This window comes from Patagioenas fasciata, chromosome 29 (genome assembly GCF_037038585.1).
Source record: "Patagioenas fasciata isolate bPatFas1 chromosome 29, bPatFas1.hap1, whole genome shotgun sequence".
NCBI classification, from domain to species: Eukaryota; Metazoa; Chordata; class Aves; order Columbiformes; family Columbidae; genus Patagioenas; species Patagioenas fasciata.
In genome coordinates this window covers 3,295,316-3,367,404 of record NC_092548.1, presented here as the reverse complement: position 1 = coordinate 3,367,404, position 72,089 = coordinate 3,295,316, and positions in this window count along the sequence as shown.

Below are 72,089 nucleotides of genomic sequence, written 5' to 3'. Positions count from 1 at the left end.
TGGGGACAAGTGGAGTCCCCTGAAAGTCACAATGGGCCCTTGGGACAATGTGGGGTCCTGGGATCTCACAATGGGCCCCAATGACAAACGGGGGCCCCTGAATGTCACAATGGGCCCTGGGGACAATGGGGGGTCCTGGGACGTCACAATGGGCCCTGGGGACAAAGGGCGGTCCTCAGGATATCACAATGGGCCCTGGGGACAAAAGGTGGTCGCCAGGATATCACAATGGGCTTTGGTGACAATGGGGTCCCCAGGATGTCACAATGGGCCCTGGGGACAAAGAGTGTCCCCAGGATATCACAATGGGCCCTGAGGACAAGTTGGGGTCCCCTGAATTTCACAATGGGCCCTGGGGACAAAGAGGGCTCCCCAACATATCACAATGGGCCCTGGGGACAATGGGGGGTCCTGGGACGTCACAATGGGCCCTGGGGACAAGGAGGGATCCACAGGATGTCACAATGGGCCCTGGGGACAATGGGGGGTCCTGGGACGTCACAATGGGCCCTGGGGACAAGGGAGGGTCCCCAGGATGTCACAATGGGCCCTGGGGACAAAGAGGGGTCCCCTGAATGTCACAATGGGCCCTGGGGACAAGGGGGTGCAGAGGATGTCACAATGGGCCCTGGGGACAATGTGGGGTCCCCTGAATGTCACAATGGGCCCTGGGGACAAGGGGGTGCCGAGGATGTCACAATGGGCCCTGGGGACAATGGGGGGTCCTGGGACGTCACAATGGGCCCTGGGGACAAGGAGGGATCCACAGGATGTCACAATGGGCCCTGGGGACAATGGGGGGTCCTGGGACGTCACAATGGGCCCTGGGGACAAGGGGGGGTCCCCAGGATGTCACAATGGGCCCTGGGGACAAAGAGGGGTCCCCTGAATGTCACAATGGGCCCTGGGGACAAGGGGGTGCAGTGGATGTCACAATGGGCCGTGGGGACAATGGGGGGCGTCCAGGATGTGAGAATGAGTCCTGAGGACAAGGCGGGGTCCCCATGGTGTCACAATGGGTCCCCAGTGACAAGGAGGGGTCCCCATGGTGTCACAATAGGCCCTGGGGACAAAGTGGGGTCCAAGAATGTCACAATGGGCCCTGGGGACAAAAGCGGTTGCCATGGTGCCACAATGGGCCCTGGGGTCAAAGGGGGTCCCCATGGTGCTACAATGGGCCCTGGGGACAAAGGGGGGTCCTGGGATGTCACAATAGGCCCCAGTGACAAAGAGGGTCCCCAGGATGTCACAATGGAGCCTGGGGACAAAGAGGGGTCCCCTGAATGTCACAATGGGCCCTGGGGAGAAGGGGGTGCAGAGGATGTCACAATGGGCCCTGGGGACAAGGGTGGTACCCACGGGGTCACAATGGGCCCTGGGCAAAAGGGGGGGTCCCCATAGTGTCACAATGGGTCCTGGGGACAATGGGGGGTCCTGGGACGTCACAATGGGCTCTGGGGACAAGGGGGGGTCCCCAGGATGTCACAATGGGCCCTGGGGACAAAGAGGGGTCCCCTGAATGTCACAATGGGCCCTGGGGACAAGGGGTTGCAGTGGATGTCACAATGGGCCCTGGGGACAAAGAGGGGTCCCCTGAATGTCACAATGGGCCCTGGGGACAAGGGGTTGCAGTGGATGTCACAATGGGCCCTGGGGACAATGCGGGGTGTCCAGGATGTGAGAATGAGTCCTGAGGACAAGGGGGGTCCCCATGGTGTCATAATGGGTCCCCAGTGACAAGGAGGGGTCCCCATGGTGTCACAATGGGCCCCAGTGACAAAGGGGGTCCCCTGAATGTCACAATAGGTCCTGGGGACAATGGGGGGTCCTGGGACGTCACAATGGGCCCTGGCGACAAGGAGGGATCCCCAGGATGTCACAATGGGCCCTGGGGACAAAGAAGGGTCCCCTGAATGTCACAATGGGCCCTGGGGACAAGGGGGTGCAGAGGATGTCACAATGGGCCCTGGGGACAATGGGGGGTCCTCGGACATCACAATGGGCCCTGAAGACAAGGAGGGATCCCCAGGATGTCACAATGGGCCCTGGGGACAATGGGGGGTCCTGGGACGTCACAATGGGCCCTGGGGACAAGGGGGGGTCCCCAGGATGTCACAATGGGCCCTGGGGACAAAGCGGAGTCCCCTGAATGTCACAATGGGCCCTGGGGACAGGGGGGTGCAGTGGATGTCACAATGGGCCCTGGGGACAATGGGGGGTGTCCAGGATGTCAGAATGACTCCTGAGGACAAGGGGGGGTCCCCATGGTGTCACAATGGGTCCCCAGTGGCAAGGAGGGGTCCCCATGGTGTCACAATGGGCCCTGGGGTCAAAGGGGGTCCCCAAGGTGCTACAAAGGGCCCTGGGGACAAAGGGGGGTCCTGGGATGTCACAATGGGCCCTGGGGACAAAGGGGGTGTCCCCATGGTGCCACAACGGGCCCTGGAAGCAAGGGGGTGGCCAGGATGTCACAATGGGTCCTGGGGAAAATGGGGGGTGCCCTGGATGTCACAATGCAGCCTGAGGACAAGCGGGGGTCTCCATGGTGTCACAATGGGCCCCAGTGACAAAGGGGGTCCCCTGAATTTCACAATAGGTCCTGGGGACAATGGGGGGTCCTGGGATGTCACAATGGGCCCTGGGGACAAGGAGGGATCCCCAGGATGTCACAATGGGCCCTGGGGACAATGGGGGGACCTGGGACGTCACAATGGGCCCTGGGGACAAGGGGGGGTCCCCAGGATGTCACAATGGGCCCTGGGGACAAGGGGGGGTCCCCAGGATGTCACAATGGGCCTTGGGAACAAGGGGTTCCCCCAGATAACACAATGGGCCCTGGGGACAATGTAAGGTCCTGGGCTGTCACAATTGACCCTGAGGACAAGGGGGTGCAGAGGATGTCACAATGGGCCCTGGAGACAATGGGGGGTCCTGGGACATCACAATGGGCCCTGGGGACAAGGAGGGATCCCCACGATGTCACAATGGGCCCTGGGGACAAAGGGGGGTCCCCTGAATGTCACAATGGGCCCTGGGGACAATGGGGGGTCCTGGGATGTCACAATGGACCCTGGGGACAAGGGGGTGCCGAGGATGTCACAATGGGCCCTGGGGACAATGGGGGGTCCTGGGACCTCACAATGGGCCCTGAGGACAATGGTGGGTCCCCTGAATGTCAAAATGGGCCCTGGGGACAAAGGGGGGTCCGCAGGATGTCACAATGGGCACTGGGGATAAAGGGGGGGTCCCCATGGTGTCACAATGGGCCCAAGTGACAAGGAGGCTCCCCACGGTGCCACGATGGGTCCTGGGGACAAGGGCGTCCCCCAGATGTCACAATGGGCCCTGGGGACAATGGGGTTGCCCAGGATGTCACAATGGGCCCTGGGGACAATGGGAGGCCCCAAGGTGTTCAGAACGAGCCCTGGGGACAAAGTGGAATCCTGGAATGTCACAATGGCCCCCAGTGACAAAGGGGTTCCCCATGGTGCCACAATGGGCCCTGGGGACAAAGGGGGTCCCCAGGATTTCACAATAGCACTGGGGACAAAGCGGGGTCATGGGATGTCACAATGGGCTCCAGTGACAAAGAGGGTCCTCATGGTGCCACAATGGGCCCTGGCGACAAAGGGGGTCCCCAGGATGTCACAATGGGCCCTGGGGACTAAGTGGGGTCCCCTGAATGTCACAATGGGCCGTGGGGACAATGGGGGGTCCTGGGACGTCACAATGGGCCCTGGGGACAAGGGGGTGCAGAGGATGTCACAATGGGCCCTGGGGACAATGTCGGGTCCTGGGACGTCACAATGGGCCCTGGGGACAAGGGGGGGACCCCAGGATGTCACAATGGGCCCTGGGGACAAAGAGGGGTCCCCTGAATGTCACAATGGGCCCTGGGGTCAAAGGGGGTCCCCATGGTGCTACAATGGGCCCTGGGGACAAAGGGGGGTCCTGGGATGTCAAAATGGGCCCTGGGGACAAAGGGGGTGTCCCCATGGTGCCACAACGGGCCCTGTGAGCAAAGGGATGGCCAGGATGTCACAATGGGTCCTGGGGAAAATGGGGGGTGCCCAGGATGTCACAATGGAGCCTGAGGACAAGCGGGGGTCTCCATGGTGTCACAATGGGCCCCAGTGACAAAGGGGGTCCCCTGAATGTCACAATAGGTCCTGGGGACAATGGGGGGTCCTGGGACGTCACAATGGGCCCTGGGGACAAGGAGGGATCCCCAGGATGTCACAATAGGTCCTGGGGACAATGGGGGGACCTGGGACGTCACAATGGGCCCTGGGGACAAGGGGGGGTCCCCAGGATGTCACAATGGGCCCTGGTACCAAGGGGGTGCCGAGGATGTCACAATGGGCCCTGGGGACAATGGGGGGTCCTGGTATGTCACAATGGGCCCTGGGGACAAGGGGGGGTCCCCAGGATGTCACAATGGGCCTTGGGAACAAGGGGGTCCCCCAGATATCACAATGGGCCCTGGGGACAATGGGGGGTCCTTGGATGTCACAATGGGCCCCAGTGACAAAGGGGGTCCCTATGGTGCCACAATGGGCCCTGGGGACAAAGGGGGTCCCCTGGATGTCACAATGTGCTCTGGGGACAAGGAGGGTCCCCAGGATGTCACAATGGGCCCTGGGGACAAAGGGGGTCCCCTGGATGTCACAATGGGCTCTGGGGACAAGGAGGGTCCCCAGGATGTCACAATGGGCCCTGGGGACAAAGACCGTCCCCAGCATGTCACAATGGGCCCTGGGGACAAAGCGGGTCCCCACGGTATCAGAATGGGCCCTGGGGACAAAGGGGGGTCCCCTGAATGTCACAATGGGCCCTGGGGACAATGGGGGGTCCTGGGATGTCACAATGAGCCCTGCAGACAAGGGTGGTACCCACGGTTTCACAATGGGCCCTGGGCACAAGGGGGGGTCCCCATAGTGTCACAATGGGTCCTGGGGACAAGTGGGGTCCCCAGGGTGTCACAATGGGCCCTGGGGACAATGGGGGGTCCTGGGATGTCACAATGGGCCCTGGGGACAAGGGGGTGCCTAGGATGTCACAATGGGCCCTGGGGACAATGGGGTTCCTGGGACCTCACAATGGGCCCTGAGGACAATGGTGGGTCCCCTGAATGTCAAAATGGGCCCTGGGGACAAAGGGGGGTCCGCAGGATGTCACAATGGGCACTGGGGACAAAGGGGGGGTCCCCAGGATGTCACAATGGGCCCTGGGGACAATGTGGGGTCCTGGGATTTCACAATGGGCCCCAGTGACAAAGGGGGTCCCCTGAATGTCACAATGGGTCCTGGGGACAATGGGGGGTCCTGGGACGTCACAATGGGCCCTGGGGACAAGGAGGGATCCCCAGGATGTCACAATGGGCCCTGGGGACAAGGGGGTGTCCCCAGGATGTCACAATGGGCCCTGCGGACAAGGGTGGTACCCACGGTGTCACAATGGGCACTGGGCACAAGGGGGGGTCCCTATAGTGTCACAATGGGTCCTGGGGACAAGTGGGGTCCCCTGAAAGTCACAATGGGCCCTGGGGACAATGTGGGGTCCTGGGATGTCACAATGGGCCCCAGTGACAAACGGGGGCCCCTGAATGTCACAATGGGCCCTGGGGACAATGCGGGGTCCTGGGATGTCACAATGGGCCCTGGGGACAAGGAGGGATCCCCAGGATGTCACAATGGGCCCTGGGGACAAGGGGGTGTCCCCAGGATGTCACAATGGGCCCTGCGGACAAGGGTGGTACCCACGGTGTCACAATGGGCACTGGGCACAAGGGGGGGTCCCTATAGTGTCACAATGGGTCCTGGGGACAAGTGGGGTCCCCTGAAAGTCACAATGGGCCCTGGGGACAATGTAGGGTCCTGGGATGTCACAATGGGCCCCAGTGACAAACGGGGGCCCCTGAATGTCACAATGGGCCCTGGGGACAAGGGAGATCCCCATGGTGTCACAATAAGCCCTGGGGACAAAGTGGGGTCCTGGGATGTCACAATGGGCCCTGGGGACAATGGGGGTCCCCACGGTGCCACGATGGGTCCTGGGGACAAGGGCGTCCCCCTAGATGTCACAATGGGCCCTGGGGACAATGGGGTTGCCCAGGATGTCACAATGGACCCTGGGGACAAAGGAGGGTGCGCAGGATGTCACAATGGGCACTGGGGACAAAGGGGGGGTCCCCATGGTGTCACAATGGGTTCCCAGTGACAAGGAGGGTTCCCCATGGTGTCACAATAGGCCCTGGGGACAAAGTGGGGTCCTAGAATGTCACAATGAGCCCTGGGGACAAAGGGGGGTCCTGGGATATCACAATGAGCCCTGCGGACAAGGGTGGTACCCACAGTGTCACAATGGGCTCTGGGCACAAGGCGGGGGTTCCCATAGCGTCACAATGGGTCCTGGGGACAAGTGGGGTCCCCAGGATGTCACAATGGGCCCTGGGGACAATGTGGGGTCCTGGGATGTCACAATGGGCCCCAGTGACAAAGGGGGTCCCCTGAATGTCACAATGGGTCCTGGGGACAATGGGGGGTCCTGGGACGTCACAATGGGCCCTGGGGACAAGGAGGGATCCCCAGGATGTCACAATGGGTACTGGAGACAAACGGGGGGTCCCCATGGTGTCACAATGGGCCCAAGTGACAAGGAGGGTCCCCACGGTGCCACGATGGCTCCTGGGGACAAGGGCGTTCCCCAGATGTCACAATGGGCCCTGGGGACAATGGGGTTGCCCAGGATGTCACAATGGGCCCTGGGGACAATGGGAGTCCCCAAGGTGTCAGAACGAGCCCTGGGGACAAAGTGGAATCCTGGAATGTCACAATGGCCCCCACTGACAAAGGGGTTCCCCATGGTGCCACAATGGGCCCTGGGGACAAAAGGGGTCCCCAGGATTTCACAATAGCACTGGGGATAAAGGGGGGTCATGGGATGTCACAATGGGCCCTGGGGACAAGGGAGATCCCCATGGTGTCACAATAAGCCCTGGGGACAAAGTGGGGTCCTGGGATGTCACAATGGGCCCCAGTGACAAAGGGGTTCCCCATGGTGCCACAATGGGCCGTGGGGACAAATGGGGTCCCCAGGATGTCACAATGAACCCTGGGGACAAACGGTGATCCTGGGACATTTCAATGGGCCCTGGGGACAAAGGGGGGACCCCAGGATGTCACAATGGGCCCTGGGGACAAAGGGGGTCTCCAGGAACTCACAATGGGCTCTGGGGACAATGGAGGTTCCCCAGGATGTTCACAATAGGCCCTGAGGACAAGGGGTGGTCCCCATGCTGTCACAATGGGTCTCCAGTGACAAGGGGGTCCCCAAGGTGTCACAATGGGCCCTGGGGACAATGGGGGGTCCTGGGACGTAACAATAGGTCCTGGGGACAAGGGGGTTCCCCACAGTGTCACAATGGGCCCTGGGGACAAAGGGGGTCCGCACGGTGTTACAATGGTCCCGGGGGACAGGGGGGATGCCCAGGAGGTCACAACGGGCCCTGAGGACAAGGGGGGGTCCCCATGGTGTCACAATGGGTCCCCAGTGACAAGGAGGGTCCCCATGGTGTCATGATGGGTCCCAGTGACAAGGGGGTCCCCAGGATGTAACAATGGAAACTGGGGACAATGGGGGGTCCTGGGACGTCACAATGGGCCCCAGTGACATGGGGATCCCCAGGATGTCACAATGGGCCCTGGGGCAAAGGGGGGTCCTGGGATGTCACAATGGGCCCCAGTGACAAAGGGGGTCCCCTGAATGTCACAATGGGCCCTGGGGACAATGGGGGGTCCTGGGACGTCACAATGGGCCCTGGGGACAAGGAGGGATCCCCAGTATATCACAATGGGCCCCGGGGACAAAGGGGGGACCCCAGGATGTCACAATGGGCCCTGGGGACAAAGGGGGTCCCCTGGATGTCACAATGGCCTCTGGGGACAAGGAGGGTCCCCAGGATGTCACAATGGGCCCTGGGGACAAAGGGGGGTGTCGACGGTGTCAAAATGGGCCCTGGGGACAATGGGGGGTCCTGGGACGTCACAATGGGCCCTGGGGACAAGAGGGGATCCCTAGGATGTCACTATGGGCCCTGGGGACTAATGTGGTCCCCACGGTGTCACAATATGTCCTGGAGACAAAGGGGGGTCCCCAGGATGTCACAATGGGCCCTTGGGACAATGGGGTTCCTGGGATGCCACAATGGGTCTCCAGTGACAAAGGGGGTCCCCAGGATGTCTCAATGGGCCCTGAGGACAATGGGAGGTCCCCATGGTGTCACAATGGGTCCCCAGTGACAAGGGAGGTCTCCACGGTGCCAGGATGGGTCCTGGGGACAAGGAGGTCCCCAGGATGTCACAATGGGCCGTGGGGACAAAGAGGCTCCCCAGGATGTCACAATGGGACCTGGGGACAAGGGGGTCTCCAGGAACTCACAGTGGGCTCTGGGGACAATGGAGGTTCCCCAGGATGTTCACAATAGGCCCTGAGGACAAGGGGTGGTCCCCATGCTGTCACAATGGGTCTCCAGTGACAAGGGGGTCCCCAAGGTGTCACAATGGGTCCTGGGGACAATGGGGGTTCCTGGGACGTAACAATAGGACCTGGGGACAAGGGGGTTCCCCACAGTGTCACAATGGGCCCTGGGGACAAAGGGGGTCCGCACGGTGTTACAATGGTCCCGGGGGGCAGGGGGGATGCCCAGGATGTCACAACGGGCCCTGAGGACAAGGGGGGGTCCCCATGGTGTCACAATGGGTCCCCAGTGACAAGGAGGGTCCCCATGGTGTCATGATGGGTCCCAGTGACAAGGGGGTCTCCAGGATGTCACAATGGGCTCTGGGGACAATGCGGGGTCCTGGGACGTCACAATGGGCCCCAGTGACATGGGGATCCCCAGGATGTCACAATGGGCCCTGGGGACAAAGGGGGGTCCTGGGATGTCTCAATGGGCCCCAGTGACAAAGGGGGTCCCCTGAATGTCACAATGGGCCCTGGGGACAATGGGGGGTCCTGGGACGTCACAATGGGCCCTGGGGACAAGGAGGGATCCCCAGGATGTCACAATGGGCCCTGGGGACAATGGGGGGTCCTGGGACGTCACAATGGGCCCTGGGGACAAGAGGGGGTCCCCAGGATGTCACAATGGGCCCTGGGGACAAAGAGGGGTCCCCTGAATGTCACAATGGGCCCTGGGGACAAGGGGGTGCCGAGGATGTCACAATGGGCCCTGGGGACAATGGGGGTCCTGGGACGTCACAATGGGCCCTGGGGACACAGAGGGCCCCTAGGACGTCACAATCAGTCCTGGGGACAAGGTGGGGTCCCCTGAGAGTCACAATGAGCCCTGGGAAGAGAGGGGGCTCCCAAGGACATCACAATGGGCCCTGGGAACAATGGGGGGTCCTGGGACGTCACAATGGGCCCTGGGGACAAGGGGGGGTACCCATAGTGTCACAATGGGTCCTGGGGAAAATGGGGTCCCCAGGATGTCACAATGGGCCCTGGGGACAATGTGGGGTCCTGGGATGTCACAATGGGCCCCAGTGACAAAGGGGGTCCCCTGAATGTTACAATAGGTCCTGAGGACAGTGGGGGGTCCTGGGACGTCACAATGGGCCCTGGGGACAAGGAGGGATCCCCAGGATGTCACAATGGGCCCTGGGGACAATGGGGGGTCCTAAGACGTCACAATGGGCCCTGGGGCCAAGCAGGGATCCCCAGGATGTCACAATGGGCCCTGGACACAATGGGGGGTCCTGGGACGTCACAATGGGCCCCGTTGACAAGGGGGCATCCCCAGGATGTCAAAATGCGCCATGGGGCCCAGGGGGGTCCTGCGATGTCACAATGGGCCCTGGGGACAAAGGGAGTCCCCTGGATGTCACAATGGACTCTGGGGACAAAGGGGATCCCCACGGTATCAGAATGGGGCCTGGGGACAAAGGGGGGTCCTGGGATGTCACAATGAGCCCTGCGGACAAGGGTGGTACCCACGGTGTCACAATGGGCCCTGGGAACAAGGGGGGGTCCCCATAGTGTCACAATGGGTCCTGGGGACAAGTGGGGTCCCCAGGATGTGACAATGTGTCCTGGGGACAATGTGGGGTCCTGGGATGTCACAATGGGCCCCAGTGACAAAGGGGCCCCCTGAATGTCACAATGGGTCCTAGGGACAATGGGGGGTCCTGGGACGTCACAACGTGCCCTGGGGACAAGGAGGGATCCCCAGGATGTCACAATGGGCCCTGGGGACAATGGGGGGTCCTGGGACGTCACAATGGGCCCCAGTGACAAGGGGGGGTCCCCTGAATGTCACAATGGGCCCTGGGGACAAAGAGGGGTCCCCTGAATGTCACAATGGGCCCTGGGGACAAGGGGGTGCAGTGGATGTCACAATGGGCCCTGGGGACAATGGGGGGTCCTGGAATGTCACAATGGGCCCTGGGGACAATGGGGGTCCCCAGGATGTCACAATGGGCCCTGGGGACAATGGGGTTGCCCAGGATGTCACAATGGGCCCTGGGGACAATGGGAGTCCCCAAGGTGTCAGAACGAGCCCTGGGGACAAAGTAGAATCCTGGAATGTCACAATGGCCCCCAGTGACAAAGGGGTTCCCCACGGTGTCACAATGGGCCCTGGGGACAAAAGGGGTCCCCAGGATTTCACAATAGCACTGGGGACAAAGGGGGGTCATGGGATGTCACAATGGGCCCCAGTGACAAAGAGGGTCCTCATGGTGCCACAATGGGCCCTGGGGACAAAGGGGGTCCCCAGGATGTCACAATGGGCTCTGGGGACAAGGAGGGTCCCCAGGATGTCACAATGGGCCCTGTGGACAAAGAGCGTCCCCAGCATGTCACAATGGGCCCTGGGGACAAAGGGGGGTCCCCTGAATGTCACAATGGGCCCTGGGGACAGTGGGGGGTCCTGGGACGTCACAATGGGCCCTGGGGACAAGGGGGGGTCCCCAGGATGTCACAATGGGCCCTGGGGACAAAGGGTGTCTCCAGTATGTCACAATGGGCCCTGGGGACAGTGGGGGTCCTGGGACGTCACAATGGGCTCTGGGGACAAGGGGGGGTCCCCAGGATGTCACAATGGGCCCTGGGGACAAAGAGGGGTCCCCTGAATGTCACAATGGGCCCTGGGGACAAGGGGGTGCAGTGGATGTCACAATGGGCCCTGGGGACAAGGGGGTGCAGTGGATGTCACAATGGGCCCTGGGGACAATGGGGGGTGTCCAGGATGTGAGAATGAGTCCTGAGGACAAGGGGGGGTCCCCATGGTGTCACAATGGGTCCCCAGTGACAAGGAGGGGTCCCCATGGTGTCACAATAGGCCCTGGGGACAAAGTGGGGTCCAAGAATGTCACAATGGGCCCTGGGGACAAAAGGGGTTGCCATGGTGCCACAATGGGCCCTGGGGTCAAAGGGGGTCCCCATGGTGCTACAATGGCCCTGGGGACAAAGGGGGGTCCTGGGATGTCACAATGGGTCCTGGGGACAAAGGGGGTGTCCCCATGGTGCCACAACGGGCCCTAGGAGCAAGGGGGTGGCCAGGATGTCACAATGAAGTCTTGGGACAAAGGGGTCCCCAGGATGTCACAATGGGGCCTGGGGACCAGGGGGGGTCCTGGGATGTCACAATGGGCCCCAGTGACAAAGGGGGTCCCTATGGTGCCACAATGGGCCCTGGGGACAAAGGGGGTCCCCTGGATGTCACAATGGGCTCTGGGGACAAGGAGGGTCCCCAGGATGTCACAATGGGCCCTGGGGACTAGGGGGGGTCCCGGGATGTCACAATGGGCCCCAGTGATAAAGAGGGTCCTCACGGTGCCACAATGGGCCCTGGGGACAAAGGGGGTCCCCTGGATGTCACAATGGGCCCTGGGGACAAAGAGCGTCCCCAGCATGTCACAATGGGCCCTGGGGACAAAGGGGGTCCCCACGGTATCAGAATGGGCCCTGGGGACAAAGGGGGGTCCCCTGAATGTCACAATGGGCCCTGGGGACAATGGGGGGTCCTGGGATGAAACAATGAGCCCTGCAGACAAGGGTGGCACCCACGGTGTCACAATGGGCACTGGGCACAAGGGGGGGTCCCCATAGTGTCACAATGGGTCCTGGGGACAAGTGGGGTCCCCAGGATGTCACAATGGGTCCTGGGGACTAAGAGGGGTCCCCTGAATGTCACAATGGGCCCTGGGGACAAGGGGGTGCAGAGGATGTCACAATGGGCCCTGGGGACAATGGGGGGTCCCCTGAATGTCAAAATGGGCCCCAGTGACAAGGAGGGATTCCCAGGATGTCACAATGGCCCCTGGAGATAAGGGGGTGTCCCCAGGATGTCACAAGGGCCCTGGGGACAATGTGGGTCCTGGGACGTCCCAATTGGCCGTGGGGACAAGGAGGGATCCCCAGAATGTCACAATGGGTCCTGGGGACAATGGCGGGTCCTGAGACGTCCCAATGGGCCCTGGGGACAAGCAGGGATCCCCAGGATGTCACAATGGGCCCTGGGGACAATGGCGGGTCCTGGGACGTCACAATGGGCCCTGGGGACAAGGGGGGGTCCCCAGGATGTCACAATGGGCCCTGGGGAAAAAGAGGGGTCCCCTGAATGTCACAATGGGCCCTGGGGACAAGGGGTGCTGAGGATGTCACAATGGGCCCTGGGGACAATGGGGGGTCCTGGGACGTCACAATGGGCCCTGGGGACAATGGGCGGTCCTGGGATGTCACAATGGGCCCTGGGGACAAAGGGGCCCCCTGAATGTCACAATGGGTCCTGGGGACAATGGTGGGTCCTGGGACGTTACAATGGGCCCTGGGGACAAGGAGGGATCCCCAGGATGTCACAATGGGCCCTGGAGACAATGGGGGGTCCTGGGACGTCACAATGGGCCCCAGTGACAAGGGGGGGTCCCCAGGATGTCACAGTGTGCCCTGGGTACAAAGAGGCGTCCCCGGAATGTCACAATTGGCCCTGGGGACAAGGGGGTGCCCTGAAAGTCACAATGGGGCCTGGGGAAAATGGGGGGTCCTAAGACGTCACAATGGGCCCTGGGGACAATGGGAGTCCCCAAGGTGTCAGAACGAGCCCTGGGGACAAAGTGGAATCCTGGAATGTCACAATGGCCCCCAGTGACAAAGGGGTTCCCCATGGTGTCACAATGGGCCCTGGGGACAATGGGGGTCCCCAGGATTTCGCAATAGCACTGGGGACAAAGGGGGGTCATGGGATGTCACAATGGGCCTTGGGGACACAGAGGGGCCCTAGGACGTCACAATCAGCCCTGGGGACAAGGGGGGGTCCCCTGAAAGTCACAATGAGCCCTGGGAACAGAGGGGGCTCCCCAGGACATCACAATGGGCCCTGGGAACAATGGGGGGTCCTGGGACGTCACAATGGGCCCTGGGGACAAGGGGGGGTCTCCAGGATGTCACAATGGGCCCTGGGGACAAAGAGGGGTCCCTAAAGTGTCACAATGGGCCCTGGGGACACAGAGTGGCCCTGGGACGTCACAATCAGCCCTGGGGACAAAGTGGGGTCCTGGGATGTCACAATGGGCCCCAGTGACAAAGGGGGTCCCCATAGTGCCACAATGGGCCGTGGGGACAAAAGGGGTGCCCAGGATGTCACAATGGGCCCTGGGGACCAGGGTGGTCCTGCGATGTCAAAATGGGCCCTGGGGACAAAGGGTGTCCCCTGGTTTTCACAATGGGCTCTGGGGACAAAGGGGGGTCCTGCGATGTCACAATGAGCCCTGCGGTCAAGGGTGGTACCCACGGTGACACAATGGGCCCTGGGAACAAGGGGGGTTCCCCATAGTGTCACAATGGGTCCTGGGGAAAATGGGATCCCCAGGATGTCACAATGGGCCCTGGGGACAATGTGGGGTCCTGGGATGTCACAATGGGCCCCAGTGACAAAGGGGTTCCCTGAATGTTACAGTGGGTCCTAAGGACAATGGGGGTCCTGGGACGTCACAATGGGCCCTGGGGACAAGGAGGGATCCCCAAGATGTCACAATGGGCCCTGGGGACAAGGGGGGGTCATAAGACGTCACAATGGGCTCTGGGGCCAAGCAGGGATCCCCAGGATGTCACAATGGGTCCTGGAGACAATGGGGGGTCCTGGGACGTCACAATGGGTCCCGGTGACAAGGGGGCATCCCCAGGATATCAAAATGCGCCCTGGGGCCCAGGGGGGTCCTGCGATGTCATAATGAGCCCTGGGGACAAAGGGGGTCCCCTGGATGTCACAATGGGCTCTGGGGACAAAGGGGATCCCCACGGTATCAGAATGGGCCCTGGGGACAAAGGTGGGTCCTGGGATGTCACAATGAGCCCTGCGGACAAGGGTGGTACCCACGGTGTCACAATGGGCCCTGGGAACAAGTGGGGTCCCCAGGATGTCACAATGTGTCCTGGGGACAATGTGGGGTCCTGGGATGTCACAATGGGTCCCAGTGACAAAGGGGCCCCCTGAATGTCACAATGGGTCCTGGGGACAACGGGGGGTCCTGCGACGTCACAATGGGCCCTGGGGACTAGGAGGGATCCCCAGGATGTCACAATGGGCCCTGGGGACAATGGGGGGTCCTGGGACGTCACAATGGGCCCCAGTGAAAAGGGGGGTCCCCAGGATGTCACAATGGGCTCTGGGGACAAGGGGGTGCAGTGGATGTCACAATGGGCCCTGGGGACAATGGGGGGTCCTGGAATGTCACAATGGGCCTTGGGGACAATGGGGGTCCCCAGGATGTCACAATGGGCCCTGGGGACAATGGGGTTGCCCAGGATGTCACAATGGGCCCTGGGGACAATGGGAGTCCCAAAGGTGTCAGAACGAGCCCTGGGGACAAAGTGAAATCCTGGAATGTCACAATGGCCCCAGTGACAAAGGGGTTCCCCACGGTGTCACAATGGGCCCTGGGGACAAAAGGGGTCCCCAGGATTTCACAATAGCACTGGGGACAAAGTGGGGTCCTGGGATGTCACAATGGGCTCTGGGGACAAGGAGGGTCCCCAGGATGTCACAATGGGCCCTGGGGACAAAGGGGGGTCCTGGGATGTCACAATGGGCCCCAGTGACAAAGAGGGTCCTCATGGTGCCACAATGGGCCCTGGGGACAAAGGGGGTCCCCAGGATGTCACAATGGGCCCTGTGGACAAAGAGCGTCCCCTGAATGTCACAATGGGCCCTGGGGACAAAGGGGGTCCCCACGGTATCAGAATGGGCCCTGGGGACAAAGAGGGGTCCCCTGAATGTCACAATGGGCCCTGGGGACAAGGGGGTGCAGTGGATGTCACAATGGGCCCTGGGGACAACGGGGGGTGTCCAGGATGTGAGAATGAGTCCTGAGGACAAGGGGGGGTCCCCATGGTGTCACAATGGGTCCCCGGTGACAAGGAGGGGTCCCCATGGTGCTAAAATGGGCCCTGAGGACAAAGTGGGGTCCAAGAATGTCACAATGGGCCCTGGGGACAAAAGGGGTTGCCATGGTGCCACAATGGGCCATGGGGTCAAAGGGGGTCCCCATGGTGCTACAATGGCCCTGGGGACAAAGGGGGGTCCTGGGATGTCACAATGGGTCCTGGGGACAAAGGGGGTGTCCCCATGGTGCCACAACGGGCCCTGGGAGCAAGGGGGTGGCCAGGATGTCACAATGGGTCCTGGGGAAAATGGGGGGTGCCCAGGATGTCACAATGGACCCTGAGGACAAGCGGGGGTCTCCATGGTGTCACAATGGGCCCCAGTGACAAAGGGGCTCCCCTGAATGTCACAGTAGGTCCTGGGGACAATGGGGGGTGCTGGGACGTCACAATGGGCCCTGGGGACAACGAGGGATCCCCAGGATGTCACTATGGGCCCTGGGGACAAAGAGGGGTCCCCTGAATGTCACAATGGGCCCTGGGGACAAGGGGGTGCAGAGGATGTCACAATGGGCCCTGGGGACAATGTGGGGTCCTGGGATATCACAATGGGCCCCAGTGACAAAGGGGGTCCCCTGAATGTCACAATGGGTCCTGGGGACAATGGGGGGTCCTGGGACGTCACAATGGGCCCTGGGGACAAGGAGGGATCCCCAGGATGTCACAATGGGCCCTGGGGACAATGGGCGGTCCTGGGACGTCACAATGGGCCCTGAGGACAAGGAGGGATCCCCAGGATGTCACAATGGGCCCTGGGGACAATGGGGGGTCGTTAGACGTCACAATGGCCCCTGGGGACAAAGAGGGGTCCCCTGAATGTCACAATGGGCCCTGGGGAAAATGGGGGGTCCTGGGACGTCACAATGGGCCCCAGTGACAAGAGGGGGTCCCCAGGATGTCACAATGGGCCCCGGGGACAAGGGGGTGCCGAGGATGTCACAATGGGCCCTGGGGAAAATGGGGGGTCCTGGGACGTCACAATGGGCCCTGCGGACAAGGAGGGATCCCCAGGATGTCACAATGGGCCCTGGGGACAAGGGGGGGTCCCCATAGTGTCACAATGGGTCCTGGGGACAAGTGGGGTCCCCTGAATGTCACAATGGGCCCTGGGGACAATGTGGGGTCCTGGAATGTCACAATGGGCCCCAGTGACAAAGGGGGTCCCCTGAATGTCACAATGGGTCCTGGGGACAATGGGGGGTCCTGGGACGTCACAATGGGCCCTGGGGACAAGGAGGGATCCCCAGGATGTCACAATGGGCCCTGGGGACAATGGGCGGTCCTGGGACATCACAATGGGCCCTGAGGACAAGGAGGAATCCCCAGGATGTCACAATGGGCCCTGGGGACAATGGAGGGTCCTGGGACGTCACAATGGGCCCTGGGGACAAGAGGGGGTCCCCTGGATGTCACAATGGGCTCTGGGGACAAGGGGGGTCCCCAGGACGTCACAATGGGCCCTGGGGACAAAGGGGGGTGTCGACGGTGTCACAATGGGCCCCAGTGACAAGAGGGGGTCCCCAGGATGTCACAATGGGCCCTGGGAACAAACAGGGGTCCCCGGAATGTCACAATGGGCCCTGGGGACAAAGGGGTGCAGAGGATGTCACAATGGGCCCTGGGGACAATGGGGGGTCCTGGGACGTCACAATGGGCCCTGCGGACAAGGAGGGATCCCCAGGATGTCACAATGGGCCCTGGGGACAATGGGGGGTCCTGGGACGTCACAATGAGCCCTGCGGACAAGGGTGGTACCCAGGATGTCAAAATGGGCCCTGGGAACAAGGGGGGGTCCCCAGGATGTCACAATGGGCCCTGGGAACAATGGGGGGTCCTGGGACGTCACAATAGGCTGTGGGGACAAGGGGGGGTCCCCAGGATGTCACAATGTGCCCTGGGTTTCAAAGAGGCGTCCCCTGAATGTCACAATGGGCCCTGGGGACAATGGGGGGTCCTAAGACGTCACCATGGGCCCTGAGGACAAGGAGGGATCCCCAGGATGTCACAATGGGCCCTGGGGACAATGGGGGGTCCTGGGACGTCACAATGGGCCCTGGGGACAAAGAGGGGTCCCCTGAATGTCACAATGGGCCCTGGGGACAAGGGGGTGCAGTGGATGTCACAATGGGCCCTGGGGACAATGGGGGGTCCTGGAATGTCACAATGGGCCCTGGGGACAAAGGGGATGTCCACATGGTGCCACAATGGGCCCTGGGAGCAAGGGGGTCCCCAGGATGTCACAATGGGTCCTGGGGACAATGGGAGGTGCCCAAGATGTCACAATGGACCCTGAGGACAAGTAGGGGTCTCCATGGTGTCACAATGGGTCCCCAGTGACAAGGGGGGGTCCCCATGGTGTCACAATGGGCCCTGGGGACAAACGTGGTTCCCCTCAATATCAAAATGGGTCCTGGGGACAAAGTGGGCTCCTCGGATGTCACAATGGACACTGGGGACAACGGGAGGTCCTGGGACGTCACAATGGGCCCTGGGGACAAAGTTGGTCCCCACGATGTCTCAATGAGCCCCAGTGACAAAGGGGGGTCCCCAGGATGTCACAATGGGCCGTGGGGACAATGAGGGGTCCTGGGACATCACAATGGGTCCTGGGGACAAGGGGGGGACCCCTGAATGTCACAATGGGCCCTGGGGACAATGTTGGGTCCTGGGATGTCACAATGGGCCCCAGTGCCAAAGGGGGTACCCTGAATGTCACAATGGGCCCTGGGGACAATGGGGGATCCTGGGACGTCACAATGGGCCCTGGGGACAAGGGGGGTGTCCCCTGAATGTCACAATGGGCCCTGGGGACAATGTGGGGTCCTGGGATGTCACAATGGGCCCCAGTGACAAAGGGGGTCCCCTGAATGTCACAATGGGCCCTGGGGACAATGGGGGGTCCTGGGAAGTCACAATGGGCCCTGGGGACAAGGGGGGTGTCCCCTGAATGTCACAATGGGCCCTGGGGAGAAAGGGGGTCCCCAGGATGTCAAAATGGGCCTTGGGGACAAAGTGGGGTTCTTGGATATCACAATGTGACACAGTGCAAAGGGGGTCCCCATGGTGCCACAATGAGCCCTGGGGACAAAGGGAGGTCCCTAGGATGTCACAATGGGCCCTTGGGACAATGGGGTTCCTGGGATGTCACAACGGGTCCCCAGTGACAAAGGGGGTCCCCAGGATGTCTCAATGGGCCCTGAGGACAATGGGAGGTCCCCATGGTGTCACAAAGGGTCCCCAGTGACAAGGGAGGTCCCCACGGTGCCAGGATGGGTCCTGCGGACAAGGAGGTCCCCAGGATGTCACCATGGGCCCTTGGGACAAAGGGGGTCCCCAGGATGTCACAATGGGCCCTGGGGACAAAGAGACTCCCCAGGATGTCACAATGGGACCTGGGGACAAGGGGGTCCCCAGGAACTCACAATGGGCTCTGGGGACAATGGAGGTTCCCCAGGATGTTCACAATAGGCCCTGAGGACAAGGGGTGGTCCCCATTATGTCACAATGGGTCCCCAGTGACAAGGGGGTCCCCAAGGTGTCACAATGGGCCCTGGGAACAACGGGGGGTCCTGGGACGTAACAATAGGCCCTAGGGACAAAGGGGGTCCCCACGGTGTTACAATGGTCCCGGGTGACAAAGGGGGATGCCCAGGATGTCACAATGGGCCCTGAGGCAAGGAGGGGTCTCCATGGTGTCACAATGGGTCCCCAGTGACAATGAGGGTCCCCATGGTGTCACGATGGGTCCTGGGGACAAGGGGGTCCCCAGGATGTAAGAATGAACCCTGGGGACAATGGGGGGTCCTGGGACGTCACAATGGGTCCTGGGGACAAAGGGTGTCTCCAGGATGTCACAATGGGCTCTGGGGACAATGCAGGGTCCTGGGACGTCACAATGGGTCCTTAGGACAAAGAGGGGTCCCCAGGATGTCACAATGGGCCCTGGGGACAATGTGGGGTCCTGGGATGTCACAATGGGCCCCAGTGACAAAGGGGGTGCCCTGAATGTCACAATGGGTCCTGGGGACAATGGGGGGGTCTTGGGACGTCACAATGGGCCCTGGGGACAAGGAGGGATCCCCAGGATGTCACAATGGGCCCTGGGGACAATGGGGGGTCCTGGGACGTCACAATGGGCCCTGGGGAGAAGAGGGGGTCCCCAGGATGTCACAATGGGCCCTGGGGACAAAGAGGTGTCCCCTGAATGTCACAATGGGCCCTGGGGACAAGGGGGTGCAGAGGATGTCACAATAGGCCCTGGGGACAATGGGGGGTCCTGGGACGTCACAATGGGCCCTGGGGACAAGGAGGGTTCCCCAGGATGTCACAATGGGCCCTGGGGACAAAGAGGGGCCCTACAACATCACAATCAGCCCTGGGTACATGGGGGGATCCCCTGAAAGTCACAATGAGCCTTGGGAGCAGAGGGGGCTCCCCAGGACGTCACAATGGGCCCTGGGAACAATGGGGGTCCCTTGAAGGTCACAATGGGCCCTGGGAACAATGGTGGGTCCCCTGAATGTCAAAATGGGCCCTGGGGACAAAGGGGGGTCCGCAGGATGTCACAATGGGCACTGGGGACAAAGGGGAGGTCCCCATGGTGTCACAATGGGCCCAAGTGACAAGGAGGGTCCCCACGGTGCCACGATGGGTCCTGGGGACAAGGGGGTCCCCCAGATGTCACAATGGGCCCTGGGGACAATGGGGTTGCCCAGGATGTCACAATGGACCCTGGGGACAAAGGGGGATCCCCAGGATATCACAATGGGCCGTGGGGAGAAAGGGGGTCCCCTGGATGTCACAATGGGCTCTGGGGACAAGGAGGGTCCCCAGGATGTCACAATGACCCCTGCGGACAAGGGGGGTGTCGATGGTTTCACAATGGGCCCTGGGAACAAGGTGGGGTCCCCATAGTGTCACAATGGGTCCTGGGGACAAGTGGGGTCCCCAGGATGTCACAATGGGTCCTGGGGACAATGTGGGGTCCTGGGATGTCACAATGGGCCCCAGTGACAAAGGGGTTCCCCATGGTGCCACAATGGTCCCTGGGGACAAAGGGGGTCCCCAGGATTTGACAATAGCACTGGGGACAAATGGGGGTCATGGGATGTCACAGTGGGCCCTGGGGACAAGGGAGGTCCCCATGGTGTTACAATAAGCCCTGGGGACAAAGTGGGGTGTTGGGATGTCACAATGGGCCCCAGTGACAAAAGGGGGTCCCCATGGTGCCACAATGGGCCGTGGGGACCAGGGGGGGTACTGCAATGTCACAATGGGCCCTGGGGAGAAAGGGGGTCCCCAGGATGTCACAATGGGCCCTGGGGACAAACGGGGGTGTCGACGGTGTCAAAATGGGTCCTGGGGACAAAGGGCGTCCCCAGGATGTCACAATATGCCCTGGGGACAAAGGGGGTCCCCACGGTATCAGAATGGGCCCTGGGGACAAAGGGGGGTCCCCTGAATGTCACAATGGGCCCTGGGGACAATGGGGGTCCTGGGATGTCACAATGAGCCCTGCGGACAAGGGTGGTACCCACAGTGTCACAATGGGCCCTGGGCACAAGGGGTGGTCCCCATAGTGTCACAATGGGTCCTGGGGACAAGTGGGGTCCCCAGGATGTCACAATAGGTCCTGGGGACAATGTGGGGTCCTGGGATGTCACAATGGGCCCCAGTGACAAAGGGGGTCCCCTGAATGTCACAATGGGTCCTGGGTACAATGTGGGGTCCTGGGACGTCACAATGGGCCCTGGGGACAAGGAGGGATCCCCAGGATGTCACAATGGGCCCTGGGGACAATGGGGGGTCCTGGGACATCACAATGGGCCCCAGTGACAAGGGGGGGTCCCCAGGATGTCACAATGGGCCCTGAGGACAAAGAGGGGTCCCCTGAATGTCACAATGGGCCCTGGGGACAAGGGCGTGCCGAGGATGTCACAATGGGCCCTGGGGACAATGGGGGGTCCTGGAATGTCACAATGGGCACTGGGGACTATGGGGGTCCCCAGGATGTCACAATGGGCCTTGGGGACAATAGGAGGTTCTGGGATGTCACAATGGGCCAAGGGGACAATGAGGGGTGCCCAGGATGTGAAAATGAGTCCTGAGGACATGGGGGGGTCCCCATGGTGTCACAATGGGTCCCCAGTGACAAGGAGGGGTCCCCATGGTGTCACAATAGGCCCTGGGGACAATGGAGTCCCCTGAATGTCACAATGGGCCCTGGGAACAAAAGTGGTTGCCATGGTGCCACAAGGGGCCCTGGGGTCAAAGGCGGTCCCCATGGTGCTAAAATGGGCCCTGGGAGCAAGGGGGTGGCCAGGATGTCACAATGGGTCCTGGGGACAATGGGGGGTGCCCAGGATGTCACAATGGACCCTGAGGACATGGGGGGGTCCCCATGGTGTCACAATGGGTCCCCAATGACACGGGGGGGTCCCCATGGTGCCACAATGAGCCCTGGGGACAAAGGGAGGTCCCTACAATGTCACAATGGGCCCTGGGGACTAATGAGGTCCCCACGGTGTCACAATGCGTCCAGGAGAAAAAGGGGGGTCCCCAGGATGTTACAATGGGCTCTTGGCACAATGGGGTTCCTGGGATGTCACAATGGGCCCTGGGGACAATGGGGGTCCCCACGGTGCCACGATGGGTCCTGGGGACAAGGGCGTCCCCCTAGATTTCACAATGGGCCCTGGGGACAATGGGGTTGCCCAGGATGTCACAATGGACCCTGGGGACAAAAGGGGGTGGGCAGGATGTCACAATGGGCACTGGGGACAAAGGGGGGGTCCCCATGGTGTCACCATGGGTCCCCAGTGACAAGGAGGGTTCCCCATGGTGTCACAATAGGCCCTGGGGACAAAGTGGGGTCCTAGAATGTCACAATGAGCCCTGGGGACAAAGGGGGGTCCTGGGATGTCACAATGGGCCCTGGGGACAAGAGGGGATTCCTAGGATGTCACAATGGGCCCTGGGGACTAATGTGGTCCCCACGGTGCCACAATATGTCCTGGAGACAAAGAGGGGTCCCCAGGATGTCACAATGGGCCCTTGGGACAATGGGGTTCCTGGGATGTCACAATGGGTCCCCAGTGACAAAGGGGGTCCCCAGGATGTCTCAATGGGCCCTGAGGACAATGGGAGGTCCCCATGGTGTCACAAAGGGTCCCCAGTGACAAGGGAGGTCCCCACGGTGCCACGATGGGTCCTGGGGACAAGGAGGTCCCCAGGATGCCACAATGGGCCCTGGGGACAATGGGGGGTCCTGGGACGTCACAATGGGCCCTGGGGACAAAGAGGCTCCCCAGGATGTCACAATGGGACCTGGGGACAAGGGGGTCCCCAGGACTCACAGTGGGCTCTGTGGACAATGGAGGTTCCCCAGGATGTTCACAATAGGCCCTGAGGACAAGGGGTGGTCCCCATGGTGTCACAATGGGTCCCCAGTGACAAGGGGGGTCCCCAAGTGTCACAATGGGCCCTGGGGACAATGGGGGTCCCGGGACGGAATAATAGGCCCTGGGGACAAAGGGGGGGTCCCACAGTGTCACAATGGGCCCTGGGGACAAAGGGGGTCCCCACGGTGTTACAATGGTCCAGGGGGAAAAAGGGGGATGCCCAGGATGTCACAATGGGCCCTGAGGACAAGGGGGGCTCCCCAGGGTGTCGGAATGGGTCCCCAGTGACAAGGAGGGTCCCCATGGTGTCACGATGGGTCCTGGGGACAAGGGGGTCCCCAGGATGTAACAATGGACCCTGGGGACAATGGGGGGTCCTGGGACGTCACAATGGGCCCTGGAGACAAAGGTGGTCCCCAGGATGTCACAATGGGCCCTGGGGACAATGTGGGGTCCTGGGACGTCACAATGGGCCCCACTGACAAAGGGGGTCCCCAGGATGTCACAATGGGCCCTGGGGACAATCTGGGGTCCTGGGAAGTCACAATGGGCCCTGGGGACAAGGAGGGATCCCCAGGATGTCACAATGGGCCCTGGGGACAATGGGGGGTCCTGGGACGTCACAATGGGCCCTGGGGACAAGAGGGGGTCCCCAGGATGTCACAATGGGCCCTGGGGACAAGGGGGTGCTGAGGATGTCACAATGGGCCCTGGGGACAAGGGGGGGTCCCCAGGATGTCACAATGGGCCCTGGGGACAAAGAGGGGTCTCTAAAGTGTCACAATGGGCCCTGGGGACACAGAGGGGCCCTAGGACGTCACAATCAGCCCTGGGGACAAGGGGGGGGTCCCCTGAAAGTCACAATGAGCCCTGGGAACAGAGGGGGTCCCCAGGACGTCACAATGGGCCCTAGGAACAATGGGGGTCCCTTGAAGGTCACAATGGGCCCTGGGGACAATGGTGGGTGTCCTGAATGTCAAAATGGGCCCTGGGGACAAAGGGGGGGTCCGCAGGATGTCACAATGGGCACTGGGGACAAAGGGAGAGTCCCCATGGTGTCACAATGGGCCCAAGTGACAAGGAGGGCACCCACGGTGCCACGATGGGTCCTGGGGACAAGGGGGTCCCCCAGATGTCACAATGGGCCCTGGGGACATTGGGGTTGCCCAGGATGTCACAATGGGCCCTGGGGACAATGGTGGGTCCCCTGAATGTCAAAATGGGCCCTGGGGACAAAGGGGGGTAGCAGGATGTCACAATGGGCCCTGGGGACAATGGTGGGTCCCCTGAATGTCAAAATGGGCCCTGGGGACAAAGGGGGGTAGCAGGATGTCACAATGGGTACTGGGGACAAAGGGGGCGTCCCCATGGTGTCACAATGGGCCCAAGTGACAAGGAGGGCCCCACGGTGCCACGATGGGTCCTGGGGACAAGGGGGTCGCCCAGATGTCACAATGGGCCCTGGGGACAATGGGGTTGCCCAGGATGTCACAATGGACCCTGGGGACAAAGGGGGATCCCCAGGATGTCACAATGGGCCCTGGGGACAATGGGAGTCCCCAAGGTGTCAGAACGAGCCCTGGGGACAAAGTGGAATCCTGGGATGTCACAATGGCCCCCAGTGACAAAGGGGTTCCCCATGGTGTCACAATGGGCCCTGGGAACAAAGGGGGTCCCCAGGATTTCACAATAGCACTGGGGACAAAGGGGGGTCACGGGATGTCACAATGGGCCCTGGGGACAAGGGAGGTCCCCATGGTGTCACAATAAGCCCTGGGGACAAAGTGGGGTCCTGGGATGTCACAATGGGTCCCAGTGACAAAGGGGGTCCCCATGGTGCCACAATGGGCCGTGGGGACAAAAGGGGTCCGCAGGATGTCACAATGGGCCCTGGGGACCAGGGGGGGTCCTGCGATGTCACAATGGGCCCTGGGGACAAAGGGGGTCCCCTGGATGTCACAATGGGCTCTGGGGACAAGGGTGGTACCCACGGTGTCACAATGGGCCCTGGGAACAAGGCGGGGTGCCCATAGTGTCACAATGGGTCCTGGGGACAAGTGGGGTCCCCAGGATGTCACAATGGGCCCTGAGGACAATGTGGGGTCCTGGGATGTCACAATGGGCCCCAGTGACAAAGGGGGTGCCCTGAATGTCACAATGGGTCCTGGGTACAATGTGGGGTCCTGGGACGTCACAATGGGCCCTGGGGACAAGGAGGGATCCCCAGGATGTCACAATGGGCCCTGGGGACAAGGGGGGGTCCCCAGGATGTCACAATGTGCCCTGGGTACAAAGAGGCGTCCCCTGAATGTCGCAATGGGCCCTGGGGACAAGGGGGGGTCCTGGGATGTCACAATGGGCCCTGGGGCCAAACAGGGATCCCCAGGATGTCACAATGGGCCCTGGGGACAATGGGGGGTCCTGGGACGTCACAATGGGCCCCAGTGATAAGGGGGCATCCCCAGGATGTCATAATGGGCCCTGGGGACCAGGGGGGTCCTTCGATGTCGCAATGGGCCCTGGGGACAAAGGGGGTCCCCTGGATGTCACAATGGGCCCTGGGGACAAAGGGGGGTCCTGGGATGTCTCAATGAGCCCTGCGGACAAGGGTGGTACCCACGGTGTCACAATGGGCCCTGGGAACAAGCGGGGGACCCCATAGTGTCACAATGGGTCCTGGGGACAAGTGGGGTCCCCACGATGTCACAATGTGTCCTGGGGACAATGTGGGGTCCTGGGATGTCACAATGGGCCCCAGTGACAAAGGGGCCCCCTGAATGTCACAATGGGTCCTGGGGAAAATGGGGTGTCCTGGGACGTCACAATGGGCCCTGGGGACAAGGAGGGATCCCCAGGATGTCACAATGGGCCCTGGGGACAAAGAGGCGTCCCCGGAATGTCACAATGGGCCCTGGGGACAATGGGGGATCCTGGGACGTCACAATGGGCCCCAGTGACAAGGGGGGGTCCCCAGGATGTCACAATGTGCCCTGGGGACAAAGAGGCGTCCCCGGAATGTCACAATGGGCCCTGGGGACAAGGGGATGCCCTGAATGTCGCAATGGGCCCTGGGGACAATGGGGGGTCCTAAGACGTCACAATGGCCCCTGGGGACAAGGAGGGATCCTGGGACGTCACAATGGGCCCCAGTGACAAGGGGGGGTCCCCAGGATGTCACAATGGGCCCTGGGGACAAAGAGGGGTCCCCTGAATGTCACAATGGGCCCTGGGGACAAGGGGGTGCAGTGGATGTTACAATGGGCCCTGGGGACAATGGGGTGTGCAGGATGTGAGAATGAGTCCTGAGGACAAGGGGGGGTCCCCATGGTGTCACAATGGGTCCCCAGTGACAAGGAGGGGTCCCCATGGTGTCACAATAGGCCCTGGGGACAAAGTGGGGTCCAAGAATGTCACAATGGGCCCTGGGGACAAAAGGGGTTGCCATGGTGCCACAATGGGCCCTGGGGTCAAAGGGGGGTCCTGGGATGTCACAATGGGCCCTGGGGTCAAAGGGGGGTCCTGGGATGTCACAATGGGCCCTGGGGACAAAGGGGGTGTCCCCATGGTGCCACAACGGGCCCTGGGAGCAAGGGGGTGGCCAGGATGTCACAATGGGTCCTGGGGACAAGCGGGGGTCTCCATGGTGTCACAATGGGCCCCAGTGACAAAGGGGGTCCCCTGAATGTCACAATAGGTCCTGGGGACAATGGGGGGTCCTGGGACGTCACAATGGGCCCTGGGGACAAGGAGGGATCCCCAGGATGTCAGAATGGGCCCTGGGGACAATGGGGGGTCCTGGGACATCACAATGGGCCCTGGGAAGAAGGGGGGGTCCCCAGGATGTCACAATGGGCCCTGGGGACAAAGGGGGTCCCCACGGTATCAGAATGGGCCCTGGGGACAAGGGGGGTCCCCTGAATGTCACAATGGGCCCTGGGGACAATGGGGGGTCCTGGGATGTCACAATGAGCCCTGCAGACAAGGGTGGTACCCACAGTGTCACAATGGACCCTGGGGACAAGGGGGTGCCGAGTATGTCACAATGGGCCCTGGGGACAATGGGGGGTCCTGGGACCTCACAATGGGCCCTGAGGACAATGGTGGGTCCCCTGAATGTCAAAATGGGCCCTGGGGACAAAGGGGGGTCCGCAGGATGTCACAATGGGCACTGGGGACAAAGGGGGGGTCCCCAGGATGTCACAATGGGCCCTGGGGACAATGTGGGGTCCTGGGATTTCACAATGGGCCCCAGTGACAAAGGGGGTCCCCTGAATGTCACAATGGGTCCTGGGGACAATGGGGGGTCCTGGGACGTCACAATGGGCCCTGGGGACAAGGGGGGGTCCCCAGGATGTCACAATGGGCCCTGGGGACAAAGAGGGGTCCCCTGAATGTCACAATGGGCCCTGGGGACAGGGGGGTGCAGTGGATGTCACAATGGGCCCTGGGGACAATGGGGGGTCCTAAGACGTCACAATGAACCCTGGGGACAACGGGGGGTCCTGGGACGTCACAATGGGCCCCAGTGACAAGGGGCGGTCCCCAGGATGTCACAATGGGCCCTGGGGACAAAGAGGAGTCCCCTGAATGTCACAATGGGCCCTGGGGACAATGGGGGTCCCCAGGATGTCACAATGGGCCCTGGGGACAATAGGAGGTTCTGGGATGTCACAATGGGCCCTTGGGGTTTAGAAGTCAGGTCTAAGAGTGTAGCGTTTGGGGTGCAGGGGCTTGGGGGGAAATTTAAGGTTGCAGAGTGTGGGGTGCACAGGACTGGGGCACAGGATTTGGGGGTGCGGGGTTTCAGGGTTCAGGATTTGGAGGTGTGGAGTTTTGGGGTGCAGGGGTTGGGAGTGCAGGGTGGTGGGGGTGAGAGATTTGGGTGCAGGATTTGGGGGTGCAGAGTCTTGGGAGGCAAGGATCCGGGTCTTCAGGATTTGGGGGTTCAGTGTTTAGGGCAGCACAACCTCGGGGTGCAGGGGTTTGCAGTGAAAGGTTTGGTAGGCAGGATTTGGGGTGCAGGATTCTGGGGTGCTGGGTTTGGGGTACAGGATTTGGTGTTGCAGGGATGGGGTTGAAGGGCTTGGGTTGCCAGGCCTTTGAGGTGCAGGATTTGGAGGTGCAGGGTTTGGGAGGGAATTCTTTGGGGTACAGGGTTTGGGGGCAGGTTTAGGGGTGTAGGGTATAGGACGGAAAGATTTGGGAATGCAGGGTTTGGGGTGCAGGTTTCGGGGTTCAGGAAGGTAGGGAGGGCAGGATTAGGGGGTGCAAGGTTTCAGTTGTAGGGTTTAGGGGTGCAGAGTTTGGTAGGGCCGAATTTGGGGGTGCAGGATCTGGGGTGCAGGGTTTGGGAAGACAGGATCGGGGGTGGAGGATTTGGGGGTGCAGGATTGAGGGGCAGGGTTTTGGTGCAGGGCTTGGGGTCAGGATCTGGGGTGCAGGTTTGGGAAGAGTATTTTGGGGTGCAGGATTTTGGGTGCCGTGTCTGCGGGGCAGGTTTGGGGTGATCACTGCTGATCCGCACACACTCTCTCTCTCTGTCCCCATTGTCCCCAATGCCCCCTTACCTGTCTCACCTCCCTCTCCAGCTCCGCTCCCACCCCCCCAATCCCCCTCAGCGGGGCCAGCCCGGGGTGCAGCTGCTGCAACGGCTCCTCCTCTGCATTCATTAACAATTAACACCCTCAGTAGCGCTAATTAACACCCCCCCCACCCCCCCGTATCCCCGCTGCCCCCTAATTACCCCCTAATTCGCGCTAATCACCCCTAATTCCCCCTCATTACTCACCCAGCAGCCCCTCGATGTCCGGAGCCGCCATCTTGCCCCGCCGGGAGGGCCACAAACCACCTCAAAATTGACCCAAAATAGCGCTTTTTCAACCCAAAACCCTCCCGCTGAGGCTCCCCGAGCTGTGTCCCCAAAGCCCGCGCTGTTGTCACCTCGGGAAAAGCGCGAAAAAAGCGGCCCCGGGGGTCCCCGCGCTTCGCTTCGCGCTCTGAGGGAAAGCGCGGGAAAACGAGCGGAGACGGAAAGAGCCGAGCTGAGCCGAATGGGCCCGAGCGGAGCCGAATGGGCCCGAGCGGAGGCGAACGGCGCCCGAGCGGAGCCGAACGGCGCCCGAGCGGAGGCGAACGGCGCCCGAGCGGAGCCGAGCGGCGCCCGAGCGGAGCCGAGCGGCGCCCGAGTCCCGGCCGGGGCCGAACGCACCCGAAGGGACCCGAAGTCTTCCCGAAGGGGTCCGAGTGGAGCCGAACGCACCCGAACGCACCCGAAGGGGCCGAATGCACCCGAAGGGACCCGAAGTCTTCCCGAAGGGGTCCGAGTGGAGCCGAACGCACCCGAAGGGACCCGAACCCACCCGAAGGGGCCCGAGTGGAGCCGAACAAACCCGAAGGGACCCGAACCCACCCGAAGGGAGCCGAACGCACCCGAAGGGACCCGAACGCACCCGAAGGGGTCCGAGTGGAGCCGAACGCACCCGAAGGGACCCGAACGCACCCGAAGGGACCCGAAGTCTCCCCGAAGGGGCCCGAACCCACCCGAAGGGGCCCGAAGTCTCCCCGAAGGGACCCGAAGTCTCCCCGAAGGGACCCGAACCCACCCGAAAGTGCCCCAAAAGGCGCCAAACTCCCAAATCCCCCCCTTTTTACCCCAAAACCCGTGTTCCGCTCCCCCCCCGGCCCCTCCTCTTCCTCCCCCCGCCCCCTTTCTTCCCCTTTTCCCGCCTCACGATCGTTTCCCGCCGCGGCGGTGGCTGCGAGCGAGGCCATGCCCCCTTCCTCAGGCGGCGGCCAATGGGAAGCGGGGGGGGGTGCGTGGCCACGCCCACTGTGCGTGGCGTGCGCGGAGGCGGCTCCGAGAGGAGCCGAAGATACACGAAGGGAGCCGAAGGGACCCGAGGGGACCCGAACGCACCCGAAGGGACCCGAACGCACCCGAAGGGACCCGAACGCACCCGAAGGGACCCGAGTGGGACCCGAACACACCCGAAGGGACCCGAAGGGACCCGAGTGGGGCCCGCACTCACCCGAAGGGACCCGAAGGGACCCGAACACACTTAGGGGGCTCCATGAGTCACTTATGGGTCACTATGGGGCACTCCTGGGTCCCTAAGGGGGAAATTATGGGGGTCTATGGGGAGTTCAGGAGGGACCCAGGAGTACCCCAAGGGACCCAGGAGTGCCCCAAAGGACCCAGGAGTTCAGGAGGGACCCAGGAGTGCCCCAAAGGACCCAGGAGTTCAGGAGGGACCCAGGAGTGCCCCAAAGGACCCAGGAGTACCCAAATGTGTTGTGTTTTGTTTTTTCTCTCTTGTTTATGTCCTCTTTTACCTGAAATGGGACAATGGGGGCAATGGGGGGCAATGGGGTCAATGGGGGGCAATGGGGTCAGTGGGGGGCAATGGGGTCAGTGGGGGACAATGGGGGCAGTGGGTACAATGGGGGCAATGGGGGGCAATGGGGGGCAATGGGGGGCAATGGGGGGCAATGGGGGGCAATGGGACAATGGGGGGCAATGGGGTCAATGGGGGCAATGGGAGTCAATGCGGTCAATGGGTCAATGGGGTCAATGGGGGCAATGGGAGTCAATGGGGGGCAATGGGGATCAATGGGTCAACGGGGTCAATGGGGGTCAATGGGTCAATGGGGGTCAATGGGGGCAATGGGGATCAATGGGGGGCAATGGGGGGCAATGGGGATCAATGGTGATCAATGGGGGGCAATGGGGGTCAATGGGGGGTCAATGAAGTCAATGACTCAATGACTCAATGGGGGTCAATGGGGATCAATGGGTCAATGGGGTCAGTGGGGTCAATGGGTCAATGGGAGTCAATGGGGTCAATGGGGGTCAATGGGGTCAATGGGGATCAATGGGTCAATGGGGATCAATGGGGTCAATGGGGATCAATGGGTCAATGGGTCAATGGGGATCAATGGGGGGCAATGGGGATCAATGGGTCAATGGGGTCAATGGGGTCAATGGGTCAATGGGGGTCAATCGGTCAATGGGGATCAATGGGGGTCAATGGGGTCAGTCAATGGGGTCAATGGGGTCAATGGCAGTCAATGGGGTCAATGGGTCCCAGGGTCGCATTCCCGCTGTCCCTGTCCCCGCTGTCCCAGGGCTCAGTGCTCACTCCTCATTGGTTCCTGGCCTTTTGCATTCATTAATATTCGGTTAATTATTCGTTAAGGTTTTCTTGCCATAGTTGAGCCCAGCAGGAACCCCCGGGGTCCTAAAACCCTCCCTCTCTATGGGTCCCTATGGGGCTCTATGGGTCCCTATGGAGCTCTATGGGTCCCTATGGAGCTCTCTAGGTCCCTATGGGGTTCCATGGGGCTCTGTGGTTTCCTATGGGCCTCTATGGGGCTCTATGGGTCCCTATGGGTCCTTATGGGTCTTAATGGGTCTCTATGGGTCCCTATGGGTCTCTACGGGTCCCTATGGGTCTCTATGGCTCTCTACAGGCTCTATGGGTCCCTATGGGGCTCCTTGATGCTCTATGGGTCTCTATGGAACCCCCAGGGTCCTAAAACCCTCCCTCTCTATGGGTCCCTTTGGGTCTCTATGGGTCCCTATGGGTCTCTATGGGGTTCCATGGGGCTCTGTGGCTCCCTATGGGCCTCTATGGTCTCTATGGGTCCCTATGGGGTCCTACGGAGCTCTATGGGTCCCTATGGGTCTCTACAGGCTCTACGGTCCCTATGGGTCTCTATGGGGTTCCATGGGGCTCTGTGGCTCCCTATGGGCCTCTATGGTCTCTATGGGTCCCTATGGGGTCCTACGGAGCTCTATGGGTCCCTATGGGTCTCTACAGGCTCTACGGTCCCTATGGGTCTCTATGGGGTTCCATGGGGCTCTGTGGCTCCCTATGGGCCTCTATGGTCTCTATGTGTCCCTCTGGGGTCCTATGGAGCTCTATGGGTCCCTATGGGTCTCTACAGGCTCTACGGTCCCTATGGGTCCCTATGGGTCTCTATGGTCTCTATGGGTCCCTAAGGGTCCCTTTGGGTCTCTATGGGTCCCTATGGGGTTCCATGGGGCTCTGTGGCTCCCTATGGGCCTCTATGGTCTCTATGGGTCCCTATGGGGTCCTATGGAGCTCTATGGGTCCCTATGGGTCTCTACAGGCTCTACGGTCCCTATGGGTCCCTATGGGTCTCTATGGTCTCTATGGGTCCCTATGGGTCCCTTTGGGTCTCTATGGGTCCCTATGGGGTTCCATGGGGCTCTGCGGCTCCCTATGGGCCTCTATGGTCTCTATGGGTCCCTATGGGGTCCTATGGAGCTCTATGGGTCTCTATGGGTCCCTATGGGTCTCTACAGGCTTTACGGTCCCTATGGGTCTCTATGGGGTTCCATGGGGCTCTGTGGCTCCCTATGGGCCTCTATGGTCTGTATGGGTCCCTATGGGGTCCTATGGAGGTGGGTGCTTTTTTCCAACCAAAGTGATTAATGAGTTTTTAGGGTTTATCCCAAATGATGGGAACCCCCGGTTCCTTCCTTCCTTCCTTCCTTCCTTCCTTCCTTCCTTCCTTCCTTCCTTCCTTCCTTCCTTCCTTCCTTCCTTCCTTCCTTCCTTCCCTCCTTCCCTCCTTCCTTCCCTCCTTGCCCTCTCATAACCGCACACGAGCCCCGATGCTGAGGGCCCTTGAGCTCCTCCTCGCCTTTGAAAACAACATGGACGACCTCAGCTTGTTGATGATGGGGATCTTCTGGAGCAGGCCAGGGATCCTCTGGAGATCCTCGCAACGTGGTGCTTTCCTTTGAGCCCACGACTTCTCTGCCTGGGGCCTCTTCCCATTGGACGCTCTTGGAGGAGCCACTGAGTTTTTGGAGCTCGCCACCTCTTTTGGATGAAGCTGGAGCAGCTGGGGATGGGCCTGGGATGCTGGGCAGGAAGAGCCAGGGCCGGTGCTGGACCCTCCCCAGCCCATTTCTCTCTGTTCGCTCCTCCACAATCCTCGGAATCTGATGGCGAAGATGACGAAGATGACGAAGATGACGAAGATGACGAAGATGACGAAGATGACGAAGATGACGAGCGTGTCCCCACGCGGGAAGACATCAAGAAGCTGATGGAAAGCAAGAAGCAGCAGCAGTCGCTCCAGGAGAGCTCTGGATACCCCAGACCACCCCTTGTGCTTTGGATGCCCACACCACCCCTTGTGTTTTGGATACCCCAGACCACCCCTTTGGGGAAGACCCTCCGTATGCTGAGGTGTTGCGTCTCCTTCCTCTTCATCCTCTAAAAGGTGTTTGGTGAAGAGCAGAGCTGGAAGCGGGGGTTCCCATCATTTGGGATAAACCCTAAAAACTCATTTTGGTTGGAAAAGACCCTCGAGGTCATGGAGGCCAAGCATAACCCACCCCTGGCACTGACCCGTATCCCTGAGGACGTTGTTTTGTGACACCATGGGGACCCCGCCTTGTCCCCAGAGCCCATTGTGACATCCTGGGGACCCCCTTTGTCCCCAGGGCCCATTGGACGTCCCATGACTCCCCCTTGTCCCCAGGGCCCATTGTGACATCCCAGGACCCCGCTTTCTCCCCTGGGCGCATTGTGACTTCCTAGGACCCCCCATTGTCCCCATGGATCATTGGGACACCGTGGGGACCCCCTTTGTCCCCAGGGCCCATTGTGATATTCGGGGGACCCCCTTGTCCCCAGGGCCCATTGTGACATCCCAGGACCCCCCATTGTCCCCAGAGCCCATTGTGACATCCTAGGGACCCCCTTTGTCCCCAGGGCCCATTTTCGCACCATGGGGACCCCCTTTGTTACTGGGTCCCATTGTGACATTCCAGGACCTTACTTTGTCCCCAGGGCCCATTGTGACACCATCGGGACCCCCATTTGTCCCCAGGGCCCATTGTGACATTCAGAGGACCCCTCTTTGTCCCCAGGGCCCATTGTGAATTCCCAGGGCCCCATGTTGTCCCCAGGGCCCATTGTGACATCCTGGGGACCCCCTTTGTCCCTGTCGAGGGTTAAGATTCCTAACCCCAACTCCTAACCCCAACTCCTAACCCAGACCATAACGCTAATCCTAATCCTAAACCTAAGCCTAATTCCTAACCCTAAACCCAATCCTAACCCAATCCCTTAACCCTAACCCAATCTCTTAACCCTTATCCCAATCCCTTAACCCTAACCCAAACTCCTAACTCTAAGCCTAAGCCCAACCCAGACGCCTAAGCCCAACCCAGACGCCTAAGCCAAACTCCTAACACTAAGCCTAACCCTAACGGAAACTCCTAACCCTAACCCAAACTCCTAGCCTTAAGACTAACCCTAAATCCTAACTCAAACTCCTAACCCTAAGTCTAAGCCTAAACCAAACTCCTAAGCTTAAGACTAAGCCTAACCCAAACTCCTAAGCCTAACCCTAACCCAAACTCCAAAACCTAAGCCTAACCCTAACCCAAACCCAAACTCAGTGGCCACTAAGCAGGCCTGGAGCTGTCAGGAGAAAGGACTCCCTGGAGCTCACCCAGCTCTAAACTCAGCCCCAACCTGCTGCTGCCTCGGCAGCCGGCACTGCGAGCGGCGCACAGATGGAGCAGTTGGCAAAGAGCTTTGCAAGGCAGAGCCCTCTGGGGCACAGCACTGAGCTGGACCCACTTCCCCTCTGCGTGACCGAGCGTCAGCCAAGAAAGCAGCAAGCTAAATTTCACAGGAACGGAAAATTAACATGGAAACGCTCATTTGTTCCCAGGTCGTACCTGTGGGATCGCCCCGAGGCTCACGGACACACTCAAGTGAAGCAGTCAAGGAGCCGCTGCCTACAGGGACGGCTGGAATCGAGCAGAAAGGAAAAGCGTTTCCATTTCACGTTGTGAAATGACCTGCAGCGCCTGGACGGGGGTCAGGCAACAACACGGGACCCAGACGCATGCTGAAATTGCCAAAGCTGCAGAGGGGCTGCAGACCCCTTGTCTGGGACCTGGCAGCTTCCAAACTACTGTGTCCAGGCCACATGCAACACCCCTCAAGGACCAGATGGACCAACACGGGGCCTCTCAGGGCCTTCTGACCAGGAGACCTCTCACACACACAAAAGGAAACCCACACTAACGTGGGAGCATGGAGCACCAGGGCAAAAAATGATCATCCATGTTTCTCCTAAATCAGAGCCTGCTGGCTACTGCAAGGCTCAACTATTGCAAGAAAACGTTCACAAATAATAAACCAAATACTAACAAACGCAAAAGGCCAGTAACCAATGAACACTGAACACTTACCCCTGCAATTCCCCTCAGGCTCAGGAACAGGATTACACCAAGAGGCTTGATCAGCATGGACTGCAGGAACCAAACAGGGAGTCAAACACGGGTGGGAGCTTCCATGGCACGTTGTGATCTCCTGCTTCCTCAGTCACCTGCTGTGATGGGAGAGGGTGAGATAATGACACGAGACACATACAGAGGTGTGTGTTCCCACAGCTAGAAACAGAGCACGGGTGACCTTTTTGCTGAGACCTAGCAGGTTTTCAGGCAAATTGAACATTCATGACTTGTCTGTGTAATACCACCAAGGCGCAAAACGCTTTTGGAAAGCCTCTGAGAGGATCTTGGGTACAATCACACATGAATAACCTATTAAAACACGAGTGTTTATTCGCTCAAGCAGACAGACAGTGACAACTCACCTCTGGGACAGCCCAAGGCTCCTAACCAGGACCCAGCTGAGAAGCTCGATCAACTCTGCCAAGGCCATGTCCTGGAGTCAAGCACAGATCAGAGAGGTTTCCAGGCTCACCGAGCAACACTCCTGCATTCCAGGTAAAAGAGGACATAGACAAGAGAGAAAAAACAAAACACAACACAACATATTTAGGACAACAGTGCCCATATCTTGCAGAAAAATAGCCGTATTTGGGGAAAAAACTGGCAAAATGGCAAAATATTCCAAATATTTGGGGGCTAAATATTTGGGATCACAGTGCCCATATCAGGGGAAAAAATGGGCAAAAGCACCTGAGTATATCGGGTAAAGAGAGACAGAAAAACCAAAGCACCACTAGATTTGAGCAAATCTGGCCAAAAAGGGGTATAACATCCCCAGATTCAGGGTGAAACTGGACCAAAGAGTCGAAGTATGCCCAGATTTGGGGAAAAAATGGCCAAAAACGGCCCAAACACCCCCAGATTTGGGTATAAACAAAACTGGAAAACCAAAGAACTCCCAGATATAGGCAGAAACGATCCCAAAGGGCACAAATGTGCCCAGATTTAGCTCAAAAGTGGCCCAAAGTGCCAAAGCAATCCCAGCTTCGATCTGAAACGGGCCCAAAGGCTCAAAGCGCGCCCTGGGATGGGGCCGTGTGGCACGAGGCTGGGGGGCAGGGAGGGCCCCACAGGGACTCAGTGCTGGTTTCTGCCCTGTGCCAGCACTCCCAGCCCCTGCTTGCCCAGAACCTGCCCCTGAAGCAGCCGCAGCCCCTCTCCCCTCCCTGCGGGTGTCTGCCCCCTGCCCACACCCTGGTGCTGCCTGGCTCGCCCTGCCCGGCCCAGCCCGGCTGCTCTCCCGGCCCCAGCCCCAGCCCTGGCCCCACTGCTGCCCTGCTGAGCTGCTCGGGGCTGGGTGCTGCCCCTGCTCGCCCACCTGCTCCCTGCGCTCGGCTGGAGCAGCCTGGGCGTCCCGGGCTGGCAGGGACACCAGGAGGAGGAACAGGGTGAGGACCATGGCCCCCACGCTCGCCCCATGATGCTGCTGCTGCCAAGACACAGCACAGCACGTCACCGAGGGGCTCTGACCTCACAGTCACATTGGAATCACCACATCTGCACACTGCTGCATGGCCTTGTGCTACACCAGCATGGAAGGAACAGAAGTGGAGAAGGGGGCACCTATTTTGGGAGGCAGCTCTGCCTGTGGGAGTGCACAGGCTCTCACTTCTTGCTTCCCAGAAATCAATCAATCAATCAATCCCAAAAGCTACATATTAATAGTAAATTTAAATAAAAAAAGCCAACTTCAAGGGTCTTTACTTGTAGCTATATTTGTCAGGCAGCTCTCTGGGAAGAAACCAGCTTTTCCTGCTAGTTTGACCACAGCTTCAATGCCTTTAAAGCCACCACTTCTGAGCTCTGCTGCTCCAACACAGCCTCACAGCCCAGCAAAATCATAGTGCAGGCAGAAAGCTTCACCATACAGAGATGGAGACAGTCAGGAATACGTTCCTCTCAAAAGCAGACACTGCAAGCCACTCTTCCTCTTGCTTACCAAATTCAGACAGCGTTAGAAAACAACAACAACAAGGAAGCGAGATTCTTCTTTTATGCACCCCATTGTATGGACCATTCAACATCAAGTCCAACCGAAGTCTGAACCTCCGAATGAGAAATGCCATCTTCAAATTTCTAGGAAAATGAAGGGCTTTGAAGTGGCAAGACCATAAAATGTTCATTAAAGCACTGCCATGCAAGTCCGCACCCCTGATCACAGACCACCTGCCCTGGTACCAAAGGCAGTGATGTTCTCAGCTGACATCTGGAAAGCAGCACAAAGTCTCATGTTCTCCAGTGCCAAGCATGTAGTTTGGAACTGAAACAGGGCAGTAAACCATCTCCAGTCAGTCTGTTTTCATTCGAGTACATCAGGACAAGTTCAGTTCACGTTCACCAGGAATCACAGCAGGTCCCACCCGTCCCTGCAGACCCCAACACCGCTCCTGTGCAGGGTCCCCAGGAGCAGTAAGCACAGAACAAGAAACCTCCCTTCCAAAGAAGGCCCACAGCTGCTCTTCCAACGAGCTGCATAAGCAGCAGCTGAGAACAACCTCTGCTGTAGCTGCACCAGGCTCTGCTGTCTGCAGAAGGAGAGCAGCTCCTAAATGATCCCCAGCCCTACAGACACAGCCCAGGGCAGTGATGAGGAACCACCAGAGTGCAGGGACACCTGGCCATTCAGGTGAAGCTGCTGGGGAGAAGGACAGAGGACCAGCAAGAGACAAATCAGACAAGAGAGAAGACAGAGGAGCTGAGAGAGAAACAAACACACAGGGAAAAGGATGGAGAGATGAAGGCAAAAAGGCACAATGAGCTGGGATGAGACAGGGAGGAAGAACCAGCAGGGCTGATGAGCAGGACAGAGGGATGGGGAGGGGGGAGGAGGAGAAGCAGGAAGGGGCTGGAGAAAGACAGGGAGGGGGATGCACAGATGGAGAGACAAAAAGAAAGACAGGGAACAGAACAAAGGGAGTGAGAAATAAAGCAAAGTTGGGATCCAAATGAAGAGACTGGAAAGGGGAAACATGCAGCAAGGAGCTGGAGAAAGAGGAAAAGAGGGCTGAAGAGCAGGAAAGAGGAAGAGAAGACAAAGAAAAGGCAGAGCCAGCTGGACAGGGGTGATATAGTGAGAAGGGATGGCACTGGGAACAGGGATGGGAGACAGAAGGAAAACCAGGACAGAAAGACATCAAGAAGGAAGAGGAGCAGTAATCTGGACAGAGCTGGAGAAAGAAGCAGCCGGGAAAGGGAAGACAGGCAGAAGACAGAAGGGGAGCAGGAGAGAGAAAGAACAACAAGGGTTGGGGGCAGGACAGAGATTGGGGAAAAAATCCTGGGGCGGGCAGCAAGATGGAGAGGGAGTAAAAAAGAAGAGGGGCAGGAATAGGTGCAGGGAGCAGGACAGAGGGATACAGTGAGAAATGATGGGGCAGGGAGCAGGACACAGCAACAGAGCAGAATGTGACAAAAAGAAACCAGGGATGATGAGAAGCACAGAGCAGCGGAGACAGAGAGGGAGATAGGAGAAACCCTGCACAGAGGTGGAGACGGGTGGAGGAAACGGTGAGGAAGAAGCAGAGAGGGGCAGAGAGAGAAGAGATGAAGAGGGAGAAGGACACAGTAGGAAAGAGGAGGGAGCAGGGAGGGACTGGAGCACAAAACAGGATGAAATGAGCCCAAGGGCCCAGTACTCACCACAGTTCCTGCTCTCTGCACTGCCAGGCAAGCTGTGGAGTTCAGGCCCTTCTGTCTGCCTGCCTTTCCCTCCCCTCCTATTCTGTAGCTCCAGCCGTTTGTCCATCCCGCACCTAAGAGAACACATGGGTGTCTGACAGCTCTCACAGCACGAGGCTCCCCAGACGCACCCCACACACACACACACTATACGGCCGGACAGTGATTTTCCCCACTTACACAGACCCTGCGGTGCACGTTTGTGATCTGCTCTGCTGAGGCTGCTCACAGGGACTCTTCCTCACCCAGAGGGGCAGCTGTCTCTGGTGCAGCTGCAGCAGCAGCTGTGGGGATCCCCTGCACTTCACCCTCCAGCTGCTTCCCCTTCTCCTGCTCTCTCCAGCTCCAGCCCCAGCTGCTCCTCTCCAGAAAGTGCCCCCTGCCCCCTCCCCCGCCCAGGAGAACAAGGCCAGAGCAGCCCACACACACCTGGGCCAGAGGCAGCAAGACATCTCCAGGGCCCCAGAGGGAGGAAAAAGGGCCCCAGGGCTGGGCCGGGCGCTGCTCGGCCTCGGGCAGCTCCACGGGCGCCATGGCAAAGCTCACGCTGGCCGCCTGCAGAGCAACCGCCTGCTCAGCCTGGGCTGCACCACCATTGGTCGGGAGGGCTGTCAGTCTCCTCCCCTGAGCTGATCCTGCAGCTGATTGGCTGCCTGGGCAGTGATTCTGTCCTGCTTTGGGGCTCGCCCTGCCCTGAGGTGATACTCTCTCTGATTGGCAGCCTGAGGGGTTACCCCCCCACAGTGTCCGCCTTCCCTGAGCCGCTCTTTTCTGATTGGCTGTCTGGGATTTCCCACTGGCTCCCCCCACCAAATAATTGGTCAGGTTATTTGTCAATCATCCCTCTGCTGCACTCCCACCAGGTGTGATTGGTGCAGCCAGCACAGCCCGCCCCTGAGCGCTGCCCAGTTTGTCCAACTGTCGCCAACTGTCCTGCAGGTCTCAAAGCTCGATTGGCTGCTTACATTTCAATCACATGACTTGCCCCGCCTCCTCAAATGTGATTGGCTGCATTTCATCCCCTGGCTGTCCACAGACTTCCGGGCGGTTGTTGCCAGGCAGCGGCTCCACCTGAAAATGAAGCTGCGGGCCCTGACCAAAGGCCGTGGGTGATGAAAGACGCGTTGGGACCCTAAACATGAGGATTTGGCCCCAAGAGGGAGGCTCTGGGCGCTCAGAAGGACGGGCAGATGCCACAGATGGCGCTTTGGGCCCTGCACACGAGGGCACCCTCTTGGCTCCACCCGAGCTGTGTTTGGTGCCCGTGACCCCACGTTCCAGCTCTGCTGTGCTTCCTGACCTCATGGGCCCTCTTGTCCTGCCCAACTTCTGCTGCCAAACCCTGCTGTGGGAAACAATCCCCTTGCCAAGAGAACAGCCCCGGGCAGGATCTCTCAGCAAAGCGTATTTTATAAACGATTTGGCAAGACCAGGTGTTCTACCCAAAGACAGCACAGGGAATGGGACAAAAAGCCCCCGCTTACACATCCACCAACCCCAGCTGCACATTCCCTGCCCTGCTCCCCAGCGCTTGGCACTGCAGGGGTTACAGACTCCCCAGGGCTGGCCTCAGTTTACCTGTCTCATTCATCTAATTAACAACCCTCTCACCTTATTGATTTATTTGAAATATGGATTCCTGGCTCTTTGGTTGCCCTTCCCCCTCGATTATCTTTTTAAACACAGTGATCAGTTTGGACTGTGAGCACCTTGGTGCCACCCTCGGTGTGCACGTGGGGACAGGCACAGTGGGGCACAGAAGGTGCTAAGGAGCCATCGACTGCCCCGTTGGAGGCTCCGGATCACGGGGGATGTGCGACTGCCACAGTGGGCATTGTGACGTCACTGGTGATGTCACCAAGGGCCCCGCCCAGGCACCCCTATAAAAGCAGGGCCGTGGGTGCAGAGCGGCATCCTCTGGCAGCACAGGGCGGCGGCCACCCCACCATGGCCCGGTACCGGCGAAGCAGGAGCCACAGCCGCAGCCGCAGCCGCCGCCACGGCCGGCGCCGCTACCGGAGCCGCTCTCGCCGCCGCTCTGGGCGGAGCCGACGCCGGCGGTACAGGAGCAGCCGCCGCCGCAGGGGGACACGGCGCCGCCGCCGCTGAGCCAACCCCAGCACTGGCGTCTGCGGAACCGGCAGAGCCTTGGCCACCGCCACCGCCACCCCAGTGACCCCCACGGCTCCACCAGTGAACTGGAATGATGGCACGGGGCGTGCGTGTGTCTCTGGGGTCCCTGTGGCCAGCTGTGTGTCCCACGGGTGTGTGTCTGTGCTGGGGCACGTATCCCATGGCTGGCATGGCCAGGACAAGCACGTCTGCAGGATGGAGCTGCCCCAGCCTCCCTGCTCCTGTGCTGGCTCTGACTCGTGCCCATGACCCAGCCCGTCTGCACATCCCAGCAGTCTCTGTGACCCAGGCCATCCATGTCCCAGCCTATCTCTATGTCCCATCCCACCCCCGTGTCCCAGTCCATCTCCATGTCTCAGCAGCCTCTGCGCCCCCACCTGTCCTGGTTTTGGTAAAAAACAAGTTTCTCTTTTAGTGAATTTTGCCTGTCAGCCAAAGCCTTCATGTCAGCTGCATTTTCCTGGAGAACCAGACACATGTTTTGGTAAACCCAGCAATGGAATGGAAACTTATTGACAAGCACAGATGGACATCTCGCGAGAGGGGCAACGAGAAACCGGTGACCAACTGTGTATAACATTCCGTTCACGTGAATACTTCATATAAAAGCGGGAGATCACGAGGATCTCGTCCCTTTTCCTTCCCTTTTGCCTTTTTCCTTCCCTTCTGCTCGTGGCCGACATCAGGAGAGGACCTTGCTGGTCGTCCCTGCGAACTGAGGCCAGTGAGAGACTGAATCCAGCTCCGGTTGGCTGCAGAGTCTGATCCAGGACTTTGGGTGCTGGCTCTGCACTTGCTCAGACTTACAAGATGGGTTTTGTATATTTGTATTATTTTCTCTGTTCTTATCAGTAGCATCAGTAAAACATCTTGAACTTTTCCAACTCTCTCCCCTCTGTGCTTCTTCCCCTCCCGCTCGCCTGTGCTGAGTGGGAAGGGGGGAGAGGGAGGGGCAAAAGGGGGAAGTGGGGGGGAGAGGAAGTTGACAACACATCTGCCAGGGTTTGATTGTCACCCCGCAATCTTAACCCTCGACAGGGACAAAGGGGCTCCTGGGATGTCACAATGGGCCCTGGGGACACCGGGGGGTCCTGGGATGTCACAATGGCCCCTGGGGACAACAGGGGGTCCTGGGATGTCACAATGAGCCCCAGTGACAAAGGGGTTCACCATGGTGCCACAATGGGCCCTGGGGACAAAGGGGGTCCCCATGGTACAACAATGGGCCCTGGGGACAAACGAGGTCCCAAGGATGTCACAATCGGCCCTGGAGACAAAGAGAGGGTCCCCTGAATGTCATAATGGGCTCTGGGGACAAGGGGGGTCCCCAGGATATCACAATGGCCCCTGGGGACAAACGGGATCCCCATGATGTCACAATGGGCCTTGGAGACAAGGGGTGTCCCACCCTGTCACAATGGTCCCTGGGGACAAAGGGGTCCCCAGGATGTCACAATGGGCCCTGGGGACAAGGGGGGGTCATGGGATGTCACAATGGGTCCTGGGGACAAAGGGGTCCCCACGGTGTCACAATGGGCCCTGGGGACAAAGTGGAGTCCTGGTATGCCACAATGGGCCCCAGTGACAAAGGGGGTCCCCACGGTGTCACAATGGGCCCTTGTGACAACAGGGTCCCCAGGATGTCACAATGGGGTCTGGAGACAAGGGGGGTCCTGGGATATCACAATGGGCCCTGGGGACAAAGGGGGCTGCCCAGGATGTCACAATGGACTCTGGGGACAATGGGGGTCCCCAGGATGTCACAAAGGGCCCTGGGGACAAGGGTGGGTCCTGGTATGTCACAATGGCCCCTGGGGACAAAGGGGGTCCCCAGGATGTCACAATGCGCCCTGGGGAAAATGGGGGGTCCTGGGACGTCACAATGGGCCCTGGGGACAAAGGGGGTCCCCATGGTGCCACAATGAGCCCTAGGGACAAACGAGGTCTCCAGGATGTCACAATCGGCCCTGGGGACAAAGGGGGCTCTCCAGGATGTCACAATGGGCTCTGAGGACAAGAGGGGTCCCAAGGATGTCACAATTGGCACTGGAGAAAAAGGGGAGGGTCCCCACGGTGCCACGATGGGCCCTGGGGACAAGGGGGTTCCCAGGATGTCACAATGGGCCCTGGGTACAATGGGGGGTCCTGGGATGTCACAATGGGCCCTGGGGACAAAGGGAGTCCCCAGGATGTCACAATGGGCCCTGGGGACAAAGGGGGTTCCCCTGAACGTCACAATGGGCCCTGGAGACAAAGGGGGGTCCCCAGGATGTCACAATGGGCACTGGAGAAAAAGGGGGGGTCCCCACGGTGTCACAATGAGCCCTGGGGACAATGGGGGATTCTGGGATGTCACAATAGGCCCTGGGGACAAAGGGGGTCCGAGGATGTCACAATGGGTCCTGGGGACAACGGGGGTCCCCACAGTGTCACAATGGGGCCGGGGGATAAAGGGGGACCGCAGGATGTGCATAATGGGGCCTGGGGACAATGGGGAGTCGTGGGATGTCACAATGGGCCTTGGGGAAAAAGAGGGGGTCCCCAGGATTTCACAATGGGCCCGGAGAACAACAGGGGGTCCTGGGACGTCACAATGGGCCCTGGAGAAAAGGGGGGTCCCCAGGATGTCACAATAGGCCCTGGGGACAAAGAGGAGTCCCCTGAATGTCATAATGGGCCCTGAGGACAAGGAGGGTCTCCACGGTGTCACAATGGGCCCTGGGGACAATGGGGGGTCCTGGGATGTCACAATAGGCCCTGGGGACAAAGGGGGTCCCCATGATTTCACAATGGGCCCAGGGGACAATGGGGCATCCTGGGACGTCACAATGGGCCCTGGGGACAAAGGGGGGTCCCTTGAAGGTCACAATGGGCCCATGGGACAAAGAGGGTGCCCACGGTGTCACAGTGGGCCCTGGCGACAAAGGGGGATCCCCAGGATGTCACAATGGGCCCCGGGGACAAAGTAAAATCCTGGAATGTCACAATGGTCCCCAGTGACAAAGGCGCTCCCCATGGTGCCACAATGGGCCCTGGGGACAAAGTGGGTCCCCAGGATTTCACAATGAGCACTGGGGACAAAGGGGGGTCCCATGATGTCACAATGGGCCCTGGGGACAAGGGGGGGTTCCCATGGAGTCACAATGGGTCCTGGGGACAACGAGGCGTCCTGGGACGTCACAATGGGACTTGGGGACAAAGGGGGTCTTCCACAGTCTCACAATGGGCCCTAGAGACAAGGGGAGATCCCCAGGATGAGACAATAGGCCCTGGGGACAAAGAGGAGTCCCCCTGAATGTCACAATGGGCCCTGGGGACAAGGGGGGTCCCCATGGTATCACAATAAGCCCTGGGGACAAAGTGGGGTCCTGGGATGTCACAACTGGCCCCAGTGACAAAGGGTGTCCCCATGGTGCCACAATGGGCCCTGGGGACAAAGAGGGTCCCCAGGATGTCACAATGGGCTTTGGGGACAAGGCGGGATCCCCAGGATGTCACAATGGGGTCTTGGGACAAAGGGGGTCCCCAGGATGTCACAATGGTCCCTGGGGACAATGGGGGGTCCTGGGATGTCACAATGGGCCCTGGGGACAAACGGGGTCCCAGGGTGTCACAATAAGCCATGAGGACAAGGGGGGTCCCCAGGATGTCACAATGGGCACTGGGGAGTAAGGGGGGGCCCCACGGTGCCATGATGGGCCCTGGCGACAAGGGGGTCCCCAGGATGTCACAATGGGCCCATGGGACAAAGGGGGTACCCATGGTGTCACAATGGGCCCTGGGGACAAGGGGGTCCCCAGGATGTCACAATGGGCTCATGGGATAAAGGGGGTCCCCACGGTGTCACAATGGTCCCTGGGGACAACTTGGGGTCCTGGGATGTCACAATGGGCCCTGGGGACAAAGACGGTCCCCAGGATGTCACAATAAGCCCTGAGGACAAAGGGGGTCCCCAGGATGTCACAATGGTCCCTGGGGACAATGGGGGGTCCTGGGATGTCACAATGGGCCCTGGGGACAAAGGGAGTCCCCAGGATGTCACAATGGGCCCTGGGGACAAAGGGGGTTCCCCTGAACGTCACAATGGGCCCTGGAGACAAAGGGGGGTCCCCAGGATGTCACAATGGGCACTGGAGAAAAAGGGGGGGTCCCCACGGTGTCACAATGAGCCCTGGGGACAATGGGGGATTCTGGGATGTCACAATAGGCCCTGGGGACAAAGGGGGTCCGAGGATGTCACAATGGGTCCTGGGGACAACGGGGGTCCCCACAGTGTCACAATGGGGCCGGGGGATAAAGGGGGACCGCAGGATGTGCATAATGGGGCCTGGGGACAATGGGGAGTCGTGGGATGTCACAATGGGCCTTGGGGAAAAAGAGGGGGTCCCCAGGATTTCACAATGGGCCCGGGGAACAACAGGGGGTCCTGGGACGTCACAATGGGCCCTGGAGAAAAGGGGGGTCCCCAGGATGTCACAATAGGCCCTGGGGACAAAGAGGAGTCCCCTGAATGTCATAATGGGCCCTGAGGACAAGGAGGGTCTCCACGGTGTCACAATGGGCCCTGGGGACAAAGGGAGTCCCCAGGATATCACAATGGGCCCTGGGGACAAAGGGGGTCCCCATGGTGTCAGAATGGGCCCTGGGGACAATGGGGGGTCCTGGGATGTCACAATGGGCCCTGGGGACAATGGGGGGTCCTGGGATGTCACAACAGGCCCTGGGGATAAAGGGGGTCCCCATGATTTCACAATGGGCCCAGGGGACAATGGGGCATCCTGGGACGTCACAATGGGCCCTGGGGACAAAGTGGGTCCCCATGGTGTCACAATGGCCCTGGGGATAAAGGGGGACCCCAGGATGTGTATAATGGGGCCTGGGGACAATGGAGGGGTCCTGGGATGTCACAATGGGCTCTGGGGACAATAGGGGGTCCTGGGACGTCACAATGGGCCCTGGAGAAAAGGGGGGGTCCTGGGATGTCACAATAGGCCCTGGGGACAAAGGGGGTCTTCAGGATGTCACAATGAGCCCGGGGGACAAAGGCGGTCCCCAGGATGTCACAATAGGCCCTGGGGAAAAAGAGGGGTCCACAGGATGTGCACAATGGGCCCTGGGGACAAAGGGGGCTCCCCAGGATATCACAATGGGCTCTGGTGACATAGGGGTCCCCAAGATGTCACAACGGGTCCTGGGGACAAGGGGGTCCCCAGGATGTAACAATGTGCCCTTGGGACAATGGGGGCTCCTGCGATGTCACAATGGGCCCTGGGGACAAAGGGAGGCCCCAGGAAGTCACAATGGACCCTGGGGACAAAAGGGGTCCCCAGGATGTCACAATGGGCCCAGGGGACAACGAAGCATCCTGGGACGCCACAATGGGCCCGGGGAAAAAGGGGGGTCCCCAGGTTGTTCACAATGGGCCCTGGGGACAATGGGGGTCCTGGGATGTCACAATGAACCCTAGGGACAAAGGGGGTCCCCAGGATGTCACAATGGGCCCTGGGGATAAAGGGTACTCCCCAGGATGTCACAATAGGCCCTGGGGACAAAGGGGGTCCCCAGGATGTCGCAATGAGCCCTGGGTACAAGGGGGGTCCCACCCTGTCACAATGAGCACTGGGGACAAAGGGGGTCCCCAGGATGTCACAATGGGCACTGGAGACAAAGGGGGGGTCTCCACGGTGCCACGATGGGCCCTGGGGACAAGAGGGTCCCCACGGTTTCACAATGGGCCCTGGGGACAACGGGGATCCCCAGGATGTCACAATGGACCCTGGGGACTGCGGGGGGTACTAGGATGTCACAATGGGTCTTGGGGACAAAGGGGGTACCCAGGATGTCACAATGGGCCCTGGGGACAATGGGGGGTCCCTTGAAGGTCACAATGGGCCCATGGGACAAAGACGGTGCCCACGGTGTCACAGTGGGCCCTGGCGACAAAGGGGGATCCCCAGGATGTCACAATGGGCCCTGGGGACAAAGTAAAATCCTGGAATGTCACAATGGTCCCCAGTGACAAAGGCGCTCCCCATGGTGCCACAATGGGCCCTGGGGACAAAGTGGGTCCCCAGGATTTCACAATGAGCACTGGGGACAAAGGGGGGTCCCATGACGTCACAATGGGCCCTGGGGACAAGAGGGGGTTCCCATGGAGTCACAATGGGCACTGGGGACAACGAGGGGTCCTGGGACGTCACAATGAGCCCTGGGGAGAAAGGGGGGTCCCCACCCTGTCAGAAGGGACCCTGGGGACAAGGTGGGGTCCTGGGATGTCACAATGGGCCCTGGGGACAAAGCGGGTGTCCATGGTGCCACAATGGGCCCTGGGGACTAGGGGACGGGGTGCCCTCGGTGCCACGATGAGCCCTGGGGACAAGGGGGTCCCCAGGATGTCACAATGGGCCCTGAGGACAAAGGGGGTCCCCATGGTGCCACAATGGGCCCTGGGGACAAAGAGGGGTCCCCAGAATGTCACAATGGGCCCTGGGGACATTTGGGGTCCCCAGAATGTCACAATGGGCCCTGGGAACAATAGGGGGTCCTGGGACGTCACAATGGGCCCTGGAGTAAAGGGGGGTCCCCAGGATGTCACAATAGGCCCTGGGGACAAAGAGGAGTCCCCTGAATGTCATAATGGGCCCTGAGGACAAGGAGGGTCTCCACGGTGTCACAATGGGCCCTGGGGACAATGGGGGGTCCTGGGACGTCACAATGGGCCCTGGGGACAAAGGGGGTCCCCATGATTTCACAATGGGCCCAGGGGACAATGGGGCATCCTGGGACGTCACAATGGGCCCTGGGGACAAAGGGGGGTCCCTTGAAGGTCACAATGGGCCCATGGGACAAAGAGGGTGCCCACGGTGTCACAGTGGGCCCTGGCGACAAAGGGGGATCCCCAGGATGTCACAATGGGCCCCGGGGACAAAGTAAAATCCTGGAATGTCACAATGGTCCCCAGTGACAAAGGCGCTCCCCATGGTGCCACAATGGGCCCTGGGGACAAAGTGGGTCCCCAGGATTTCACAATGAGCACTGGGGACAAAGGGGGGTCCCAGGATGTCACAATGGGCCCTGGGGACAAGGGGGGGTTCCCATGGAGTCACAATGGGTCCTGGGGACAACGAGGCGTCCTGGGACGTCACAATGGGACTTGGGGACAAAGGGGGTCTTCCACAGTCTCACAATGGGCCCTAGAGACAAGGGGAGATCCCCAGGATGAGACAATAGGCCCTGGGGACAAAGAGGAGTCCCCCTGAATGTCACAATGGGCCCTGGGGACAAGGGGGGTCCCCATGGTATCACAATAAGCCCTGGGGACAAAGTGGGGTCCTGGGATGTCACAACTGGCCCCAGTGACAAAGGGTGTCCCCATGGTGCCACAATGGGCCCTGGGGACAAAGAGGGTCCCCAGGATGTCACAATGGGCTTTGGGGACAAGGCGGGATCCCCAGGATGTCACAATGGGGTCTTGGGACAAAGGGGGTCCCCAGGATGTCACAATGGTCCCTGGGGACAATGGGGGGTCCTGGGATGTCACAATGGGCCCTGGGGACAAAGGGGGTCCCAGGGTGTCACAATAAGCCATGAGGACAAGGGGGGTCCCCAGGATGTCACAATGGGCACTGGGGAGTAAGGGGGGGCCCCACGGTGCCATGATGGGCCCTGGCGACAAGGGGGTCCCCAGGATGTCACAATGGGCCCATGGGACAAAGGGGGTACCCATGGTGTCACAATGGGCCCTGGGGACAAGGGGGTCCCCAGGATGTCACAATGGGCTCATGGGATAAAGGGGGTCCCCACGGTGTCACAATGGTCCCTGGGGACAACTTGGGGTCCTGGGATGTCACAATGGGCCCTGGGGACAAAGACGGTCCCCAGGATGTCACAATAAGCCCTGAGGACAAAGGGGGTCCCCAGGATGTCACAATGGTCCCTGGGGACAAAGGGGGGTCCTAGGAGTCACAATGGGCCCGAGTGACAAATGGGGTCTCCATGGTGTCACAATGGGCCCTGAAGACAAAGGGGGTCCCCTGAATGTCACAATGGGCCCTGAGGACAATGGGGGTTCCTGGAACGTCACAATGGGCCCTGGGGAGAAAGGGAGGTCCCCAGGATGTCACAATGGGCCCTGGAGACAATAGGGGGTTTTGGGATGTCACGATGGGCTCTGACGACAAGGGGAGGTGCCCATGGTGTCACAATGGGTCCTCAGTGACAAGGGGGGTCCCTATAGTGTAACAATGGGCTCTGCAGACAATGGAGGGTCCTGGGATGTCACAACGGGCACCAGTGACAAAGGGGGTCCTCATGGTGCCACAATGGGCCCTGGGGAGTAAGTGGGGTCCTGGGATGTCACAATGGGTCCTGGGGACAAAGGGTGATCCTTTGATGTCACAAGGGGCCCTGGAGGCAAGGGGGTCCCCAGGATGTTACAATGGGCCCTGGGCACAAAGGGGGGTCCCCATAGTGTCACAATGGGTCCCCAGTGACAAGGGGGTCCCCACGGTGCCACGATGGTCCCTGGGGACAAGAGGGGGTCCCCACGGTGTCACAATGGACCCTGGGGTCAAAGGGGGTTCCCAGGACATCACAATGGGCTCTGGGGACAATGGGGATCCTGGGACATCACAATGAGCCATGGGGACAAGGGGGGGTCCTGGGACCTCAAAATGGGTCCTGGGGACAAAGCGGTTCCCCAGGACGTCACAATGGTCCCTGGGGACAACTTGGGGTCCTGGGATGTCACAATGGGCCCTGGGGACAAAGGCGGTCCCCAGGATGTCACAATAAGCCCTGGGGACAAGGGGGGTCCCCAGGATGTCACAATGGGCACTGGGGACAAAGGGGGTACCCACGGTGTCACTATAGGCCCTGGGGACAACGGGGGGTCCCCACGGTGCCACGATGGGCCCTGGGGACAAGGGGGTCCCCAGGATGTTCACAATGGGCCCTGGAGACAATGGGGTGTCCCCAGGATGTCACAATGGGCCCTGGGGACAAAGAGGGTCCCCAGGATGTCACAATCGGCCCTGGGCACAAAGGGGGGTGCACATGGTGTCAAAATGGGCCCTGGGGACAAAGGGCGTCCCCAGGATGTCACAGTGGGCCCTGGGGACAAAGTGGTCCCCATGGTATCAGAATGGGCCCTGGGGACAAAGAGGGGTGCCCTGAATGTCACAATGGGCCCTGAGGACAAAGGGGGGTCCCCAGGATGTCGCAATGGGCCTTGGGGACAATGGGGGGTCCTAGGATGTCACAATGGGCCCGAGTGACAAATGGGGTCTCCATGGTGTCACAATGGGCCCTGAAGACAAAGGGGGTCCCCTGAATGTCACAATGGGCCCTGAGGACAATGGGGGTTCCTGGAACGTCACAATGGGCCCTGGGGAGAAAGGGAGGTCCCCAGGATGTCACAATGGGCCCTGGAGACAATTGGGGGTTTTGGGATGTCACGATGGGCTCTGACGACAAGGGGAGGTGCCCATGGTGTCACAATGGGTCCTCAGTGACAAGGGGGGTCCCTATAGTGTCACAATGGGCTCTGCAGACAATGGGGGGTCCTGGGATGTCACAATGGGCACCAGTGACAAAGGGGGTCCTCATGGTGCCACAATGGGCCCTGGGGAGTAAGTGGGGTCCTGGGATGTCACAATGGGTCCTGGGGACAAAGGGTGATCCTTTGATGTCACAAGGGGCCCTGGAGGCAAGGGGGTCCCCAGGATGTTACAATGGGCCCTGGGCACAAAGGGGGGTCCCCATAGTGTCACAATGGGTCCCCAGTGACAAGGGGGTCCCCACGGTGCCACGATGGGCCCTGGGGACAAGAGGGGGTCCCCATGGTGTCACAATGGACCCTGGGGTCAAAGGGGGTTCCCAGGACATCACAATGGGCTCTGGGGACAATGGGGATCCTGGGACATCACAATGAGCCCTGGGGACAAGGGGGGGTCCTGGGACGTCACAATGGGTCCTGGGGACAAAGCGGTTCCCCAGGATGTCACAATGGGCCCCGGGGACAAAGCAGGGTCCTGGGACGTCACAATGGGCCCTGGAGACAAAGGGATTCCCCAGGATGTCACAATTGGCTCTGGGGACAAAGGGGGTCCCCACAGTGTCACAATGGTCCCTGGGGACAAAGGAGATCCCCACAGTGTCACAATGGGCCCAGGGGACAAAAGGGGGACCCCAGGATGTCACAATGGGCCCAGGGGACAATGGGGGGTCCTGGGACGTTATAATGGGCCCTCGGGAAAAAGGGGGTCCACATGGTGCCACAATGGGCCCTGGGGACAACGGGGGTCCCAGGATGCCACAATGGACACTGGGGACACAGGTGGTCCCCAGGATGTCACAATGGGCCCTGGGGACAAAGTGGGGTCCTAAGATGTCACAATGGGCACTGGGGACAAAGGGGGTCCCCATGGTGCCACAATGGGCCTTGGGGACAATGGGGTCTCCCCAGGATGTCACAATGGGCCTTGGGGACAAAGGGGTGTCCCCTGAATGTGCATAATGGGCCCTGGGGACAAAGGGTGGTCGCCGGGATGTCTCAGTGGGCCCTGGGGACAATGGGGTGTCCTGGGATGTCACAATGGGCCCCAGTGACAAATGGGGTCTCCACGGTGTCACAATGGGCCCTGGAGTAAAGGGGGGTCCCCCGGATGTCACAATAGTCCCTGGGGACAAAGAGGAGTCCCCTGAATGTCATAATGGGCCCTGAGGACAAGGAGGGTCTCCACGGTGTCACAATGGGCCCTGGGGACAATGGGGGGTCCTGGGATGTCACAATAGGCCCTGGGGACAAAGGGGGTCCCCATGATTTCACAATGGGCCCAGGGGACAATGGGGCATCCTGGGACGTCACAATGGGCCCTGGGGACAAAGGGGGTCCCCATGGTGTCACAATGGCCCTGGGGATAAAGGGGGACCCCAGGATGTGTATAATGGGGCCTGGGGACAATGGGGGGTCCTGGGATGTCACAATGGGCTCTGGGGACAATAGGGGGTCCTGGGATGTCACAATGGGCCCTGGAGAAAAGGGGGGGTCCTGGGATGTCACAATAGGCCCTGGGGACAAAGGGGGTCTTCAGGATGTCACAATGGGCCCGGGGGACAAAGGGGGTCCCCAGGATGTCACAATAGGCCCTGGGGAAAAAGAGGGCTCCCCAGGATATCACAATGGGCCCTGGGGACAAAGAGGGGTCCACAGGATGTGCACAATGGGCCCTGGGGACAAAGGGGGCTCCCCAGGATATCACAATGGGCTCTGGTGACATAGGGGTCCCCAAGATGTCACAACGGGTCCTGGGGACAAGGGGGGTCCCAAGGATGTCACAATGGGCACTGGAGACAAAGGGGGGGTCCCCACGGTGCCACGATGGGCCCTGGGGACAAGCGGGTCCCCAGGATGTAACAATGTGCCCTTGGGACAATGGGGGCTCCTGCGATGTCACAATGGGCCCTGGGGACAAAGGGAGGCCCCAGGATGTCACAATGGACCCTGGGGACAAAAGGGGTCCCCGGGATGTCACAATGGGCCCAGGGGACAACGAAGCATCCTGGGACGCCACAATGGGCCCGGGGAAAAAGGGGGGTCCCCAGGTTGTTCACAATGGGCCCTGGGGACAATGGGGGTCCTGGGATGTCACAATGAACCCTAGGGACAAAGGGGGTCCCCAGGATGTAACAATGGGCCCTGGGGATAAAGGGTACTCCCCAGGATGTCACAATGAGCACTGGGGACAAAGGGGGTCCCCAGGATGTCACAATGGGCACTGGAGACAAAGGGGGGGTCTCCACGGTGCCACAATGTGCCCTGGGGACAAGAGGGTCCCCACGGTTTCACAATGGGCCCTGGGGACAAGGGGGATCCCCGCCCTGTCACAATGGGCCCTGGGGCCAAAGGGATCCCCAGGATGTCACAATGGGCCCTGGGGACTGCGGGGGGTACTAGGATGTCACAATGGGTCTTGGGGACAAAGCGGGTACCCAGGATGTCACAATGGGCCCTGGGGACAAAGGGGGGTCCCTTGAAGGTCACAATGGGCCCATGGGACAAAGAGGGTGCCCACGGTGTCACAGTGGGCCCTGGCGACAAAGGGGGATCCCCAGGATGTCACAATGGGCCCCGGGGACAAAGTAAAATCCTGGAATGTCACAATGGTCCCCAGTGACAAAGGCGCTCCCCATGGTGCCACAATGGGCCCTGGGGACAAAGTGGGTCCCCAGGATTTCACAATGAGCACTGGGGACAAAGGGGGGTCCCAGGATGTCACAATGGGCCCTGGGGACAAGGGGGGGTTCCCATGGAGTCACAATGGGTCCTGGGGACAACGAGGCGTCCTGGGACGTCACAATGGGACTTGGGGACAAAGGGGGTCTTCCACAGTCTCACAATGGGCCCTAGAGACAAGGGGAGATCCCCAGGATGACACAATAGGTCCTGGGGACAAAGAGGAGTCCCCCTGAATGTCACAATGGGCCCTGGGGACAAGGGGGGTCCCCATGGTATCACAATAAGCCTTGGGGACAAAGTGGGGTCCTGGGATGTCACAACTGGCCCCAGTGACAAAGGGTGTCCCCATGGTGCCACAATGGGCCCTGGGGACAAAGAGGGTCCCCAGGATGTCACAATGGGCTTTGGGGACAAGGCGGGGTCCCCAGGATGTCACAATGGGGTCTTGGGACAAAGGGGGTCCCCAGGATGTCACAATGGTCCCTGGGGACAATGGGGGGTCCTGGGATGTCACAATGGGCCCTGGGGACAAAGGCGGTCCCAGAGTGTCACAATAAGCCATGGGGACAAGGGGGGTCCCCAGGATGTCACAATGGGCACTGGGGACAAAGGGGGGTCCCCACGGTGCCATGATGGGCCCTGGCGACAAGGGGGTCCCCAGGATGTCATAATGGGCCCATGGGACAAAGGGGGTACCCATGGTGTCACAATGGGCCCTGGGGACAACTTGGGGTCCTGGGATGTCACAATGGGCCCCGGTGACAAAGGGGGTCCCCATGGTGCCACAATGTGCCCCTGGGACAAAGGGGGTCCCCAGGATGTCACAAGTAGCCCTGGGGATAAAGGGGGTCCCCATGGTGCCACAATGTGCCCCTGGGACAAAGGGGTCCCCAGGATGTCACAATAAGCCCTGGGGACAAGGGGGGTCCCCAGGATGTCAGAATGGGCCCTGGGGACAACGCGGGGTCCTGGGATGTCACAATGGGCCACGGGGACAAAGGCGATCCCCATGGTGTCACAATGGGCCCTGGGGACAAGGGGGTCCCCAGGATGTCACAATGGGCTCATGGGATAAAGGGGGTACCCACGGTGTCACTATAGGCCCTGGGGACAACGGGGGGTCCCCACGGTGCCACGATGGGTCGTGTGGACAAGGGGGTCCCCAGGATGTTCACAATGGGCCCTGAGGACAAAGGGGGTCCCCACGGTGTCACAATGGTCCCTGGGGACAACTTGGGGTCCTGGGATGTCACAATGGGCCCTGGGGACAAAGGCGGTCCCCAGGATGTCACAATAAGCCCTGGGGACAAGGGGGGTCCCCAGGATGTCACAATGGGCACTGGGGACAAAGGGGGTACCCACGGTGTCACTATAGGCCCTGGGGACAACGGGGGGTCCCCACGGTGCCACGATGGGCCCTGGGGACAAGGGGGTCCCCAGGATGTTCACAATGGGCCCTGGAGACAATGGGGTGTCCCCAGGATGTCACAATGGGCCCTGGGGACAAAGAGGGTCCCCAGGATGTCACAATCGGCCCTGGGCACAAAGGGGGGTGCACATGGTGTCAAAATGGGCCCTGGGGACAAAGGGCGTCCCCAGGATGTCACAGTGGGCCCTGGGGACAAAGTGGTCCCCATGGTATCAGAATGGGCCCTGGGGACAAAGAGGGGTGCCCTGAATGTCACAATGGGCCCTGAGGACAAAGGGGGGTCCCCAGGATGTCGCAATGGGCCTTGGGGACAATGGGGGGTCTTAGGATATCACAATGGGCCCGAGTGACAAATGGGGTCTCCATGGTGTCACAATGGGCCCTGAAGACAAAGGGGGTCCCCTGAATGTCACAATGGGCCCTGAGGACAATGGGGGTTCCTGGAACGTCACAATGGGCCCTGGGGAGAAAGGGAGGTCCCCAGGATGTCACAATGGGCCCTGGAGACAATTGGGGGTTTTGGGATGTCACGATGGGCTCTGACGACAAGGGGAGGTGCCCATGGTGTCACAATGGGTCCTCAGTGACAAGGGGGGTCCCTATAGTGTCACAATGGGCTCTGCAGACAATGGGGGGTCCTGGGATGTCACAATGGGCACCAGTGACAAAGGGGGTCCTCATGGTGCCACAATGGGCCCTGGGGAGTAAGTGGGGTCCTGGGATGTCACAATGGGTCCTGGGGACAAAGGGTGATCCTTTGATGTCACAAGGGGCCCTGGAGGCAAGGGGGTCCCCAGGATGTTACAATGGGCCCTGGGCACAAAGGGGGGTCCCCATAGTGTCACAATGGGTCCCCAGTGACAAGGGGGTCCCCACGGTGCCACGATGGGCCCTGGGGACAAGAGGGGGTCCCCATGGTGTCACAATGGACCCTGGGGTCAAAGGGGGTTCCCAGGACATCACAATGGGCTCTGGGGACAATGGGGATCCTGGGACATCACAATGAGCCCTGGGGACAAGGGGGGGTCCTGGGACGTCACAATGGGTCCTGGGGACAAAGCGGTTCCCCAGGATGTCACAATGGGCCCCGGGGACAAAGCAGGGTCCTGGGACGTCACAATGGGCCCTGGAGACAAAGGGATTCCCCAGGATGTCACAATGGGCCCTGGGGACAAAGGGGGTCCCCACAGTGTCACAATGGTCCCTGGGGACAAAGGAGATCCCCACAGTGTCACAATGGGCCCAGGGGACAATGGGGGGTCCTGGGACGTTATAATGGGCCCTCGGGAAAAAGGGGGTCCACATGGTGCCACAATGGGCCCTGGGGACAACGGGGGTCCCAGGATGCCACAATGGACACTGGGGACAAGGGGGTCCCCAGGATGTCACAATGGGCCCTGGGGACAACGGTGGCTCCTGGGATGTCACAATGGGCCCTGGGGACACAGGTGGTCCCCAGGATGTCACAATGGGCCCTGGGGACAAAGTGGGGTCCTAAGATGTCACAATGGGCACTGGGGACAAAGGGGGTCCCCATGGTGCCACAATGGGCCTTGGGGACAATGGGGTCTCCCCAGGATGTCACAATGGGCCTTGGGGACAAAGGGGTGTCCCCTGAATGTGCATAATGGGCCCTGGGGACAAAGGGTGGTCGCCGGGATGTCTCAGTGGGCCCTGGGGACAATGGGGTGTCCTGGGATGTCACAATGGGCCCCAGTGACAAATGGGGTCTCCACGGTGTCACAATGGGCCCTGGGGATACAGGGGGGTCTCCAGGATGTCACAATGGGCCCAAGTGATGAGTCCCCACAGTGCCACTATGGGCCCTGGAGACAAGGGGGGTCCCCAGGATGTCACGATGGGGCCTGGGGACAACGAGGGGTCCTGGGACGTCACAATGAGCCCTGGGGAAAAAGGGTGGTCCCCATGATGTCACAATGGGCACTGGAGACAGTGGGGGGTCCTGGGATGTCACAATGGGCCCTGGGGACAAAGTAAGGTCCTCGGCTGTCACAATGAGCCCTGAGGACAAGGGGGTCCCCAGAATTTCACAATGAGCACTGGGGACAAAGTGGGGTCCTGGGATGTCAAAATGGGCCCTGGGGACAAAGGGGGTCCCTTAATTGTCACAATGGGCCCTGGGGACAAGGGGGGTCCCCATGGTGCCACAGTGGGCCCTGGGGACAAAGGGGGTCCTGAGATGTCACAATGGGCCCTGGGGAAAAGGCGGGGTCCCCACGGTGTCACAATGGGCCCTGGGGACAATGGGGGGTCCTGGGATGTCACAATGGGCCCCAGTGACAAAGGGGGTCCCCATGGTGCGACAACGAGCTCTGGGGATAAAGGGGGTCTCCAGGATGTCACAATGGGCCCTGGGGACAAAGGAAGTCCCCAGAATGCCACAATGGGTCCTGGAAAGAAGTGGGGTCCCCACGGTGTCACAATGGGCCTTGGGGACAAAGGGGGGTCCCCAGGATGTCACAATGGGCCCCGGGGACAAAGGGGTCCCCAGGATGTCACAATGGGTACTGGGGACAAAGGCGGGGTCCCCATGGTGTCACAATGGACCCAAGTGACAGGACGAGTCCCCACGGTACCACTATGGGCCCTGGAGACCAGGGGGTTCCCCGGATTTCACAATGGGCACTGGGGACAACGAGGGGTCCTGGGACGTCACAATGAGCCCTGGGGAGAAAGGGGGTGTCCATGGTGCCACAATGGGCCCTGGGGACTAGGTGGGGGGGGGGTCCCCTCGGTGCCACGATGGGCCCTGGGGACAAGGGGGTCCCCAGGATGTCACAATGGGCCCTGGGGACAAATTGGGGTTCTGGGATGTCACAATGGGCCCTGGGGACAAAGGGGGTCCCCAGAATGTCACAATGGGCCCTGGGGACAATGGGGGATCCTGAGACGTCACAATGGGCCCTGGGGACAAAGTGGGTCCCCATGGTGTCACAACACCCTGGGGACAATGCAGGGTCCCCAGGATGTCACAATGGCCCCTGGGGACATTAGGGGTCCCCACAGTTTCACGATCTTAACCCTTGACACCCCCCAACTACTGGGTCCTTAGGGTTACTCCCGGGTCCCTCCTGAACTGAATCCCCGCCCGAACTCCTGGGTCTGATAGAGGGCACGAACATTTTAAGGGTTAACAAAACATAATTGGGTGCCCACTAACGAGCCAACACTTTAGGGCTGAGCCACACGAGCCCTTAGTTCAGAGCTTTAGGTGAACTCATGGTAAGGAAACCAGAACCCAGCAGTGCCAGGATCAGGAGTTTTACGGCTCCAGCTGTGAACTCGAGGGGACGAGAGAACCGAGATTTACAGCAAAAAGGGGGTGCCAGGCTGGGTTCAACCGACCTGGAGCTTGGGTCCCAGTCCATTCAACACAAGGAGCCAAACCTGAGGAAGCTGAAGGAGCCTTCATCCAAAGACCCCTCCTCCAGAGCACCAGGTGGTGCCGCGCAGGCGAACGGGGGGGTCCAGGCGGAGACTACGGCAGTGATGAGCGGGAAAGGTTATGGATGTGTGCGGGCGCTCCGGGGTCGCTGGGACACGAGCACCTCGCTGTATTTAAACGCAGCTCCTGCCGCTCGGAGCGGCGCACGAGGGGTGGAACCATCGCTCCCCTTGCGCCCGACGGCGAAACGAACGCAGCTGCTCTGGAGCCCTGCGGGGTGTGAAGGTTCATGGCTCCGGAGGCTGTAAAGTTGTTTTTGCGCCTCCGTTCCCCTCATGCCCCCCCATTCCCTTCACACCGACCCCCAATCCACCCCCCACCCGACCCCCAGCTCCCCCCAAACCCCGACCCCCAGCTCCCCCCCACCGACCCCCAAATGCCCCCCCGACCCCCAATTCCTCCCCAGACTGACCCCCAATGCCCCCTCACACCGACCCCCAAGGCCGCCCCCGCACACCAACCCCCCAGTTCCCCCCTCAAACACCGACCCCCAATCCCCCCCCGGACCCTAATTCCCCCTCGCACTGACCCCCAACGCCCCCCACACCAACCCCTAATGCCCCTCACATCGACCCCCAAATCCTCCCCACACTGACCCCTCAAATCCTCCCCAGACCAACCCCCAACTTCCCCCCCACACCGACCCCCAATTCCCCCTCACACCGACCCCCAATATCCCCCCCCCACACCAGACCCCAATTCCCCCCCACACCGACCCCCAATTCCCCCCACACTGATCCCCAATGCCCCCCCCCACACCGACCCCCAATTCCTCCCCAGACTGACCCCCAATCCCCCCTCACACCGACCCCCAAGGCCCCCCCTGCACTGACCCCCCCACACCGACCCCCCAATTCCCCCCTCAAACACCGACCCCCAGTGCCCCCCCACTGGACCCTAATTCCCCCTCGCACCGACCCCCAACGCCCCCCACACACCGACCCCCAGTTCCTGCCCCCCACACCAACCCCTAATGCCCCTCACATCGACCCCCAAATCCTCCCCACACTGACCCCTCAAATCCTCCCCACACCAACCCCCAACTTCCCCCCCCACCGACCCCCAATTCCCCCTCATACCGACCCCCCAAGCCCCCCCCACCGATCCCCAATTCCTCCCCACACCGACCCCCAATGTCCCGCTCACACCGACCCCCAGTTCCTCCCCCACACCGCCCCCCAATTCCCCCCTCACACCGACCCCAAATCCCCACCCCCACACTGCCCCCCAAATCCCCCCCTCACACCGACCCCCAATGTCCCCCCCCGGCCCCCCAATGCCCCTCACACCGACCCCAATTCCTCCCCCCACACCGACCCCCAATGCCCCTCCCGCCGACCCCCAGTTCCCCTCACAACCTCCACCAAAACGGCGGCGCCTCCCTCTCCTCCCTCCCGCCTTTTCCCGCCACACACCCCCGGCACGTGACGCCGGCGAGGGGGCGTGGCCGGCGGCGAGGGGGCGTGGCCGCGGCGCCGGCGGGCGGGAAGCGCCGGGGCGGGAAACGCCGGGTTAGGAGATCGCGTCCCCTCGGGTCCCTCGTGTCTCTTCATGTCCCATCGCGTCCCCTCGGGTCCCTCGTGTCCCTTCATGTCCCATCGTGTCCCCTCGCGTCCCTCGGGTCCCTTCATCGTCCCCTCGTGTCCCTCGGGTCCCCTCGTGTCCCCTCATCTCCTCAGCACCCCCGCTGGAGCCCGCCCGTCCCTCCCCTCCAGGAGAGACCCCGGGGCTGGGGCGGATCCGCCATCAATCCCCCCACAGACTTTTTCCCTCTTTCCTCCCCCTCTTCCCTCTTTTGCCCCCTTTTCCCCCTTTATCCCTCTTTCCCCCCTTTTTCCCTTTCCCCCCCTTTTTCCCTCTTTTTCCTCTTTCCCCCCCTTTCTCCTCTTTCCCCTCTTGCCCCCCTTTTCTCTCTTCCCCCTTTATCCCTCTTCCCCTCTTTTTCCCTCTTTCCCCTCTTTTCCCCCCTTTTTCCTCTTTCCCCTCTTTCCCTTTTTCCCTCTTTCCCCTCTTTTCCCCCCTTTATCCCTCTTTCCCCTCTTTTTCCCTTCCCCCCCTTTCACCCCCTTTTCCGTCTTTTCCCCCTTTTCCCTCTTTCCCCCCTTTTTCCATATTTTTCCTCTTTCCCCCTTTATCCCTGTTTCCCCCTTTTTCCCTCTTTCCCCCTTTTTTCCTTCTTCCCCTCTTTCCCCCCTTTTCCCTCTTTTTCCTCTTTCCCCCCTTTTCCCCCCTCTTCCCCTCTTTCCCCCTTTTCCCTCTTTCCCCCCTTTTCCCTCTTTTTCCTCTTCCCCCCCTTTCCCCCCCTTTTCCCTCTTTTTCCTCTTCCCCCCTTTCCCCCCCTTTTTCCCTCTTCCCCCTTTTCCCCCTTTTTTCCTTCTTTCCCTCCTTTTCCCTCTTCCCCTCTTTCCCCCCTTTCCCCCTCTTTTTCCTCTTTCCCCCTTTCCCCCCTCTTCCCCTTTTCCCCCCTTTTTCCCTCTTTCCCCCCTTTCCCCCTCTTCCCCTCTTTCCTCCCTCTTTCCCCCTTTTCCCTTTTCCCCCTTTTCCCTCTTCCCCCGTTTCCCTCTCCCGTTTTCCCGTCCCTCCTCCCATTCCCGTGCAGCCCAACCCCTTCCCCCCTTTTCCCCAGAGCAGTTTTCATACAGATCCCCCTTTTCCCCCCAGCCCCGAACCCCCGGGGGTTTCTCAGCATCAGCAGCCACTTCACTCCCCCCAATTTAACTCTTTGTGTCCCTTTTCCAGGCTCTTTGGGAGCCCGGGTGTCCTGGGGCCGCTCTGGTTTTTGCTCCGGGGTGTTTGGAGCCCGGTGACCATGGACCTGTTTCCCTTGGGCGACGAGCTGCGTGGCTTTGCCCAGAGCCCCGGGCTGCTCTGCGGGGAAGCGCTGGACCTGAGCCTGGAGCCCAGTCTGAGCCTGGAGCCCGACCTGGAGCCCAACCTGAGCCTGGAGCCCAGTCTGAGCCTGGAGCCCGACCTGAGCCTGGAGCCCAACCTGAGCCTTGAGCTCAGTATTTACTACTGATCAGTATTTAGTAATGATGGTCAGTATTTATTAATGATGATCAGTATTTATTAATGGTGATCAGTAATTATTAATAACGGCTAGTATTTATTAATGACGCTCAGTATTTATTAATGATGGTCAGTATTTATTAATGACGATCAGTATTAGTGGTGATCAGTAATTATTAATAACGGTATTTATTAATGACGATCAGTATTTATTAATGATGGTCAGTATTTATTAGGGACAATCAGCATTTATTAATGATGGTCAGTATTTATTAATGACGATCAGCATTATTAATAAGGATCAATATTTATTAATGGTGATCAGTATTTATTAATAACGACCAGTGTTTATTAGTGATGGTCAGTATTTATTAATGGTGATCAGTATTTATTAATGATGGTCAGTATTTATTAATGACGATCAGTATTATTAATGATGATCATTATTTATTAATGATGATCAGTATTTATTAATAACAATCAGTATTTATTAGTGACAGTCAGCATTTATTAAGGACAGTCAGTATTTATGAATGGTGGTTAGTATTTATTAAGGACAGTCAGTATTTATTAATGATAGTCAGTATTTATTAAGGACAATCAGTATTTATTAATGATGGTCAGTTTTTATTAATGGTGATCAGTATTTATTAATAAGGATCAGTATTAATGATGATCAGTATTTATTAATGATGGTCAGTATTTATTAATGACAATCGGCATTATTAATAAGGATCAATATTTATTAATGGTGATCATTTATTAATAACGATCAGTATTTATTAGTGATGGTCAGTATTTATTAATGGCGATCAGTATTTATTAATGATGGTCAGTATTTATTAATAGCGATCAGTATTTATTAATGACAATCAGTATTTATTAATGACAGTCAGTATTTATTAATAACGATTGGTATTTATTAATGATGATCAGTATTTATTAATGATGGTCAGTATTTATTAATGATGATCAGCAATATGAATAAGGATCAATATTTATTAATGGTGATCAGCATTTATTAATAATGATCAGTATTTATTAATAACGATCAGTATTAATGATAACCAGTATTTATTAATGATGGTCAGTATTTATTAATGGCGATCAGTATTTATTAATAACGATCAGTATTAATGATGATCAGTATTCATTAATGATGATCAGTATTTATTAATGACAATCAGCATTATTAATAAAGACCAATATTTATTAATGGTGATCAGCATTTATTAATAATGATCAGTATTTATTAACGATGGTCAGTATTTATTAACGGCGATCAGTATTTATTAAGGATGATCAGTATTTACTAATGACGGTCAGTATTTATTAACGGTGGCTGGTATTTATCAACAATCGGTATTGATTAACGGTCGCTATCTATTAATGATGAGCATTTATTAACGGCAGAGCAACCCCTGCCCGCCACCGTTGCTTCTCTCGTGCAGGGTGGGAACATCTACCGCCTGCCGACCGCGGCGCGGAGGAAAACGCCTGCGCCGGGCGGTGAGTGAACCCGTGGGAGCTCGAGGGCACGTTTGCCTTAAATCCTTGTTATTTAACCCTTTTGGCTTGAAACCTTTGAGACCGAACGCCGATTGATTCCACCGGGCAAGCTCCACCTGCCTGGAGCTTCAGTGCCGACTACGCCATCTGTTCTAAAAGCGCCGCGACTTTATCATGTTGATTTTTTTACCTATTTATCCTGATTTTTGTCACTTTAGCCACTTGGCGGCTGCTCCGGTTGAGGATGGCGGCGTCTCCATGTGCCGGAACCACGGGTGGTCGGTGGACGCCGAGAGGGGGCAGGTAACGGGCACCCATGGGTGCTGCTCATTGAGTGGGGATCTGAGCGAAGGCGGCGAGGGGGACGGCGGTGCCGTCGAAGCCCTTTGCGGGGGTCGTTACCAAATTGTGCGTAACTGGATGATTTGTGAACGTCGCTGCCGATTGAGTGGAGATGACGGGGTGAGAAAACGAGAAATAGGGAATCGCTGCGGTGTAAAGATTCGCGTTGCGCGCTCCCGCCCGGTTTGGGTCGTGTTTAGCGTAGCGGGTTTTATTATCCTCGTTATATAATGGAGAAATAATTGGGAAGAGCAGTTTGCAAAGCGCTTTGATATCCTCCAGCGCCACCGACGCTCCCGGTTCCGTTTGTGCTCAGGTGCGCGACGCGGGCGATGCAAACACCGCGAAACCATCGTTGGGAGATGGAAACGGCGCCTCCGAACCCCCGACGCTGTCCGAAAACCCCCCTGGTGATCCCGGTGTTGGTTCCGGTGACAAGAAACAAGGTGGGTGAGGAGTACTTGGATGGTTGTGCGATGATTCGGCAACCGGCGGCGCCGGAGTCGCTTCCCGGAGCACCCGTGTGTGTGTCCCTGGCTGAACCAAGGGTGCTACGTGCCCCAGAACCCCCCAAATTACACCCAAATAACGCTATGGGGACGCGCTCGGCGGCCGCTACCCCAGGGACGGGCTCTGGGAGGCTCCAGGCTCCCGCTGGGTTATTGATCCGAAATACGGAACCCGGCGATCGCCTCGAGTTGGGTGAAAGGGAGGAAGCATCAGCAGGACCGGAGGGTCCCCAGACCCCTCATTTTGGGGTTCGCCGCTTGCTTTTGAGCCAAAAAAGGAGGAAAAGCAGATAAACGCCCGTGTGATTTTGTGCGTTTTCCACCTTTAACCCTTTTCTCGTTCGATGTTGCCCAGATCACCGAAAATGCGTCTCCGGATGGGAAGATCTCGCAGCAAAAGAGGCGACGGAGGCCAAAACTCCTCGTGATCCCGACACCGGGATTGAAGCGCTTTCGGCCGCCCCGCGGGGTTAATTCGGTGCGATGCGGATGTCCCCACGTAGCGCTTTGGGGGGAACACCCCGCTTTATGGTTGTGGTTTACGGGGGGTTTATCTCAACCCGGGCCGAGCGATCCCGGTGTAAAACCGCCCGGTGAACCCGGTTTGGGTTCGGCGTCCCCTCGCTGGTTTGTGGTGGCAAACGCAGAGCTTGTGCTCCCCAAAAACCCCCAAAATGGGTGATTTTGTGGAATATGGGATGGAAACAACCCCCCCAGGGTTTCGCTGTGATATCGGGTGTAAAAACCACCCGAGTGCTGCGATCGACTGCAAAACCCCATTGGGATGATCCATCAGCGACCGATTTCACCAAAACGATGGGAATTGGGACAATTTGTGGTTGTGACGCCGAGGAACGGTCTCGGCACGATGATTTTGATCCTGAGCGTTGCTTTTCCCCTCTATTTCTCAATATCCCGCAGGCAGAATGGACGGCGACTTGGGATTGTGCCTGGTGAAGGACGCCCCCAAAATCAGCGTCCGGCCGTGAGTCCCCAAACCACCAAAAACGGGCGCAAAACGGGTGCGTCGCGCTTTTCCTGCCCCTCGTTTGGCCCGCCAGGACCCATTGACGTCCATTCCGAACGGAACACGAGGCGCTGATGTCACCGGCGGCGCTGATGTCGCGGCGGAACCCCGGCAACGCTTTGTTGTTCCGAGCCCTCGCAGGGCGTCTCTCCCACTCTGCCGCGTCTCGGAGCGAATCCCTGTGGTTTTCGGCCGAACCGCGCGGTTTCGGTGCCGATCGGAGCACGATGATGCCGTGAGCGCTCAGAACGCCCCCGTCCCCCCCGCCGCGCCGCCGCGGTCCCCGTCACCGCCTCCCGTCCCCTCTCCAGGCAGATCAACGTGGGGAGCGGCTTCCAGGCGGAGCTGCCGGCCCTGCGCGACCCAGCGCAGGCGCAGCAGGACGAGGAGCGCGCGGAGCTGGTCTGGAAGCCCTGGGGGGACATGGACACCGACCCGCAGGCGCCCGACCCAGGTATCGCACGCATTGGGTGCCTGGCCCACCCCACCTGGGCCCCGGGGGGGTCGTCGCTGCTCTTGGGGCTCCCAACGCTGCCTTTTGGGTAGAAATAGTGACGTTTTTCCGTGTCTTTCTTGCTCTCCGCTCCACCTGGTTGGCTCGTTTTCCGCTGTCCCGTATCGCGCCTTTTGTCCCCAAAACCCAACTTTTCCTTCTCATATCGTACCCATTATCATGTCGCACCTTTTCTTGACCAACCCCAACGTTTCCATTGTCCTATCGCACCTTTTCTTGACAAAACCCAACTTTTCCTTGTTGTAGCGCGTCTTTTCTTGACATAAACCCAACTTTTCCTTCTCGTATCGTACCCATTGTTGTATCGCACCTTTTCTTGACCAACCCTGACGTTTCCATTGTCCTATCGCATCTTTTCTCAACAAAACCCAACTTTTCCTTGTCCTATCGCATTTTTTCTCAACAAAACCCAACTTTTCCTTGTCTTATCACGTCTTTTCTTGACAGAACCCAACGTTTCTGTTGTCCTATTGCATCTTTTCTTGACATACACCCAACTTTTCCTTGTCCTATTGGTTCTTATCTTGACCAACTCCAACTTTTCCTTGACCTATCGTGTCTTTTCTTGACAAAAGCCAACTTTTCCTTGTCCTATTGTCTTTTCTTGACATAAACCCAACTTTTCCTTGTCCTATTGCGTCTTATCTTGACCAACTCCAACTTTTCCTTGTCCTATCGCATCTTTTCTCAACCAAACCCAACTTTTCCTTGTCCTATCGTGTCTTTTCTTGACATAAACCCAACTTTTGCTTGTCCTATCGTGTCTTTTCTTGACAAAACCCAACGTTTCCATTGTCCTATCACGTCTTTTCTCAACAAAACCCAACTTTTCCTTGTCCTATCACACCTTTTCTTGACAAACCCCAACATTTCCTTTATCATATCGCATCTTTTCTTGACCAACTCCAACTTTTCCTTGAATTGTACCCATTGTCGTATCACGCTTTTCCTTGAAAAACCCCAGCTTTTCCTTGTTGGATCCCATATTTCCACCCCCAAACCCCAACACCCCCATGTCACATCCCCCTTTCCCCAAACCCCAACACCCCCATGTCACATCCCCCTTTCCCCAAACCCCAACACCCCCATGTCACATCCCCCTTTCCCCAAACCCCAACATCCCCATGTCACATCCCCCTTTCCCCAAACCCCAACACCCCCATGTCACATCCCCCTTTCCCCAAACCCCAACACCCCCATGTCACATCCCCCTTTCCCCCCAACACCCCCATGTCACATCCCCCTTTCCCCCAACACCCCCATGTCACATCCCCCTTTCCCCAAACCCCAACACCCCCATGTCACATCCCCCTTTCCCCCAACACCCCCATGTCACATCCCCCTTTCCCCAAACCCCAACACCCCCATGTCACATCCCCCTTTCCCCCAACACCCCCATGTCACATCCCCCTTTCCCCCCAACACCCCCATGTCACATCCCCCTTTCCCCCCCAAACCCCAACATCCCCACCTCATATCACCCCATTTCCCCCCCGAACCCCAACATCCCCATGTCCCATCACCCCGTTTCCCCCACCCCGTGTCGGTTGCAGTGTTGACCCTGCTGTCCATGGCGAGCTCCAGCACCATCCCCGGGAGCTCCAGCACCGTCCCCGGGAGCTCCAGCGCCGTCCCCGGGAGCTCCAGCGCCGTCCCCGGGAACTCCAGCACCATCCCCGGGAGCTCCAGCACCATCCCCGGGAGCTCCAGTGCTGTCCCCGGGAGCTCCAGTGCCATCCTCGGGAGCTCCAGTGCCATCCCTGGGAGCTCCAGTGCCATCCCTGGGAGCTCCAGTGCCATCCCTGGGAGCTCCAGCTCCATCCCCAGGAGCTCCAGCGCCATCCCCGGGAGCTCCAGTGCTGTCCCCGGGAGCTCCAGTGCTGTCCCCGGGAGCTCCAGTGCCATCCCTGGGAGCTCCAGTGCCATCCCTGGAAACTCCAGCGCCATCCCTGGGAGCTCCAGTGCCGTCCCTGGGAGCTCCAGCGCTGTCCCCGGCGCCGTCCTTAACCTGGAGCTGGCCCTGCACTGCCTGCACGCAGCGCGCGGCGACCTGATGGTGAGTGACCCCAAAACCCCCGATATCACCCCAAACCCCCCAATATCTCCCCCAAGCCCCCCGATATCACCCTAAAACCCCCTGATATCTCCCCAAAACCCCCTGATATCACCCCAGAACCCCCCGATATCACCCCAAAAGCCCCAATATCACCCCCATGCCCCCGATATCTCCCCAAACCCCCCGATATCACCTCAAAATCTCCCGATATCACCCAAAACTCCCCCGATATCACCCCAAACCCCCTTGATATCTCCCCAAAACCCCTTGATAACTCTCCAGAACCCCCTGATATCACCCCAAAACCCCCCGGTATCTCCCCAAACCCCCCGATGTCACCCCAAAACCCCCTGATATCACCCCAAAATCCCCTGATATCTCCCCAAAACCCCCGATATCTCCCCAAACCCCCCTGATATCACCCCAAAACCTCCTGATATCTCCCCAAAACCCCTTGATACCAGCCCAGAACCCCCTAATATCACCCCCAAACCCACCGATATCATCCCCAAAAGCCCCAGTATCACCCCCATGCCCCCGATATCACCCCAAACCCCCCGATATCACCCCAAAACCCCCTGATATCTCCCCAGAACCCCCAGATATCACCCCAAAACCCCCTGATATCTCCCCAAATCCCATTGATATCACCCCAAAACCCCCCGATATCTCCCCAAAGCCCCCCGATATTACCCCAAAACCCCCCGATATCACCCCAAATCCCGCTGATATCTCCCCAAAACACCCCAATATCTCCCCAAAACACCCTGGTATCTGCCCAAATCCCCTTGATATCACCCCAGAACCCCTTGATATCACCCCAAAACCCTATGATATCTCCCCAAAACCCCCCGATATCACCTCAAAATCTCCCGATATCACCCCAAACCCCCCGATATCACCCCAAAACCTCCCGATATCTCCCCAAACCCCCTGATATCACTCCAAAGCCCCCGATATCACCCCAAAACCCCTTGTTATCACCCCAGAACCCCCCGATATCACCCCCAAGCCACCCGATATCACCCCCAAAAGCCCCAATATCACCCCCATGCCCCCGATATCTCCCCAAAACCCCCGATATCTCCCCAAACCCCCCTGATATCTCCCCAAAACCCCTCGATATCTCCCCAAAACCCCCCGATATCTCCCCAAAACACCTTGATATCACCCCAAAACCCCCTGATATCTCCCCAAATCCCCTGATATCACCCCAAAACCCCTCGATATCACCCCAAAACCCCCTGATATCTCCCCAAAACCCCTCGATATCTCTTCAAAACCCCCTGATATCTCCCCAATGCACATCCTGTGGACCCCTCTTTGTCCCCAGGGCCCATTGTGATATCCTGGGGAGCCCTCTTTTTCCCCAGGGCCTATTGTGACATCCTGGGGACCCCCTTTGTCCCCCGGGCCCATTGTGACATCCTGAAGACCCCCTTTGTCCCCAGGGCCTATTGTGACATCCCAGGACCCCCCCTTTTCTCCAGGGCCCATTGTGACGTCCCAGGACCCCCTATTGTCCCCAGAGCCCATTGTGACACCGTGGAGACCCTCCTTGTCCTCAGGGCCCATTATGACATTCAGGGGACTCCTCTTTGTCCCCAGGGCCTATTGTGACACCATGGGGACCCCCTTTGTCCCCAGGGCCCATTGTGACGTCCCAGGACCCCCTGTTGTTCCCCCGGCCCATTGTGAAATCCTGGGGACCCCCTCTTTTTCCCCAAGGCCCATTGTGACATCCCACGACCCCCCATTGTCCCCAGGCCCCATTATGCACATCCTGCGGTCCCCCTTTATCCCCCGGCCCCATTCTGACACTGTGGGGACCCCCGTTGTCCCCAGGACCCATTGTGACATCCTGGGGACCCCCTTTGTCCCCAGGGCCTATTGTGACATCCCAGAATCCCCCATTGTCCCCAGGGCTCATTGTGACACCGTGGAGACCCCCCCTTTTTCTCCAGTGCCCATTGTGACATCCTGGGGACCCCCCTTTGTCTCCAGGGCCCATTGTGACGTTCAGGGGAACCCCCTTTGTCCCCAGGGCTCATTGTGACATCCTGGGGACTCACTTTGTCCCCAGGGCCCATTGTGACATCCCAGGACCCCCCATTGTACCCAGGGCCCATTGTGACATCCTGGGAACCCCCTTGTCCCCAGGGCCCATCGTGGCACCGTGGGGACCCTCCCCTTTTTCTCCAGTGCCAATTGTGACATCCTTGGGACCCCTCTTGTCCTCAGAGCCCATTGTGACATCCTTGGGAGCCCCCTTAGTCCCCAGGGCCCATTGTGACATCCCAGGACCCCCCATTTTCCCCAGGGCGCATTGTGACATCCTGGGGACCCCCTTTGTCCCCAGGGGCCATTGTGACATACCAGGACCCACCCTTGTCCCCAGAGTCCATTGTGACATCCTGGGCAGCCCCCTTTGTCCCCAGGCCCATTGTGACATCCTGGGGACCCTGTTGTCTCAAGGGCCCATTGTGACACCGTGGAAACCCCCTTTGTCCCCAGGACCCATTGTGACATCCCATGACCCCCCTTGTCCCCAGGGCCCATTGTGACATCCTGGGGACCTCTTTGTCCCCAGGCACCATTGTGACAGGGTGGGACACCCCTTGTCTCCAAGGCCCATTGTGACATCATGGGGATCCCGTTTGTCCCCAGGGCCCATTGTTACATCCTGGGGACCCCCTTTGTCCCTAGGGTTCATTGTGACATCCCAGGACCCCCATTGTCCCCAGGGCCCATTGTGAACAACCTGGGGACCCCCCTTTTTCCCCGGGCCCATTGTGGCGTCCCAGGATGCTTCGTTGTCCCCTGGGCCCATTGTGACATCCCGGGGACCCCTTTTGTCCCCAGGGTCCATTGTGACATCCTGGGGCCTCCCTTTGTCCCCAGGGCCCATTGTGACATCGCAGGAGCCCCCATTGTCCCAAGGGCACATTGTTACATCCTGGGGAACCCCTTGTCCCCAGGGCCCATCGTGGCACCGTGGGGACCCCCCCTTTGTCTCCAGTGCCCATTGTGACATCCTTGTGGACCCCCCTTGTCCCCAGGACCCGTTGTGACATCTTGGGGACCCCTATGTCACCAGAGCCCATTGTGATATCCTGGGGAGCCCCCTTTGTCCCCAGGGCCCATTGTGCACATCCTGTGGACCCCTCTTTGTCCCCAGGGCCCATTGTGACATCCTGGGGAGCCCTCTTTTTCCCCAGGGCCTATTGTGACATCCTGGGGACCCCCTTTGTCCCCCGGGCTCATTGTGACATCCTGAAGACCCCCTTTGTCCCCAGGGCCTATTGTGACATGCCAGGACCCCCCCTTTTCTCCAGGGCCCATTGTGACGTCCCAGGACCCCCTATTGTCCCCAGAGCCCATTGTGACTTCCCAGTACCCCCCATTGTCCCCAGGCCCCATTATACACATCCTGGGGTCCCCCTTTATCCCCAGGGCCATTGTGACACCATGGGGACCCCCTTTGTCCCCAGGGCCCATTGTGACGTCCCAGGATGCCCCATTGTCCCCTGGGCCCATTGTGAAATCATGGGGACCCCCTTTGTCCCCAGGGCCTATTGTGACATCCCAGGACCCCCCATTGTCCCCAGGGCCCATTGTGACACCGTGGAGACCCTCCTTGTCCTCAGGGCCCATTATGACATTCAGGGGACTCCTCTTTGTCCCCAGGGACTATTGTGACATCCTGGGGACCCCCCTTTACTCCAGGGCCCATTGTGACACCGTGGAGACCCCATTTGTCACTGGGGCCCATTGTGACATCCCAGGACACCCCATTGTCCCCAGGGCCCACTGAGACATCCCGGCGACCACCCTTTGTCCCCAGGGCCCATTATGCACATTCAGGGGACACCCCTTTGTCCCCAAGGCCCATTGTGACATCCTGGGGAGACCCCATTGTCCCCAAGGCCCATTGTGGCACCATGGGGACCCCCTTTGTCCCCAGTGCCCATTGTGACATCTTAGGACCCCACTTTGTCCCCAGGGCCCATTGTGACATCCTGGGGACCACCTGTGTCCCCAGGGCCCATTGTGACATCCCAGGAGCCACCGTTGTCCCCAGGGCCCATTGTGACATCCTGGGGACCCCCTTGTCCCCAGTGTCCATTGTGGCATCCTGGGACCCCCGTTGTCCCCAGGGCCCATTGTGGCACCATGTGGACCCCCTTTTTCCCGAGGGCCCATTATAACGTCCCAGGACCCCCCATTGTCCCCTGGGCCCATTGTGACATCCTGGGGTCCCCCTTTTGTCCCCTGGGCCCATTGTGACACTGTGGGGATCTCCTTTGTCCCCAGGGACCATTGTGACACCATGGGGACCCCCTTTGTCCCCAGGGCCCATTGTGACATCCCAGGACCCCCCATTGTCCCTAGGGCCCATTGTGACATCCTGGGGACCCCCCTTTGTCCCCAGAGGCCCATTCTGACACCATGGGGACCCCCTTTGTCCCCAGGGCCCATTGTGATATCCTGGGGACTCCCTTTGTCCTCAGGGCCCATTCTGACATTCAGGGGACTCCTCTTTGTCCCCGGAGCCTATTGTGACATCCTGGGGACCCCCCTTTTCTCCAGGGCCCATTGTGACGTCCCAGGACCCCCTGTTGTTCCCCCGGCCCATTGTGAAATCCTGGAGACACCCTCTTTTTCCCCAAGGCCCATTGTGACATCCCACGACCCCCCATTGTCCCCAGGCCGCATTATGCACTTCCTGCGGTCCCCCTTTATCCCCCGGCCCCATTCTGACACTGTGGGGACCCCCGTTGTCCCCAGGACCCATTGTGACATCCTGGGGACCCCCTTTGTCCCCAGGGCCTATTGTGACATCCCAGAATCCCCCATTGTCCCCAGGGCTCATTGTGACACCGTGGGGAACCCCCTTTGTCCCCAGGGCCCATTGTGACATCCTGGGGACCCCCTTTGTCCCCAGGGCCTATTGTGACATCCCAGAATCCCCCATTGTCCCCAGGGCTCATTGTGACACCGTGGGGACCCCCCCTTTTTCTCCATTGCCCATTGTGACATCCT